Source organism: Pteropus medius, unplaced genomic scaffold, assembly GCF_902729225.1.
Source record: "Pteropus medius unplaced genomic scaffold, Ma_sr-lr_union100, whole genome shotgun sequence".
In the NCBI taxonomy this organism is placed as follows: domain Eukaryota; kingdom Metazoa; phylum Chordata; class Mammalia; order Chiroptera; family Pteropodidae; genus Pteropus; species Pteropus medius.
The window spans coordinates 14,321,651-14,393,739 of NW_024351543.1; the positions used below are offsets into that span (position 1 = coordinate 14,321,651).

The following is a 72,089-nucleotide window of genomic DNA, read 5'->3' on the forward strand; positions in this document are numbered from 1 at the left end:
GTCTGAGTGTCTCCCCTTCACTCCCTCCACCTGCGGTATCTCGGCTGCTCACTCAGATGATAAACCACGTAATGGTTAGTTTGGAGCCCTTGCAAAGTGGCACATCGAACGCAGGGTTCTTGCCACATTAATGTGAAACCTGACATCCAACACCTTGATCTTCCTTGATGGAATAAATTGTTTCACATAAAATAATTGAAAGTGTTAAATAATATCACGAAATTGGAGTAAAAATTCACCTGCCTGGTGTCTCAGGGGAAAGATATTCAGAAAATTTCCGAATAGGCTACCTGTAGCCTCAGTGGGGATTAAAATAAATGATGGCAGAGGACATTTGCAGGCGGTCTTTCCACCAGTCCCAGAAGTCCCCAGTAAAGCTGTGCTGGGGGGAGGGGAGAGATGGGGGTGGGGAAGGGGACAAGGGGCCGCTCACATGCAAATGCAGCTGTGACAATCCGGCTGGGCGCCTCCAAGCCTCAGGGAGGCAGAGGCTGGAACAAAGCATTAGCATTTTCTACATGTGAAAAGCTCGCATTCCTGGGCCTGGAGGCCGCAAGGGCACCGCCCCCCTCTCCCCATTCACACTCCGGACCACACAGAGCGCTTCTAGCACCAAATACTCGAAGGGAAGGTTCATTTCAGCTTTTCTTTTGACCTGGGCGATGCATACGAAATGTAGATATTTCCCTAAACGCTGGCTTTGACATTTAATGCGATCCTAAGTAGTCTGAAATGTGGACCGGATTAGGAGGAGGCTTGGGGCCCACAGGGACACTTGGCCAAATCCTCCTAAATCCTCTAGGACAATTGTTTGTCACCACACGGATCTCCTTTGCCCCAAATGAGGGGGCTAATGAACTTCCCTGCCTCCTCCCGCGGCACCCCCACTCCTACCCCAGCGCCAGGGAGAAAAGGAAGCTAAATGTGTAAATGGCTTGCTTTGTGTACATATGGGTCTGGTTACCAGCTGAGTATCACCAGTAACCCAACCGTGTTGGACCACTATTTAACTCTTACTTGATAAGGCTCCAGGGTCAAGGATGCTGAGTCCTTGAGAATCTTGGGATTATGTTAATAGGCCATCCCCACCTTGAAAGAAGTAGTTCCTGTGGTATTGTCAGGCCTAGAAAGAACATCATCAAAAATTCTGTTTAGAAGATTTTATTGTTCACATAGAACAATCCACACTGTATAATACACTGCTTGTCTTCAAAATGCAATCCAAGGAGGGGAAGAAAAATAGTCGACAAAGAACAGAACATAGACTTTGCCGGCAAATTGGCCAAGTTATCATAGGGCTCAACAAAAAAGCTCACCAGCCCAGAACTGCCTTCTGTAAGCATGCATGGAATGAAGGAAGACTTAAGGCATAAGAGGAATCTCCTTGCAGATTAGGGGCACAGAGTAGTGTGAGATGGCCGAGATGTGGACACACTGAAACTGGAAAGTTCTAGGGAGTGGAAGAGACAAGCAAAGCCCTGGGGGTGGGAAATGGTGACTCTTTTTGGGAGATGGCTGAGAATCCAGTGTGGGCAACACATGGGGTGTAAGCGGGGGAGCAATAGAAGCCGAGTAGGGGGAGTGAAGCAGTTACCATGAAGAAACCTCGATGTTCCTGAGGATCCCCTGGGCAGGAGTCAGCTGCGCTGCAGGCTGTCACAGGCATGGGGAGGATAAAGGGGTGGGAGAAGGGACCTGAGCCAGAGAGACGCGGGACCTCTTGTCATCATGGGATAACGGCCTACTGTGCAAGGTAGGTAATAATGAGACAAGAACCTAAGATGCCAGTATTTATTGAACAACTACTATGCACCAGATACTGGACATACTTACCTCGAGGAGTCCCCTGCTCCCTGCTACCCACCCGCAGTGCTACCTCCACAATGTCAGTGGTTTGCGAAACAGTCTCTGATACACTTTATATTACACAGTGAACTTTATGGCGCTCCCCTTCGAACATGTGGAGCTCAAGGCACATCCAGCAATAGTAACAATGACCAGGCCCTTATTCCAACCCTGTTTGTATCATTTTACAGATGGAGAAGCTGAGGCACAAAGAAGCAAAACAATCTCTTTCACATCAAACAACTTGTCCCAGTGTGAGAACGGAGTTTTGAAGCCAGTCAGTCTGGCTCCAGGGTCCACGATGCCATCACTTTTTTCCAGGTGGCTTCCAAGAAGGGAAATGGGAGACACTGAGAGAGGGAATGCAGTGTCGAGGGTGACTGGGCCAAGCAGGTCCTTTAGGCAACAGGAAAGCAAGTGGGTTCACCTCTATTAAAGTAAATGTCTACCAGGTACACTTTGCACCTAACATCTCATTTTAATCCTCGTACTGGGCCCTGAGGAAAGGTACCCTCATTTTGCAAACTGGTCAAAAAAACCTCGAGTGGTCAGGGCATTTGCTCAATCACTTGGGTTAAGTAAGGGGCAGCGCTCCCAGCTAACTAGTCGGGTAAGGGTCTGGGGGTGGAAATGTCAGTCAGTGCATGCTGTTATGACAGAGGTAGCAGAGGGTGAGCAATGCCCATGTGTAGGCAGGTGGAAGGAGACCAAGAGAGGTCACTGAAGGCTGCTGGGCCTAGATGCCAGTCAAGGATGTGGCTAGAGCAGAGCTCTGTGGGGGCCCTGCTATAGGGTGAGCCAGGGGGCAAAATGGAAGGTTACCCCAGCTCTTCATGCCTTTCAATTTTGGAGACCGCAATCACAGTCTCACTGGGGCTGTGAAGGGATCCCCGAGATGAAGTTTGTGCCATTTTGCAGATGCTGCAGCTGAATGGGTGGTGGAGCTTTAACAGAAGCTAATGGGGCTCTTCTGAGAATTCACACTGCCATCAAAGAAGCAGCCATCCTTTGAGGTTGACACCTACAGTACCCACACCTATTGAACTACAGAAAACAACCACAGAAGAAAAGATATGTATCGGAGGAGATACAAAGGGGGAAAAATTGGGGACAGTGAGGTCAAAGTTCAGGGAAGTGGCATCTGAAACCTTTTAGCATAGTCAGCAGGTGGCGTTAACAAATGGGGGCAGAGAAAATGGGTGAGAAGAAGCCTTCCTGGCTGATGCAACCAGTATAGTCACAGAGGGGAAAAGCTTACACTTAATGTGCTGGGATATGCAGAGGGTGGGCTGTAGAAAGCAAATCGGGGCTGCTGGAATGCTAATTTGACAACAGAATCATATATAGTCCTCAGGCTGAAAGCATTTAATGGACTATCCCAGCAACTGCACTTCTTTCCCAGCCTCCCCTGCAGTTAAGGACCACTATGTGACTAAATGTGACACAGGAGATGTAAGCTGAGGTCTGCTGGGGTTTTCTGGGAAAGCTTTGTCCCTGATAGTCTCCTATTAAGATAGGATGCTTTTGCCTTCACTATAGATGTAATGCTGGAACATCCTGTGACCATGGGGACGAACGCCCGAATGCTAAGGAGAGTGTTATGGTAAAACAGACTCAAATCCCTGATGGCATCACTGAGAACTAGAACCAAGGCCAGCAGGTAGCTGCCTACGAATCCTCTTCTCAAGTGAGAAAAACATTCTTCCTTTAAACCATGGATCCATTTTTTGCTACTTGCAGCCAAATGTATTCTTATTTAGCAACATAGGGCCTCACTTGCTTCATAGCAATTCCTGCTTTCCCATAAACCAACGATCAAGTGGGGAAAGTTCTAATCTGAGATTTCTCCAAAGGTGTTTTGTCCTTGAGTATACTTCCTCTTTCACATACCAAGGCCCTATGGGATACTAGCAGTTGGGACTCACTTTTCAGAAAGTACCCAGGCTGAGCAACTCTGCTTCCATCCCGCAGCAGGTGGGTGGGTCCCACAGAGCTGCGGCTTGTCTGGGGCTTGGGAATGCAGAGGATGCCGTCTTGGACCATCGCCAGAGCAACTTAAGGGTCCTCTTCTCATCTCATCTGGAAAAGGTTTCAAGGAGCCCGAGGAAGCTAGGCCACCTCTGTTTTCTGTTTCAACCTGGAATAAATCTGCCATGTGACAATAGACTAACACAGCCCCTATGCACATCCAGCCCATGTTTAAGTGGAGGAAAAAACTCCCTCTGAGTCACTGTCGGCAACGTCCAGTACATCACAAATACTCAGTTCTATATATATCCCTACAAACTCTGTTTTATTTTAGCCAGAACAATTCAGATAAGGTTTTGGATAAATCATGTGCTTACCCAAACACTCCCTCCTTAATTGTGACACTGAGGAACTGCACAGATTTAGCTAGTGTGTTACACTTCCCTACCTGAACTTGGTGGCTCTATTAGGGAACTAAAAAGATGTAGACAGCAAGATACTCTCCTACCTGACAAGCTGTGACGAATCTACCAAGCATGACCTTACCTCGGAGGATCACCCAACTCTTATAAAGCAAGTCTGTAGGACCCTTTTTTCCCCTACTTAACGTTAGCATAGTGACCCTATGGACAAATTTGGCCATGCCAATACTGCAACACCTACCTGTCTCTTGGAAAGAGTTAGTAATAAGCCTTGAACTCCCTGCTAACAGACTCCAGAATCAGTGCTTTTCCCTAAGGGCATGCAGGGTGACACAAGACCAGTGCCCTGAACCCTGCTTGCCTCCATGTGTAATTTTTAAGCAAACTGATTCCTATTAGATCAGTCATCTCTTCTTTTGGTCAGTCATCTCTTCATACCCCAATCTTACTAGCCCTTTGGGTTTTAGTACACATTTCCTGGCCCTGTTAGTCATAACTAGGCATAAAACATATCTGCTTCCAGGTCAGCTTCTGGATGGCCTTCACATCTACTGCTCATGTTCTCTCAATTTTAAAAACTTTAACACTAAATCTCCAATGCCAAAATACTCTAACAGTTGCAAGAAAGACAAAATATATTATACAAGACTGTTCTGATAAGATCGTGTTTTAATTGCCTATGACATAGATATATTACATAATGGCTCAAAATTAATAGTCTAGCAAAGATTAAAGAAAATCAGATGAAAGTGAGTTTGTGAATCCTTAATCTTGAGTAAGCTTCCAGCAAAAAAAAAAAAAATCAAGGGTTAGAATCATTTTAAATTGTATCTTCAAAACTAGCACCCTTCGCCATCTGTCTTTTATTCATTTTGCTGTGTTACAACTAAAAAGGCCCATAAATACTCCCCTGGGTCTCAGATAACAGTTTTCCAAGAGCAAATATCACTTCCTCTGTACAGTGAAAGCTGGCATTTGGATGGGCTGGATCGGGTGGACAGGCTGAAACACTGGCTTCTTTCTCATTTCAGAGAGTGTTTTCACTGTAGGGAGCAGCTGATTCCTTTTGATGATCTGTAAGGCCAGCTGGGTATTACCTACAAAAACACTTCTCGTTAAAAAAAAAAGCATACAACAATACCACTACATACAAAGCAAGCCATCAAAATCCTGCAAGGAAGGTAAAAGATGATCTAGAAAAGCAGTGGTCAGCAACCTTTGCTACACGATGGAATCACATAATGCCTCCATCCTATCCCTGGAAACTCTGATTTAAGAGATATAGGGTGTGACGCGGGCAACGGGATTGTTCAAAGCTCCCTAATGATTCTAAGGTATAGCTCAGGTTAAGAACTTGTCTACAGGCAGACTACACGAAAGGGATCTAGAACTATGTACTAATCCCAATACGACTTTCAAGAAGCCAAGGCCTGCTGGGTGCCAGGCACTTAACGTCACTTCTTCAGCTATAAAAAGAGAGCCTTGTAAGGATTCCCGTGATCCACAACAAGGTATAACTTTCAATTCTTAATATTTCTGTCTCTTCTAATTTCTCACAACAAGGTATAACTTTCAATTCTTAATATTTCTGTCTCTTCTAATTTCTCCCATTCACATCTCTTTCTACGTCATGCTATCTTTTACATAGGGCCCATGGGCTTTCTTCTAGTAAGCCACATCCTGGAGGCTGTATATGCCCCAGAGGTATAACCTGGATTTAGGGTAGGATAAAATAATTTTCAGCAAGTACTGGCTTACTCTGTAAAACTCATTAATGATAACTGTGTTCAAAACACTCTAGTGTTCAACTCAGAGCAACTGGCATTCTGAGTCATGTTCTCAATTAGAGTCTTTTGGCTGCCTAAGAGAAAGGTTAATTAGTAGGTATTAATTATAATTAAGTGTCAGAAGTTATGCTATTCTGCATTTTCACAGATAAAAGGAAATATGCTTAACTTGCAAGAAGTAGAAATTTGTAAGATACCAACAAGTTCCCAGCTACACTTTTGTTTAGAAGAATTTGATGGGTAATGTCTTCAAGGAAGGCAAAGGCTCCAATCTGAAGAGAAAAGGGAGATGCCAAAAATCTCGGGCTCTTTGAAGAGGGGAGAATCACTTACCATTCTGCAGTTCGAGGTAGACCGCCAGTAAGATGGCTTCCGGAGGTACCTCTTTAGGATGGATCATTGAAGCCGCCTTTGCTCAAAACAAAAGACAAGACATCCATGAAACCAACAGCTTAAGATACAAACTCCAAGTAATGCCCCCCGCCCCCCAAAAAAGAGTATGTCAGCCTACCAATGAAAGTTAGCAAACTTACTCAGGCTCATTCCCACATGACCCCCTAGGGACGACTACAGTTCTGCTCTGGTGGCCCTTGGGTGTCTTTGTCGTGATCCCTACCGATGAAACTCGACATGCAATTTTTAGTCAAGTATTTATTTCGCTTGCCTAATCCATAATGAGTTCTTCATGGAGGAAAGCTTTCCTCCCTCTTGGTTTTTCCATCTGCCTGGCATAGTTCTTTTCTCTCCTGGCTAGTTCGGTTTTGAGATGGGCGATCAGACACTGCTGATTCTTCGCTCCAGTCAACGTCCAAGTCTGCTGGTGGCCTGCCACCACAGATACAGTCGCACTTGTATTAAAATCTGCAGCCCGTTCCTTTTCCTAAGTAACAACTCAGTACTGTAACCTGCACGTTCCCAACGTCAGCAATAAGAATTCAAACTTAAAAGGATGGTGATACGGGAAAAAAAGTACAACTAAACATATTAGATGTCTCTATTCTTAAGGCCTAAAACAGTACAATTTAGTCAAATAAAATAATTTGTTTAGGCAACATGCTGTCCTTTCCTAGATCTGAGAGGCATGTCACCGGCCACCAGTTTCTCTCTGATTTAGTCCCGAGAAAGGTAAGCCTGGACCGCCTCTGGTCAGAGGTGCTGAGGTGACAGGTTCACTTCCTCAGTCCGGGCCTCTCCTGGCTGCAGCCTTTCCTCACCTTACTTTCCAATCGGATTTCCCCACCCGGTTCCAGGCGCTCACGCTTCCAGACCACTTTGCTCCTTCCCGTTATCTAAGCAAAGATTGTACTTCTACCAGGGGTGGGTGTGAGGGCAAGATAGGGACCTACCCTGATAACAAACAGGCATGCAAGTAACTAATAATCCAAATGTACTTAAATGTTAGGGAGACAGGAAAGAGCATGTATTGTGAATGTGGAGAGAAAGAAACAAGAGTTTCTTTCAACGGGGAGTTTTGCAGCAAGGGGAGCCCACCGTAGTCCTTTCGGGGTCGGTATCTGATAGGCAGAGTGGGAGCGAGGGCATTGCGGGCTGAGGTGGGAATACGGAGGATGTCTGAGGGCCGGACACTTGCCCAAGGTCAGTTCCTGGCAGCACTAGAAGAAATCACGGACTCATGGGGATTCCGTCCAGAGCACACGCCCCTAAGTTCCCCACAAGGGAAGAAGGGAGTCTTTCATTCCTCTTACCACATCACTAAGGTGTAATAACACAGTTCAGAAAACGAGATTTTATACCTTTGGCCTAGCTTTCTACAGGCAAGATCACCGTTACAGCATTTTGTGAACATTAAAATCTCCATTTTCCCTCCAAGTGGCAAGTTAACACAGGTCATTTGTCGTTCTTTGCACTGACCACCGTCTGGAGCTTTTTCTATTCTGAGACTTAATGGTCTTTTGCTTACGAGCCGTTCAGAATGGTCAGCGGTGGGCAGGCAACCTCCGAAACATCTACGTGGGAGCCCTTTCCAACTCTTCACATCATTGTTCTGCCCTCCCAGGCGCGGTAGGCCTCCCAATTAACAAAGGTCCAGCCATTGGATTAACCTAAAAACCAAGGGACCAAAACAAAACCCCCTTCAGACCCTGAGCCAGGCCTGACCCCATCTGTCTCTCCCAGCATGGCAGCTGCCACGGCCACCTGCTGTATGAGAACCTGAGCTAGACCGTACATGCTGTAACTGTGGACCAAAAGCCCTGTTCGCTACAGTCACTGAGGTCCATGGCACTTTCAGAAGAGCTGTTAAATGCCCTCATCTTTCCACTGAGAACAGTGAAATGTCCGAACTCTCACCCAATTAATTCCTGTACTCAACTCCTAGATAATACCAAACGTGTCTCCCTGGACAGTCCAGCACTTAACTTTTCTGATTTTGGATCAGGAATGCTGACCGGATGTCACTAAGTTCACTAAACATCACTCGCGGTTATTTTCCACATGGTAAGTAAGCTTCATCATTGCTAGATACAAGGTGGCTTTCACAGGAAGCAAATTTCTAGAAGCTACCATATCTCCTGAGAATAGGTTTAATTTCAATTTCAGTTACTCAAACATACGAGGATGTGGGCTCTCTCATGTGCTGCTGGTAAATATGCCATGTGACAGACACTTTCTATATCACAGAAATCTTAACATTCTGCATACCCTCTGACCTTGTGATTTCCTTTTCAGGAAGGTGTTTCCTCACTGTGAGCTCCATGGGGGCAGGGTTGGATCATGCCCACTTATTTACTTATTCTCACAGCTGAGCACAGAAGTAAGTACTCTATTGATACCTGCCGATTTTAATGTCCTTTGGAGGAATTATCCCTTTCAGATTCTGTGAAATCCCTCTGGGACTACCAACAGTGGGACTTGTTGCCTCACTACAGGTAAGGGCTCATGCCCACGACTGGTCCAGGGAAGAGGAGGTGACCTAAGAAACCCGATCAGATGCTTCCTTGAGACCAGCTGATGAGGCACCATTTCAGTGGTAGAATTCCAAGGTCTATTTTAGTTATACATTGCTAGTATGTGGAGTTTACTTGGTACTGGCTTCCTGAACCCTGTCTTTCTGAAAAGTCTACCTGTAATTTAACTTTTTGAATAGATACAGATCCACACAACTCAAAATTAAAATGTATACGAGTATCTAGTGAAAAGTTCCCCATTTTAGTGCTCTAGCCACAAGGTACTTATCCTGCCGCCCCTGAAACCAATGTTAGCAGTTTCTGGTGTGTCCTTTCAGAGATCTTTATGCATCTACAGGATTACAGAGAAACCGTTTTACAGTTGTCTCATTTCACTTAATAATATGCTGTGGATGTCTTCTCATTTTAGTACACAGTTTATAGCTGCATTGTTTTTAAGTATATGGATGTACCATTATTTAAGTGGTCCCTTATTTAGATGGTTTCCAATCTTCAGAAATTTTTATTAAAATCATCAGAAGAAATTTCTCCACTAGGTTCATTAGTAATACTGATCAGCTGTTTACCTTGCAAGAATACTTTTAAGTTTGGAAAAGTAATATTCCAATGTTTAATAAACTGACCAAAAGCCTCAAACAAAATAACGAAACCCATACTCCACATCCTTTGCTGGCTGCTTTATAAGAGGACTTGACTCTAGCCTCACCTGGTGCAGACACTTTCGGGCTTTGTCATATTCGCTCCTCAGGCAGTAGGCACTGCCCAGGTTGAACAGCATCACGGTCCTGGCGGAGTTGACGGAACTGGGGTAGCACTGAGGGGCTCGCTTCCCAGCTGGGGAAGAAGAGCACAGACACTGGTGAAGAGGCTTGGCCAAGGGCAAGGGAGCAACCCAATCCACCGCCTCCAGGAGCTACTCAGAATGAAGCACAGCACTGCTCCTCAGGCTGACAAATGAAGGACACAGAAGGCTTGAGTCTAAATCTTTGAGACGCTGGCCAAGCTAAAGTATTTGCAAAAGTTCTCACTTACAGGATTCCATTGCTTCATTTTCTCCTTTGTCTGATCCTACAAAGACATGAAAATAGATCTGAGGCAGGAAAATAGAGTATATATTCTAAAAACCTAATTTTCTTTATGAAATGGAAATCTAATATCAAGGCAATTGTCACGGTATTTACTTTTCTTGTAGTAAAGGTTCTGTTGGAAGACATCAGAATGCTATCACCACCTACCACTCAATGCCTGAGAAATAACCTTGAATAAAGTGAATGTCAGTCTCACTCCCTTAAAAAAACTTAGCCACAATTTAAAACTGACTTTTGTATACAGTATTTCACTTTCCTCTGGATTGTGGAATCTCCCTAAAAAGAAAAATACAGTAGGAGAATCAAAATGAATTGTTCTAACACTATCAGCCTTTCAAAATGGAGAATTTAGAGCATGTGATAACCAACTTCTAGATCTACTCAGCAATTACTGCTCAACAATATTACAAAGTAAGTACAGCCAAAAATGGAGACAGCCGATCTAAAACTTCCTTCCCTCCACAACTGTGCCCTTAAATTTCCACACATCCTGAGTGACGACAGGAAGGCAGTGGAAATGGTGACCAGTTCTGATCAAATGTGTCCTCATTAACCTTGGTCCTGCTCATTTGAAGAGATCCCTAAGGAGACATCAGTGACATTCTCCGGGTTCAAGTGAGTAATGGCATCGGATATTCTGTCCAGAGAGATGAGGGCTTCTGCAGCATATAAGTGGCCCAAAAACCTAAAATGAAACAAAGATTTCAAATTGAAAAGTAGGTTAACAAAAATACAGGATGTCTATAGCCATGCCATCCTGAACAAGCCTGATCCCGTCTGATCTTGGAAGCTAAGCAGGGTCGGGCCTGGTTAGTACTTGGATGGGAGACCACCTAGGAAGACCAGGTGCTGTAGGTGCAAAAAAAAATAAAAAATAAAAATAAAAAATAAGAGATTGTAAGCTGACAAAGTCCTTGTAATCTGTGAGGTCAACCAAAGGTTGCCTCACCTAAAAAAAAAACATTTAAAATAAATAAATAAATAAAATGACCACTTAAAAAAAATACATGGCGTATAATAAGAATTGGTGTGTGTTTCACATATTTCAAGTCCTTTATAAACTTGGGTTTCTAAGTTTATAAACTTATATCAATTAAGAGTCACTTAAATTTTATCTCTTTAAAACTATCTTAAAATATACGATAATCATTTTTATATTAGTTAAGTCAGAACAAACTACACCTATCATTTAAGAAAGCAGTTCAAAATGGCAAATTTATGTTGTTCTATTTACATGGAAAATAATAATAGGAGAAGGTAATGACACTCTAAAATAAGAGGCCGGTTCTGGGCTGGACGCCTATCGAGTGGAGCCTCAGTGGCAGAGTACTTTAGTTTCTGCTGCTGGGACAGTCAGAAGGCATCAGAGCGCCAGGCCACACTGAGACCAGATTTGGGCTGGATCAACTTAACTTCCATTCTAAAGGTTTCCTGCTTTTCAAATCATCTATTTTATGCCTACTACCACGAGGGCAGATGCGCATCCTTCTAGCTTATGATAACCTGCTTCTTACTTTGAGCCATTTTCCCCATGATCATCTGATTGAGTTTTCAAAATTAAAACAGCTTAGACATATTATGCCCTTGCTCAAAATCTTAATAACTTTCTACATGAGAACAAAACAAAACTTTTACAGATTTAAAGCTCTCCACTATTTGGTCCCACTTTCCTAAATCCAGTCAATATTCACACTTCCCCAAAGATGATTCTTCTTACCAGACAATGTCCTGGGCAGAGCATACCCACTGCTCCCTTGCGGCCTTTCTTCTTGGGCTCAAAGGGAGGCCTCATCTGCATAAGCCAATATCTAACTCCTCCTTTTAAAGGACAAGCTCAGGTCTCACCTACTCTAGCTAGCCTGACTCAACTGAGTGACCACATGGATCTTGGGTTCTCAACGCTTAGGCTCTTTGCAGTTTGACCATTTTCTGGGATTTATGTACATTAATCATTTCAGACCTCTTTATTTCTTTATTAAGCAATTTCTTTCTTCTAACTAGCAGAGGCTGCTATGACCTTTCATTTTGTTTCTCTACCAAACACCCTAACAGAAATGACATTAAAAGAAAAAATAAACAGTAACTTAAAGTATAAGTTACTGTTGAAATAAGATATTTTAAAGATTCTGTTAAAGTAGTATTTACAAGCCAACAATCATCACAAACACAAACACATAAATTCAATGAACTACTTCAAATTGTTTTCTGTGAATTTACTTAAAACAATAAAATTTTTTAACCAAATGAAATGCCTTCATGACACCCAAAGCCCAGAAGTCCTTGGCTAGGTATATAAAGCAACAAGCAGTGGGGGTAAAGCTGCTACGACATTTAGGCTGCCAAAAGCCAAAAGACCTGCTTATCCTCATTAGAAGATAAAGAAACCAATGCTTAGTATAGAATGGTTAAAAGAATTAAAAGAGAAATTACCAGACATGGCTTGGCCAATCCCTCAGAAGTTAGCTAAGAAATCATATAACCTAAGAATTTTGTCTCTTTGACATTCAGAGGGAAGAAGCTGATAAATGAAGTTCAAAACCATCAAACAAATGCCAGGTGAAGAATCTACTTAGGATTATTTAAGAATAGTAATCACAATGTCGACCAAAGGATTTAAAAAGGCAGCAAAAATCTGTTTCATTTTCGCTAAAAAGAAAAAACGTTGCTCTAATAGTGGCCATGCACACTGCAATCTGAACACTGCAGTTCTAATGGTGAAGGCACCTGTAGTTCGTGACTGGTATCTCACAGAGCTACAGGTGAGGATGGAAGGCATCTTGGGGGCAACCCAACTGCCCTAACTAGAACTCAGGATCCCCCTAGGCTTGAAAATTAGAAAAGTTTTTCTCAAAGAAGAGCAAGAGTTCCCTTATATTTGAACTGTGACAGTGTCTAATACTAATGTTACTGGACGAACAAGGTATGTTTGGGAAACACTAGCCTGAAACAACCATAATCAGTGTTAATTTTAGATGCTTGTATATAAAGTAACACTTTTTTTTTAAAGACAAAAATAATTAAACATTTACCAAATCATTCCTCACAGTATAAAATCACAATTCCAAGCATTGTATGTTATACATAAAGACCACTAAAAGGAAAAAAAAGTAGTTATATTTTGGAGATTATAAGGATATACCCACAGGCTGAATGAAAAAAAAAACAACTGCATAATATTACGCAGAGTATGTGGCTTTGGATAAAATTTCCAGCATGAGCATCATATGAAGATTTAAAGCATGCTGCTACTTACTCAATTCCATAAAAGAAAAGATGATGTGCTTTTGAAAATTTTAGCATTTAAAGAGGCATTTGAAGAGTTTAAATAAAACTCATGTACTCAGGTACAGTAGTTTTGGAAAAATAATCTTATCTGTCTATTTAAATCGCATTCCTCAAAGTAGATTCATCATGATGACCGAACTCCTTTTTTTGTGAGTCTTCTGAAGACTCATCTTATTTGGAGGCTAGTATGTGATCCTATGCTCCAGTGATGTGTTCTAGTCAAACCTAGGAGCAGACACCAGAGTCCAAAGTTTCTGCCTCCTAATGTTTACTGTGGCAAATGCCCTTTCCATTAATCCTTGAAGTAAAGTGAAAAAATTTCACTATCAAATGAAATTACCAAATCAAAAATTTTCTTAATCAGTTGCTTTCCCTAGACAATATCTATTCCACAGGGGGAGTAAAAAGAAGCAACATGAACCACAAACTAACTGAAAACCTCTAAACAAAACAAACCAGGGACACACAGGGCAAGTCACACTTACTTAAGAGATCCTGACAGCTTGGGCTGCTGAAGAAGTTTATCTGCGTGATTCAAAGCCATAAGGTTATCACCCAAAGCCAGAGCCACGTAAGCACTACAGGCCAGTATGGAGCATCTGGAACACAAAAGGGAAGGGCCGAAAACCTGAGTAACAATATTGACAATGGTTATATTTGTTAAATAGGAAAGAATGCCCTAATTATAATTGTGACAATTTGGACACCAGGAAAGAAAGGAAGCGACAATACTAATGGTAAGAATTAGAATGATGTACAAAACTACCATCTGAAGCACAGTATAGCTATTTACCTAAAGCATCTTTAGCTTCCATCCAACTGACCCTCATCTCCAACAAATTAACCAAATGGAGTTACAATATATATTTAGCCTGTAAAAAAATAATGTAGTTAATGGCCTAGTGAGAACTTACTTCCATAGAACATGTCTTTCAATATCCTAGAACTAAAGCTATATAAGCAGATGTGATTCCTACACACATTTGTGATTTTGCTATGAAACACAACTTACTAAAAATCCATTTAACTTCGCTACTGTAAAGGGATCTTCTCTGAGCCTATTAAGAAGTCTATAGTTCCTGCTCAGTGACATTATCGAGAGTAACTAAAAGAATTTCAGTCACATAGCTACTATTATCCTAAAGGAATATTCAAGAGAAAAACCAGGCTAAATAAATACATGTGAAGACAAAAAATTTAAGTTACACTAATTTTGCTAAGTTGGGTTGGAAACCTAAATTTCTGTTTGGTTTTCTACTTAACAGGCAGCTCATTTAAAACAGGTCTAGCTAAAGACTTGACACTAATAGATCACTTGAATGTTAAACAACCGCTCCACAAAGCAATCTTAAAATAAACCCTTGTCAAATAGAAATGCGGTCTGAATGGCCGGCTACAAACGACCTGACTTAGATACAGGATTTTGAGATATGTTTACAAATTACGATACATATGTATATCATTAAGTGCATTTGGGTTGTAATTTCAGTCTAAGGAAGAATGTACTCATCAAATCACCACAGAGTTTTCTAACACTCTGAAATCCTCTGACTAGAAATGGCTCTTCCAGTCAAAGCACAGCTGGGCCAGCTTCAGGGGTACTCTGCTGTCTCCTCTTCACTGGCTCACCCCTGGTTGCTAGAACCTTAAACATTATTCACTAAAGGAAAAGTAGCCCCTCAATGTCTAGCAACACAGAAGAGTAGACAGGTCCTAGAAAAGGCAAAAGGAAATTGAGATTTATGGCCTTAGGCTACAATGGTAGGGCTGAAAGGCTGCCTAATGTGGTTTCTTGTTTTATTAATGTAGAAACTGAGATTCAAAGTAATTAAATATACTATTCTCCAGGTTAGAGTGTATGATTAGAGTCAGGCTAACACTCGACACTGTGGACTCCCAACTCACTGCTCTTCCCATCCTATTCCACTGCTTCTCTATCAAGTCAGAAGATTGCCCTAAAAATAACGGAGAAAGATTACATTATGATTTTTCTAATGTATACGTAAGTGTGCATACACATGTAATCTAACCTGTCTTTTTAAAAAGGAAGAAAACAGAGTTTAATCCAAACATTAGAAGTTTAAATCTTGTTTCTGAGCACCCTGTTCATAGGAGTGTAATTGAAGAGCAGGCAGGTAGTGAGCGTCATTTCCAAAGAGATTTTTCCTGACAAGCCTACAGTCAAGCGCTGGTCACCAGCAAGACCATCCTGTGGCCGCAGCCATGGGGCGAGTCCTCTCTCTGACAGAAGGCTCGGAGGCCCAAAGGAGGGAGGCACTGGCTGGTTACCTCCCATTTTCAGAAGCACTTCAGTGGTTAGCTCCTGTAGTGAGATTAGGGTAATTTAATTTCCTGTTTGGGCTTATTTGTAGTTCTTATTTTTAAACGGCACTGAACATTTACTTATCAGCCAAGTATCTATTGCTCATGAAGAATAAGAAAGGCTTTTAAAGCCCTGGGGCCGGTTTCCAGGGGCCCAAGAAGACCATCCAGTCCGGGCCTGTATGAATGACAATCACAAAGTTTAATATCCATTTTCATTTGTGATGTTGTCAAAGATGGGGGGCAAAATTATAAGCTCATTAAAAGCAGAAGCCCACATCTTTTGTTTCCAGCACCAAGACAACATACAGCAATCTCTCGCCACCTGCTGTAGGTGTTTATCAGGTATTCGTTGAGGATCACAGTTTCAATGTTTTAAATTTACTTCTCCAGCACTCAGACCTCCAACCTGTCCTTCTGGTAGGCCACCTAGCTGACCAAGTGGACTCCCTCTCGGCTCCCACAGACAGGGGCATCTCCCTGAGTACGCGAGGTCCTAGATCCAGGACGAGTCTCACCTCAGGCAGGCTTGCTGGGAAAAGCCTGCCCTGGCCTCTCCCGACAGTAGGGGGGCTATTACTGCTCCAGCCCACTGTCAAACCCACTTTGGGTCCAGAAATCAGTCATGTAAGATTGGCAGCAGGATTCTGTTTCCCAGGAAGTCCAAACTATAATTATGTACAAGGTAAAAATCTGTTTTCCTCAACTCTAGCCTCTTTTCCCATAAGATATTGTATCAAATCACAGCAATAGATTTGAATGATAAAACAACCTTTCTATCAAAAATACTTAAATATGTGAATGCAAGACTTTAAGGTTGGCATTCTGATCGAGACACATCAGGATTAAGCAAGTCTCATTGCATGAAACTCAAACTAACCTTTATGCTCCTCTTCGTACAATTTACCCCAACTTACCTCTCATCACCTTCTCACTCATGCTCCTTTTCCTCTTAGAAAATAATACTGCACTCTGCATAATTCGCACAGACTGGTGACACTAGAAACATGCATTATCTACTAAACCCCTGGAGAAATCACTTTACTTTTGATAGCTGCTACTTAAAATAGTGACCTCCCCCCACTACTTCCTCGAGTCACTGTCCAATCTGCTTTGCCAAGCGCTCAGTGGATCTGACAGTTCAGCAGACTGGAAGGAGTATACCTCAAGGGAAGAGACACACTAGCCTCTCCCCCCTGTGGAGGATCTGACACAAGTCCACACTCTCTCCCTCACATGTGGGAGGAGCTGGCTCTAGGTCCACAGAATGCCAACCCTTGGAAATGAAAAGAATGAAAAAGACGAAGAAGGAAGGAAAGCTAAAAAAATGAAAAACAGAAAAAAGAAAAACTTTTCTTAAAGCACCAAATTACAGCAACAAGCTATACGAGATTGGGCATTAAAATGTGTCATGCCATCTACTCTGAATTACATGACTCTAAATCAAGTATCTGAAATAGTTTAACCTTTATTAAAAGAGGTTAAAACGGGTAAATCTAGTAAGTTACCATTTGTCAAAGAAAAATAAATTTATAGAGCAACTTCTTAGCAAACATTACTTGAAAAACTGGAGGCAAAAATCCAATAAGGGAATTTTTTCCAACAAACTGAATATGGTATTGGGTTTTAAAATTCCAAAAGAAAGTATTTCGGTCTTTGTCCATTTATTTAAAACCATCTAGAAAATGTTAAACTTGTTAACTTTCAACTCTTAAGAAAATGTAAAAGCTATATTAGATAAGTTTTTCACTTTGTGTCTTCTGTAAACATTTTGCTTTCTAACAACAGTTCTATGCAAAAAGAATCTTACTGACAAACACACCCAGAACCAACACAAAGAGAAGCCCAGCACAAAGAAGATGAAAAGTTTTCTCTTTAACAAAATCTAGTATCTCAGCGAACCCAGCCCTAGCCTAGGCAGCAAATAAAATGCAGAAAGTCACAGATGTGGCATTTTATACACGGCCTTAGGATCATCCAATCCAATTTACTTATTTGACAGAGAAGTAAGGTCCAGAGGGCTTACATGATTTGTCTAACGTCAGCAGTGGCCCCGTGGGGTTTCCACAGTGGCAGACCACTGAAGAATTATTCTAACCCTAGCCTATGATCAATCTGATCTCCAGTTCATCTAAATGAATCATGAGATGCAGATGTGAATCATGCCAATGTGAAAACAAACTGCTGATACCATAAAGGAAATGTCATACAGGCAGGTTCCTTGTTTGGTAAAGTTTATTAGGTAGACAAGTTTTAGGATGACCACACTCAGTTATAAGACTGAAATAGGGCTGGGTCTCTAACAAGAGCAATGGGAGATTCAAAAGATTATTAGCCATAGTCCTGTTTTAGGTATGTCTCACAAGCTACAATAAACCATTTGGCTGATACCAAAAGAAATATGATTCCTTAAGTACACTAAAACTGTCTATATTTATGTTATCAACCATTTCTTTGATTCATCATCTTTTATAAACATTGGGGCATGGGAGGTCCCTTTTAACTGAATGGGAAAATAATTCACAGAGTGTCACATCAGGGTCTAAATGAACTAATTTATAACTGTGAAATTACTTAACTGGAATTAATTGAATTTGGTCTGAATATTTCTTTTTATCTGTTCTGAGCCTCTTACTAGAAAAATGAAATTTCATTTTTATTTTGTATGCTTTTTCTTATTAGAAAAATGAAATTTCATTTTTATTGTGTATGCTTTCATTTTAATTTCTCATACAGACACTTCTCATGTTGGCCTCAATATTATTTTCTACCCTTTCCCAGTTCCGTTATACTCTTTTCCAGGTTCTACAGCAGCCTCCACTTCAGTTTTAGAAATTAAAATTTCAGCTAATAATACAATCTCAGAATAAATAACAAAGATTTCTATAACACGAAACATGGAAGACTTAGTACATACCCATGACAGTTATTTTAACTATGATACAACCATGAAAAGTTAGTATGTGACTAATTCTATGAACTCATTATTAATATAATACCAATCTGCAGAAGAATTAAGTTGAGCTCTTACCTCATACCATATCTAAAATTTAACTCAAAATGGATCAGGTCAAAGACATAAATGTAAGCCTTAAAACTATAAAACTCTTAGAAGAAAACTTAGGGAGTAAATTCTCATAACCTTGGATTTGGTAAAAGAGTCTTAGATATGACATGAAAGGTACAATCAAATAAAGAAAAAACAGATAAACTGAATTTCATCAAAATGAAAAACTTCTAAGATTCAAAGGACACCCTCAAAAAAATTCTAAAGACCCAGAGAATGAGAAAAAACACTTGCAAATCATATATCTGATTAAGAGTCTTGAATCTAGAACATATAAAGAACTCTTATAACTCAAAAACAAAAATAACCCAATTAAAAAGTAGGCAAAGATCTGAATAAACATTTCTCCAGGGAAGATATATGAATGCCCAATACACACAGAATAACAATGCTTTACATCATTATTCTTAAAGAAAATGCAAATCAAAGCCACAAGGGGTTTTAAAATTTCAAGAGAAATTTTGATATTTCACATCCACTACAAAGTATAATAAAAAAGATGGCTAATAACAAGTGTTGGTGAGGATGTGAAAATACAGGAACCCTCATACGCTGCTGGTAGAATTATAAAATGGTACAGTCACTTTTAAAAAGTCTGACAATTCCTCAAATGATTAAGCAGAATTACTATACGACCCAGCAATTCTACTTCTAGGTATACATCCAAGAAAAATAAAAACTTGCCTACACAAAAACCTTGTATATGAATGTTTACAGCATTGTTCTAACAGCCTGAAGATGGAAACAATCCAAATGTTCACCAATGAATGAAATAATTAACAATATATGGCATATCCATACAATGAAATATTTGGCAATAAAAAGGAATAAAATATGATACATGCTACAACTTGGATGAATCTTGAAAACATTATCTTAAGTGAAAAAATCCACATAGTATATGATTCCACTCATACAAAAGTCTAAAATAGGAAAATCTATAAAGTAGATAAATTAGGACTGAGGACTGAGGGCAAAGGGGTGACAGCTAAAAGGTACAGAGTTTCTTTTTGAAGTGATGAAAATGTTCAAAAATCGACCGTGGTGATGGTTGCACATATCTGTGAAGACACTAAAAACCACTGATTGTACACTTTAAATGGGTGAATTATATGGTGTGAATTATACATCAATAAAACTGTTTTAAAAATATAAGATATCAGGAGACGGTCAATAAAAGTTTAATTCTTTTTTTAAAAAAGAAAATCTTAAAAGTACACCCTTATAATATAATCACTGTATAAGAAAATCATTATCTCCAAATGCATGCAGCAACATTAATAATTAAATCAAAACATATGGCCAAATTATCAATCCTGCACAAGCTTCTATACTCTAAGATTCATTTGGACATTAGGCCTTTTAAAGATGAAAATTTTTAGGAGGAGCTATTCAGCGAAAATTTGTGGCATGTGAGAAAACTGGTGTAGTAACAATATTACACATTTGTAGAAATCATGTACTAACAAATCAAACACTTCAAACACAGCTCTAAAACCTTAGAACAGCACTCTCCAATAGCAATATAATCGAAAAAAAAAGAGAAAGAAATATAACTGGAGTCATATGTGCCATTTTAAATTTTCTAGTAGGCACATTAAAAACGGGCAAAACTAATTATATATATTTAAATTAATCCAAAATATCTAAAATATTTTAACATAAAATCAATATAAAAATTACTGAGATAGTTTACATTTTTGGGGTAGTAAGGTTTGCAATCCGGGTATTGTACACCTTTTACCAGGCACGTTTCATGTGCTCAGCAGCCACATGGGATGGGTGGATCTGGCAGTGGATACTGCAGCCTTAGAATCTAAGAAATACATGTTACAGGTAGAGGAGGTTTTTTTCAAATTTTCAATGTCATGCCACCTAATAAGTAATATGAAGGGAAACTGACCATTTATCAATCATTACTAGTAAAATTATATTTCCCAAAAGAATATATTTAGAATTATAGTAATTTTATAAAACTTTAAAATACCTTAAAAATTTTAAGTGAGGCATAATTTATATACATTAAAATAAATCATTTTAAGTGTTGCGGTTTGATGAGTTTGAATATGTATTTGCAACCACCAACCTAATTAAGATACAGAACATTTCTGTCATCCCAGAATGATTTCTTCCAGTTAATTCCCCCAACCCCTGTTCTGAATTCTATCAATATAAATTATTTTTGTATAGTTTTTACCTGCCATATAAATGGTATAAATAGAATTGTACAGTATGTACCTTATATTAAGTAAAAGAAGAAACACAAAATGTTTTGAGATTCAAATCACATTGACTTGGGGATCAGTAATTTGTTCCTTTTTATGGCTGTGTAGTACTCCAATAAAGAGAACAGACTACAATTTGGTTATCCATTCTCCTATTGATGGATACCCAGGTTGTATCTTGCTTTTGTCTACCATGAGTAAAGCTGCCATGAAATTCTTGTGTGGACAAGTTTTCAGTCCTCTTGTGTAAATGCCTAGAAACAGAATCCACCTATTATTTTATAAACTTAAAATCAGAGCACTGATTTAATTCAAAGCTGCAGAACACGTGTATGTGCTTTCCTAACTGAATGAAACCGATGGCTTTGCAGAGGTCTGAGTGGTTCAGAACTGAAGCAACATTCTAACAGTGTCATTATACATATACCTTTCCTGATCCACTGTATAGTACCTCTACATTCATCTGAGCCTCAGAATTAAAGAGCACACTCTAACTATTTAGTTAATTTCTGAGACATTTTCCTGATCTGGGGACAAATTTCTGTTTTAATTATGAAAATATTTTTCTGAAACCTACCTTGATTTTAATGGAGACTCTCACAACTGCTTCAGGTGTCATATGCCTTCTGAAAACATACTTGTCACCTGGTCAGGATGAATATTTTTTGGAGCCATCTTCATTTATGTATAAATGAGAAAAAACTGAAAACACTCAAGAGGCGGTGAACCCATACCATAAGAAGTGGCCATCAGAACAATCGTGATAATTTACTGCATATTAGTTATGCTGGAAATAGGAAATGAGGTTTTGCATTGGTGTCTTGGGTATCATAGAGCACAAGAGGTCAAATATTACAGTCCATAAAAACCAAACTACACACCAGTCACTCACATTTCCAGTCACATTAAATAATTCAGGTCAGAAATCGAGGCAATCTCTACAAATTCCGCAGTCTTAACACAACCAACGTGCTCGGGCCCCTTCCCTCCAGAGAAGACAGCTGGCTCCCGCCACAAAACTGCCCTTTAACACACGCGACTGCACCGTGAGCTTTTATGGCTTTAAAAATTACGACACGAATCTTTTACGACTCCTTCCCCTGCACCATTTGTCTCCGCGTTACCATTACTACTGTCGTGCACAGCAGTTCTTTTTATAAATCTACCCTGAGGCTCCTTCCATCTTGTTCCATTTCCTTTCTCCCATCTGCTCCATAAGAAAAAAAGGTTAATATGTACCAGGAACCCATCTTCGCCCCACTTTATGATGCTGGAACTCCCTATGGAGATCCTTCGCTCCTTCCCACAAACACAGGGAAGTAATTTTCTTTTCTCTGAAAATCACCAATCCTCCTACTAGGACATGTGAAAAGCAAAGAGTTATGCCATGAAAAATACAAAACTCTTAGAGAAGTATGCCACTCTGTGCATACTCTTCCCTCTAATGTCATTTTGAGAATATAAAGTTAATTTGCACAACTCTGCAGCTGTTCAACCATTATGGGACAATATACTTCTTAAATTGCATGCATAAATTCAGCAATCCTAAGATCAGTACTCATTCAAATAAATCTAAAAATTAAATCAATGTTTATAAATTAAAAAAATTTTTTTTATTAATTTAATTTTAATTATTTTAAAAATTTATTTATTTTTATGGTGACATTGGTTAACGAAATCTAGTAAATTTCAGCTGTACATTTTAACAATAAGGCATATATATATATATATATATATATATATATATATATCTATCTATTTACATTGTGAGTTCACCTCCCATAGTTAGATTCCTTTCTGTCACCACATATTTGACCCCTTATACCCTATTTACCTCCCCTCTCCCTAAATCAAGTTTTAAAATGGTTTCAAATACCTTCTTAAGGAGCCCCTTTAAAAATTATGTAAAATGATATTCACTGCAGCATGATTTGTAATAGCAAAGACTGAAACATTATAAACAACTATATATAAAAGAATGTTAAATAAGTTATGTGCTATCCACATAACACAATTTTATGCTATTAGGAAAACAGAGATCTGCACCAATATCGAATAATCTCTAAAGATACACAATATTGTGAAATGGGAAAAATGAGGAATAGAGCAATGTGAACACTATGCAACTGGTAGCGCAAAAAACTCCCCACCCTATATACATATGCAGGCACAAGAAGTGTCACTGGAAGGACATATCAGATACTGGTCAGTGGCTGCCCCTCAGGGGAGAGGAAAACAATAGGAATAGGACAAGATTTACTTTATACTACATAATCATTTGTACTATAACCATGCACAGCTTAACACGGGACACGTTCTGAGAAATGCATTATTAGGTGATTTCATCATTTGCGAACACCACAGAGTGCACTTACACAAACCTGGATGGTCTAGCCTACTACACACCTAGGCTAATTGGTACAGCCTCATGCTGTACCTAGGCTACAGGCGTGTTACTGCACAGCATGTTACTATATAAAACATGAGAATAAATCAAGCATAAGAGAAAATGATGCAATCAAAAGACATGGAAAACACAAGATGTGAGAGGCTGCTGCTGGCATAACATGGCATACTGTCTACAGCAAATTTTTTTTTTAGTAAGTCGAAAGACTACACTCTAATGATAAAAGAGTATAGTATAGTAAATACATAAACCAGTAACATAGTTGTTTATTATCAAGTATTATGTATTGTACATAACTTATGTGCTACATTTTTATATGGCTGGCAGTGCAGATTTGTTTATACCAGCATCACCACAAACACATGAAGAATGTGTTGTGCTATGAGTATCTTGTTTTGCCATTGTTTCGCTGGTAATTTGTCATAGTACTTTTATTTTCTTGCTACCTTATGATGCATACAAGAAATAAGAATTCAAGAAATTTGATTATAACTGAAGATAACCGAAAAAAAATTAATTACCTTTGTTAAATTTGAAAAACCAAAACACTACTTTCAAAACCTTAAACAACTAACTCCTCATTTCTAACTGCATTTGAGGTTTAAGATTTTCCTCCATATAATCAGAGGATTAATTCTTTCTTCCTGACAATAGGATACTGTGGGAAAGTGTGTGTGTGTGTGTGTGTCCATCCCAGTATAGAGATGGTATTACTGACAATAGGAATTTATCGTATACTTTCACAGAATTAAATGAAGAGATAAAAAGTTGCTGTTTTGCTGAGCAGGGTGCTTAGAGTGCTTAGAGTGCTGAGCAGGGTGCTTAGAGTGCTGAGCCCACAGACTGGCACATCTGCTGGCCAGTCTTTCTTCCAAAGACACTAGATATGTAAGGTGTGGTGTCACTGACATTAATGAAATATGTTCATTTAAAAAAAAACAACTAGAAAAAACAGATATCCAATAAAAAAATAAATATCAGTTACCACCATTTAAGGATAAGCACTATAAACGTTTTGATATAGAGCCCTCCAGATTTTTTTATACAAACAGAAATACATATTCCATTTTATAAAAATGTTTAGACATAAACATTTAAAACTGTTCAGACATAACATCTTAGCATTTTACAGTTGTTCCATGCTTTACTTTGGAATTTAAATAAAGTTAATCAAATGAACTATACTATGAAAAATTATACAAAACAAGGCTAGATCCCTAACATATGTTTATATCAAATAAATTCAAGATGAAACAAACATTTAGATTGGTGATTGTGACAGTGTGACAGTGAAAATGCTGAAACACTGATAAGTTATTTTAAAAATATTAGAGGCAAGGACTTTCTTCTAAACATTGCATGAAATGAAAAAAAGTTAAAAAAATTGATAAATAAGATTATAAAACACGAACTGCAACTTTAAAACTAAATATCATAAACAATGTTACAAGACAAATGGTAAAAAACAATTTCCTTAATATGTAAGAACTCCTATAAAAATGAAAAGGATGAAAAACCCAATATGAAAATAGTAATTTCTACAAATAGAGGTTCATAGAAAAAGAATTATAGGTGATCAATATACCCTGGCATCAGAGTGCACCTTGAGCAGACTGAAAGAAATGCAAAATTTTAAAGTGAGGCCATTTTGCACTTACAAGAGTGATAAATTATCACAAGAAGAAACACCCCAAATCTCACCATCTAATAACTAACCTATTAATATAATTTTCTCTTAAGTGTTTGCCATCTGCTTTTTTGAGGGCAGTGCTTTTTTTTTTTACCTGATTCCCCTGTACCTTACATAAGACTAGCACTAATGTTTGTGAATAAATGAAATACTTTCCAAAAGTAATGCATCGATATACAATGCTATCAGCAATACATAAACATTTTAACTGTACTCTCATCACTCTTTTGAACTTAATAGAGAAAAACATAAGAAAGAATGGCTCATACTTTCCATGTTAACTTGCACTCCTATTATTGAAATAATTCTTAAAAGTAATGCTGTATTATTAAGCCAAGTTCCAAAAATCATACAAAGAAGTAATGGTAAAAAATATCCCAAATTTGTTGAAAGATAATTTTACAAACTTAAAAAGTCAGCTAATCCAAGCAAGTAAAAACAAAGACTCATCATACTCTAACTGCTGAAGAACAACCTATTTTGACAGAGGGAAAAATGTCACCTACATACAATGACTGTGAATTTCTAATCAGAAACAATAGAGGCCAGAAGATAATGCAGTGACAACTTGAAAGAGCAGACTGAAAGGGATGGGGACCCCACTACCAACCTAGAATTCTGTATTCAGTGAAAATATCCTCCAAGAATAAAGCTGAAACAGAAGCAATTCTAGATTAAAAAAGAAGAAAACCTAGCAAAACAAGTCCTGTACCATATGAAATGTTGAGGGGAGCTCTTCACAGAAGGGAAATGATACCTTAAGAAAACTAAAGTCATCAGGAAATGGTAATTATGTAGCTAAACATAAGACTACTGTGTTCCTTTTAATTTTTTTTAACATAAACATGACTGTTCAAAGCAAAAATAATGGGGCTTATAATGTACATAGACAAAAATATAACTTACCCAAACTAACAAAGATGAAATAGAAAATCTGAATAGCACTCATCTATTGAAGAATTTGAATTTATTATCAAAAATTTCCTACAAACAAAACCCTCGGTCAGATGGTTTCACTGGTGAATTCTATCAAACGTTGGAGGAAGAAATAATATTTATCTTATATAAACTCTTTCAGAAAATAGAGGAGGAAGTACTTCTCAACACATTTATATGTTCAGCATAACCCTGAAGCCAAAATCTGACCAAAGACATCACAAGGAAAAAAAAGTATGGACCAACCTTTCTCATGACCACAGAAGCAAATATTCCTAACAAATATTAACTAACTGAATCCAACAATTTATTAAAAAGATAATACATTCTGACTAGTAGTTTTTGTCACAAGATTTAAAGGTTAGCTTAACATCTGACATTTAATCAATATAATTCATAATTTAACAGAATATGGGAGATTAAAAACAATGTGCTCGTTTCAATAGATGCAATGCTAATTTTGTTTAGATACTCACTTTAAGTTTTCTAATTCCTGTTTTCTTAATGGAGAAGAAGGTGGAGCTGGAATGAATTTATCTCCATCATGGCTTTTACTGCTAAATAAAGAAAGACTCTTAATTATGAAGAGCAACAAATAAACAATTAAATGTAAAATTTTGTTTTCCTATCTCTGCTCCCATGCAATTTTTATGACAAAAGTGTAGAAGAGCCAAAACAATTAAATACGCTTAACTTGGTATCACTAACATGTTAAGCTATACTGAATATGAGTTTATTTTCCTCAGTACACAATACTGCATTTAAAAACCTAAATGAAAACAATATCTCTACTACACAAAGAAAACCACTCCGAGATTTTCACACATTTCTCATTCTTCTGATTGCCTTTTACCAACTACAGTAAAACATAACCCCTTGATGGAGGAAAAAAAAAATCCCACCATTTTGTTTCAAATTTTCTACATTAAACATATATTTCTATTATAATCAAGAAAAAATGCTGGGATGGGAGACTTGAGTTTAAAGGTGCCATGTATAAAAAGAACTTTTTATACATAAAATGGTGTTAGTTTTATTTATTACTAGATAGGCTTTCCCAATCTCTACAGATTAGTATAATATTTAATTTATACTAGAAAACTAGAAATATATAGAAATATTCTGGAGATTAGTGGTGAGCAGTTATTATCCAAATGTTATTATTCAAAATAGAGGATTTTGGACATTCAGCTTGAAGATTTTAGGAATTCACGGAAAGGACAGAGGTTTACAAATAAAGTCCTGAAGGGATTTTGCCAGGAGGTTCTGAGAGGTCAAAATACCTGCAAGTTTCACTGCTTTCATTGCTCTCAGTGTTTCCACCTAGTTGATTACTGTTTTTAGACCCATTTTCCTGCTTTGGATCTTGCTGTTCTTCAGGTAAAAGCAACAAGGCATTTCTGAGACAAATGGCTGCAAACTCCATACTGGCTACAGGAATGGCTGAAGACTGTCCATCACTTAAAAGAACAAAACCAAGTTAGCTAAGTAAATAACATAATTATAAATAATACTTTTCTATCATGAAGAATAAAATCTATATAATACTTAATGAAAACTCTGCCCTGTGATAGGTAGAAATTTTAATATAAGCAGTTACAAGAGAATGCTAAAAACCCAAATCCTAAATATTATATATAACGTATAAAAAGTATAGATCGCAAGTATATACATTGTACATATACATTGAGGGCCAGGACAGGTATAATAACTAGAAACAAGGGAAGAAAGTGAATTGTCATATTGGAGCCTTGTTTTGGTTGATTTTTACTTTTGAGAATGCCTTTTTTTAAAAGTTTTCAAAATGTAGCATTATCTCTTATAATTTCATTGAGGTTTCATATAACTTTCTATTGGTTTGCTATATCAGACTGAGTCAGCTTTATTAGAAAAAAATAAAAATGTGAAAATTAGTAACAATTTTGAAATTGTAGAAAAGTGATGCTTTATCTTATTAAGCCTTTTTAAAAAATCTGTATTATAGTTGAAAAAATTAAGACTAAAAAATATTATGTGCTAGATACTATTTAAAACCTTTTGAAAAACTATAAACTGCAGTGAACAATTTTATTTTTTGGAAAAGGAAAAAAGCAGCAAATTTTTCACAAAGCCTACTACTTTAGAAATAACAACTCCAAATTGGAATCTTTATACAAGATAAAAATGTTCGTATTTAAAAGTTGTTCAACAGAAGGTTCTTACATGTGACAACTTTATGTTGCTTTGGATGCTTTATGTATTCATACTTTTTTCTCTTAATACTAAGAATTAGCTTTAGGGACTACGAGAAAATACCTAAATGAAAAGTAACAATGATAAACTATAACGAGGAAACATCAAGATGCCCTCTTCTGGACATTCTGAATAATGGCACTGACCAGACCAGAGTTTAGGCCATCAACAATTTCCACACCCGTGGATGTAATAAACCAAAATCACTGTCAGATAACATTCACTACGGACCTATGCTGAAACAGCAATAAAACCTAGTTATAAAGTAGTTCCTCCTATGAAATAAATCTTAGCATATTTTTATATGTAAGTAACATTATGTGTAATAGTATTAAGTATATACACTTTCTCTTTGCAAAATACTTACTTATATACAGTGTTCTGTATGGACTGTGATGCCAGAACTATTTTACGATGATAGCCTTGACCAACAATAGACTGTACAATTCCTTTTTTACTTGGAAGACCTTTAGTTTCTTGTTCAGAAGTCTACAAAATACAAATAATCTCCAATGAATGAAATTGTAAAAAGGGGTATGAAAAATGATTTAATGCCTTTCCAGTTGCTTTAAGAGAGTTCTTAAGGTCCATCAATGTGGAGTTTTTGGTGATACAGGTAATATATTCAGTATTGAAAAAGAGTACATGGGGTTCAAAGACATATGCTATATTTTATTAATGAGGTAATTCTAATTAAAAAAAAAAACAATTTAAGAATGACTCAAGCATTTAGTTAGAACAACTTTTTAGAACAGTCTAAACCCCAGGCACCATGCTGCGTATTATGGGTACTTTGACATCAGAGTGAAGAAGGGAGCCACAAACACAGTGAAAAAGAAGAGAAGCAGCTCCACTTCCTAAAACAGATCTTTTTCTTAATTGAAAGTATTTATTAAATTGCCAACAACATATAAACTCTAACAAGTTACATACATTAAGATCCAAATGGGCACAATTCTTGCCTTCTAGGAAATGAAAATCTCCAAACTCTATAATCATTAAAATGAAAAATAAAAGCTACTTATATAGGGAGGGAAGAGGGAGAGTAAGGAAGGGAGAGGGAATTTTAGGATATTTTACTAAGATACATTATCTCACTATAGGAGCTTAATGCGGCCAATTTCATATATCTTCACCTTTCACTCTGCCTCTGATTTACCTGCATGTGGAATCTCAACTAATCATTTTACAACGTCATCCAGATTCTCATAAACAGCAACAAGCTGGAGCCAACCCATATAAACTTGCAGAGCTGCAAAAGTCTTTCTTTAAACACAGTGTTGCTGCAATGTTACTTAGTGCTCATTAATGTAACATTACAGCTGTGCTTCTACATATGACTTTTAATAAAACAAGGATTCACTGTATATTCATTTTAAAAAGAAAATATTACTTAATGCTTAAAAATACAGTAAAACTGCTCTGCTTGGAACTAATTTTGTGTCAAGGAGGAAGCCATACAATATTAACGAAAAATAAGAAAAAGTTGATATTCTGAACCATAATTGGAGAGACTTCCATTCTAATTTCTCTTCCCAGTGGTGGTGATAAATTTATAATGATTCATCCAGATCAGGGATCTCTTCCCTGATCCCCAAGGCCATGCAAGCTGATCAGATGGCTGGCTCTGGTGACCCAACAGACAAAAACAATGATGAAATGGAACTATGAATCCACAATAATTAACCATAATACACCAACAGTCAGAAAGTACCAGATCAGCAGTCTTAATGTAAAAGAATCATACGTATTATTACTTTATAGTGCCTTGGCAGTAATAGCACTAACGAATCTGAGTTTCAGAACTAAGAAAAATAAATGGTGTGTATGTGTATGTGTATACACATACACACCATAAAAAATAGTCTTCTATTTTAAATAGTCTTCTCTTAACTTGGTCAAATATTCTCCCTACAATTGAGTCTATGTTTTATATTTGGCAGATCTTTTCTCATATACTACACAGTACTCAGAAAAACATAAGCCCCACTTCAGCCAAGAGGTCTGAAGCAACACGCATCAGGTACACAGGACAAAGTGATCTCCTGAGCATTACCAACTTAACAATTAAGTTGCTTCATTTAATTCAAAAATGGATTTATTTCTGAGGGTATAAACCGCTTTGTTCTGTCTTGACTAAATAAAATTAATTGTATAGAATCTTATTTGGTTTTATAGACTCTTATTGGGATTTTGCTCTGATTTTATTCAAGAGTGTTTTGGGGTTGTTTTTACTGTCTTTTAGGTCACCCCCGATCGTTTTTAGAAGGATAAACATGATTATTATTTATGGAATCATAAATCATTATTATAGCACAGATTGTGAGTGTTCTAGTTATCTACCGCTTTACGGCAACCAAGTCATCTTTACCATTTTTTAAAAATTGCAAATTTAGAACTTTCTAGAAGAAAATGGGGAGACCTTATAACAAAATCCATAGAAGACAATCCTAAAAGTACTATTTCTAAAAGTAAGTAATTTGAAAAGAAAATATTAAACCTTACTATATGTCTCTACTCCCAGGAAGACATAATGCCCTGTACGAAATAAAGGCCTCTGACACTTACTTATATCCATGAACGGATTAAAGAGAATAGTCCTTTCTAGAAATCCTTTTATTTTTAAAAAGTATAAATTCTGTCTAGAACTGCTTGTTGGTTAATTTAACAATTATCAAATATGAAAATTGTCCTGTCAAAGGAAAAGCACAATGAAATAAATCATTATAGCCTTTCAAAGACAACACTCATCTCTTCCAGTAGGGTGTACTCTACCTACCAGGCAAACGTACTTCTTTAAACTCATTAGTTTCTGCAGTTGTTTCTCAGGAAGTGCTGTTTAGCAACAAGAGAAGGCGTAAACATCTTATATCACCTACTGCAGTCAGGCCAGGCAAAACTTCATGCCATACCTCCACAATCTCCACGTACACACAGAGCACAGCAAGGGTAGGGGGTGGGTAGGAAATGGGAGTGATACAGACATCTGGTAATTCTGATACAACTTGTCTTCCCCGCCTCCCACTGACTACTCTTCACTTGAGATACAAAGGCTTCCACTGGCCATTTGGAGATAATCTAGGAATGGACACTGATGTAAACTGCCCTATTTCTCAGTCACTGTGGATAAGCATGTGTCAGAGGAAAACAGCCTGGTAATCCGTGAACTCTAAACCAGGGAACCCCAACCCCCGGGGCAGCGGACCAGTATCATGGCCTGTTAGGAACCGGGCCGCACAACAGGAGGTGAGCGGCAAGGGAGCGAGCGATGCTTCATCTGTATCTGCAGCGTCTCCTCAGCGCTAGCATCACCACCTCAGCTCCACCTCAGATCATCAGGCATTAGATTCTCATAGGAGCACGGGTCCCTGGTGCCAAAAAGGTTGGGGACCACCACTCTTAACAATTTACTGAATCGAAAGTAAAGCTCCCAGGCACTGAAGGAGACGCAGTCTAACTCAGTTGTTTCCACATTCACTAGGTTATCATTAGTCCTTCTCCAATCACCTGGTGCACACACCCATCCCACTGGCAGATGGCATGGCTCCTGCCCCAGTGGCTAGCAGATCACTGTTCCAGCAGACAGGACCTTATTGGCTTCAGATCTTTAATGTGTCTGCTGATACATGTTGCCATACTTACCAAGAACCAGAATGCTAATAAATGACTTGATAAACTTAAATTTTTTTATCCAAACTGTTAAAGAACAGAAGACTATTTTTATAAATTCCTTGAGTTAGAAAGGGGATGACATCTTGGATGTTTCCAAGTATTTTTTGCTTTCCATATAACAGTGGGTGGTGGGGGAAGGTGTGGGTTCAAAAAGATACCCAAGCAGCGCTCACCCCCTTATTGGCAGCAATGCAGCATTCAGCCAGCCGTAGCCAGAGGCGGGGGTTTGCGTGATAAACCTGAACAGCTTCAATCAGGCACTCAAAAGCGGCGAGGGGCCTTCCGATGTGAAGAAGCTGAATTCCACAGTTATACAGCAACTCATACCTCTTGTTGGTCAGCAATGTACACATGGGTCTTCCTGAAAATTTTTTGCCTAATGATAAAAATTAGATGAGAATAAATCATTACACTTAAAATCACAGTTACACTGAAAGCATTTATTCCACTAAGAACTTAAACACTACCTTGTTTAATACTAATGACTCCAATTTGAAGTTTAATAGCTCTCACCATTGATCTCCAGCCCTAACCCCACAAATATTCTCCAGTCACTGCAGCTGTCCGTGCTGGTGGGGGATGAGATGTCTCTTCTCATTTGCCAACAAATGAGAAGCTCCTCAGGCAACAATGTTCCAGGAAGGCAAAGCGAAGAGATAGGATCCACAATCCTTGAACCTTCCCACATATTTAGATCCTGTAAGATTCTACTCTTTTTACTTTCAGTTTGGTGAATCAATTTATCAATCATTGTGTGCTTTTTCTTAACCAGAAATATTCAGTTAATGTTAAGGTGTTGGGGAACTTTATTATGGAAATAAAAATTAACGTACTATATCTACAATGACTATTTACCCACTTATTCAAAGTTTCACAGTCCATAATAAAACAAGACTATCTGTGATTCTGGATACATTTTTTCATCAGTTTTTTAATAATATATTTTGAAAAGCTAAACGACTGCTTGATTTCAAGCATTTCAGATCAAGGATCTATAGAATATGAATATTAAAGGAATAAATTTCAGGAATTTGCTTAAAGATTGTCGGGTGCTGCCAATAGTACCACATGTGAAACCCTGAAAAGAAGCTATAGTAAAACTAGTTTGGCACAATTAAGAAATCTTAACAAAATATTTTGTTTTTTAACATTACCACATAGGATTACTGATTTTCAAATGCATGAAAAAGTGAATTAAGTTTGATAATTACTCAACTCCTTCCTATTAAAAGTAGCTATAGCTACTAAAAACATCAAACGTTTGGGCAGGATCAGTGTAACCTGTACGTAGATACACATAGCATACATTTTGATCAGATGCTTGCTCTTTAAAATCTTACTTTCCTCAAGTAGTAAAATATAAACTGTCCCCCAGCAAAGGACATACCTGGATCAGTGCTGCCTGCACTGAGCTGTGCACAGACATTGTCATTTTCCTGTAGAGCCTTTTTAAAATAAAAAATCCCCAAATTGTGCTTGCTCATGGCAAAATGGATACAACCAAGATTATTCCAGAACATGCATCGCAAGCATTCACCTGAGAAAAGCACAAATAAATCTGTCCACAATTTTTACTGTTGATGTACAGCATATAAGAATTCGGCTTACCCAACAATAGTTAATTCTATATACAATTTCGCTTAGTCTCTACAGAACAGTTTACAAAGCATTTGAAATTTAGAAAACCTGAAAATTTTGTAAACTCCCTTTTCTTAAAAAACAATCATTTATTAAAGGTGATAAACCAACCCTGCAAGATGATTTAATTAGCTGGGCTATTTTGTTTTCTGATTTAATCCAGAATTAAATTTTTACATTTTTGTATTATTTGCCTGTACCTGTAGGCAAATAATACAAAAATGTAAAAATAAAAATATTTGAGTAAATTAATGTATATGTATTGCATCCACATAACGAAATACAACATAGAAAATGGAAAAAATGAAGCATATATAGAAATACTCAAACTATATTAAATGAAGAACAGTAAGAATATATAAAGCAAGATATATAAAATCCTGTTTTTCTTGTTAAACTGTAAGTCTCCATTGTTCTTTTAGTTCACACTTTAAGCATCTATTGTCTCATGTCTGTTGGGCATTTGTATTTCTTATCCTGAACACTGCCTTCTATTTTATACCCATTTTTTAATTTGGTTACAGATGTTTTTCCACTGGTTACCTGTTATAGAAAACTTCTGTCACATCTGCTTCAAGTATTTCCCCACTGCCAGTTTGTCATCTGTCTTGTGACTTGGTCCAATGTGTGTATGTTTATGTTTTTAATCATAAAAAGTTTTATATTTTTATGTGGTCAAATTTAGTAATCTTTTCTAAGTGCTATAGTTCTTGGATTTTGGGTAATGTTTAATCAAGGCCTCCCCACCACAAAATAAAATATTCATCTAAGTTTTCTTTTGTTGCTTTTATGATTTTTTTTTTTTACATTTTAATCCTTCATCTCTCATGATTTTATTTTGGTATAATGAAAGCAATGCAAGCTTTAGTTTCCTTTTTCTAAACAGTTTCCCAAACATTCTAAAACAATTTACTGATAGTCCATCTTTTCCTCAATGATATAAAATGTTTGACTAGATTGATAAAAATTAATAATTAGGGCATTCAATGCTTAATCCTAAAAACTAACGGTTGACTTTTGAAATTTTTAAAATTGAGCAGTAATATTTAAATAAGAGAAAAACTATGTTTAGAAGAAAGATAGCAGAACATACACTAAAATGTTTTAAAAAGGTTGCTGCTGGGTAGTGGTATTGTGAATGATTAAAAAATGATTTTATTCTTAAATCTTCTCTAATATGCAAATATCAGCAACAAAAAACTAAATTTTATATATGGGAAAAAATTAAATATTTAAAAATTATGAAAAAATCAATATATAAAATACACAACTATTATGTAAAAATCTTCCTATTATCATAACTGTTGACTAATCAACTACATGCACTGCTCCTGACTTCACTTTAGAAATTGCCAATATCAATTCTCAAATCTGTGTTAAGACAATCCTAACATTTTCTCAAAGCATATTATCTGTTTAGTCTGAGAGATCGGTTCAGTGTTTGGATATTAGTGGTCCTCTGAGGAGAAACCATGACAATAACAAAATTAAAAAATTTAAATTTAGAATTAAAAATGGGTACTCAGAACAAAGGAATAGCCAAGATAATTATAATAGGACAAACTGCCTTTCTCTATGCTTTATGACTCCACTGAACTAAAGGAGGAAATGGGGGAAGGTTTGAGTATGTTTCCATTTGTGTTCTGTGCTTGTATATGGAAAAGAATTAAAACAAATCAAAAAACATATTCAGCTTTTGCATTTTAAACTTGGTACAAATCATTTTTAATAGTTTAACCTCATTTCTTGAATAAATTGATTTTCCTCCTTCCTCCTCATAAAACAGCAATAATATGAACTTAACTGACAGCTACAAATTTTACCTTTTATTTTACCAATAATATCAAATGATTCATTAAAACTTTCTAGAGATAAGAAGAGATGACAGTGATTGCCTTTCTAACTTCATAAGAAATATTTTTGTTATAGTTAATGGTCTAAAGAAATCATATTTTTCATTGCTTTTATAGGAGAAAAGGGAAAAGTAAAAAGATTATAATCTCATTTCCTTAAAAGGGCTTACTTTACAAAGCAAAAGTCCAAAGACCTTATGCTCTGGATATAATTTCTAAAATTATTAAATAACAAAATGAGAGAAAGAGCAAGTGAGAGCAAAGAAAAATAAAAGAAAAAGTGAGACATTTTCTAAAATTGAAACAAGTAGTAAAATTCCAGAAATCTGCAGCAGAAATAATAAAACATTTTCATTTAAAAAATAAGCAAAGAAACATTCTGAAGAGCTGTCTAGGGGAAAAAAAAACAAGCAACAAAGGGTAGAAGAGCCAGGAAGAATACTAAAATTTCAATTTTCTTTTACCTGTTTTCATGAATCCTGGATGCTCAGCAATGTTTGAACTGTTTAACAGCTTCACAGCTTTTCGATAATTGCCCCTTAAATATTCAAAATTGCTTTTAAGAAACAGAGAGGGTGCAGACTGTAAAGAAAATATAAGTTACTTATGATTTGTTTTTAGGTGCCTAATACAAGATCATAACTGCTGTGCTGACATGTTCGAGAATATAAATGAATCAGTTAAATCACGGTTACAAAAACTACAGTCTTTAAGTTTTCCATTACTCTCACAATCTAAAAAAAGTGAAACCTGGCAGAGGACCTTATAAATTGACTTAGTGAGGGTCTACCTAAAAAATACATACAACGTATATGTAGAGGAATACAGTCTGCAAAGTATCAACTGTCTTTATCTATTACACTAACTGGAAGCCATATTAACACCTCAAACTAGGGGCTTCGTTTTAATGGTTTTTAGACAGACTGGTGATCTTCTTTATTTTTTAGGATACAAATGCGCCTTCAGAATACAAAGAAGTACAATTCATCAAATACTTTTCTGAGTAGCAAAAAAATGTATCATTCTACGAACGGAGAAATTTCCTAACAGTATGCCTTATTTTGAGAGCTAATATTACTGTTTCAAAGATCACCTTTGGGGACTGCAGATCACCTTTCGCTTCTCCTAAGAATCCTCATGGTGGAGGGTCATCTAAATAGTACCTATTTAGAATGCAAACGCATGCAGAGATCCGGGGACTAAACATCACCCAGGAGAACATCTGGAATCCTGGTCTCATTATTATTCTTAGCTTAGTTACAGGCTTTCCTTCTAAATCCTCCCTCATGCTTTGCTCTGCTTTCTGGTCACTGAGGAAATAAGGGCTTTCCAGACTTTTTCCAGGTGGCAGTATTTCCTCCTGAAGTGTTCTCTGATTTAGGTATGTCTGTTACTTTGCATTGCAATGATTTATTTTCCTATTTGTCTCTCCACTATGACTATGGCACCCTAAGGCAGGGGTCATGTCTCTTATCTCAAAAAAAGTTTGATAATGGCCGGCTGGCTACTTATGCCTTTCTCTCTTCTCCTCAAAGTCTTCTTCCTCAGGTCTAGGCTGCAACTGTTCTCCTCAAAAATCACTTGAACACTGACCCAGTGGCGAATCCGGATCCTGCCTGAGATTTCTAGGGTCGATTTTCTTAAACTACTCCTACTACCAACCATAGCTCCTTCTGATTTCAAACGTTTAATTAACAGTTTTCCAAAAGGCATCAAGACTGTTCACAATTCTGTCTCTTCCCACTACCACCTTAAAAGTTATTTCTCAGTGGGGTGGAGAGAGTGGAAGGAAGGAAGGAGTAATTATGTCTCAAATACTCTAGCACTAGTCAAACTGAAGGTACTTACTGTAAAGCCAAAGATCATTTGGAAGGGGGAGGTTTGGGCTACAACTTGACTGTTAATCTTTAATAAATGTTTTGAGTATCATCTAAAAAAAAGAAATCATGAAGTGTCTAATAATAGTAAATGTTTTAAGTGAATTGTGATAAACCACTTACAGAAGACTATGTAGCTATTTAAAATGATGGTTTTGAAGGCTACATGCCAAGGGGAAATGCTTGTTATAATTTCAAATAAGAAACACTATATTATGTTTTAGACACAGTACGATCATTACTTCACAAGTCACTATCAAGGTTATACCTGACAGTATATACACAGTGTAACAGACTAAGAAATTATTTAAAACTGACAAGTACATACTGTTCAAATAAGAAAGTTTTAGGACAAAAGCCAAAAGTTGAAAAAAAAGTCAAGAAGAAACTTACATTTCCAGCTGTGTTCATGACTGACTTGATCTCCCTTTTGCAGGCCTTCAGAGACTTCATTTGGATGTACGCTCTTACTTTATACTGTCAGAGGAAAAGCGCTGGTATGTGAGAACTATGGTGGACTTCACATACCAAAGCAGTCTTACTTTCTCACTAAGGACTTTAAACCCAATCTGTTCACACCATCATTACACCAGCTACTTACAAAAGCAAGTTTAAAATTATCTTAATCTATTTTTATTGTACTCTTGGAATATACTCTAAAAACTAAAAACGTGGTAGAATAAAATTTATACTTAAGTTCCAAGCAAAAATCCTACCAATTCTTATCTGCACATGGCTAATTAACAATGGATTTTAAAAATTCAACAAACTGATTTCATCTTTCTATATATCCTCAGGCTATTCCTCTCAATCTTCTATACAGTAAATAAAAGAAATGATATATAATGGTTACCAGAGAGTAGCGGGGAGAGGGGAGGGAGAAGGTAGATAGGGTAAAGGAGATCAAATATGTGGTGACAGAAAGAAATCTAACTTCTAACTATGGGAGGTGAACACACAATGTAAATATATATATGCCTTATTGTTAAAATGTACAGTTGAAACATCGGATTTCGTTAACTAATGTCACCATAAAAAATAAATAAATAAGAAATGATATGGCACTATCACCTTAAGCAAAATATATTCTAAAATACAATATTTCAAAGCCAAATAAATACATACGCCTTAAATGATTTACTGCTTTCAATGATCTATCACACTCCTCATCATTCATAACACAAGTAAATACATGTGATGTATAACCTCTCTTAAAGTTTACGCTACCTGGTGTATCTTTGATTTTGCAGCTTCTATTAGAGTTCCACTTTCAGCTTTGTGATTGGATCCATCTTTGTTGGTGTTATTACCAGCCTGTAGGGTAGTGAAACAAAGTTAACCAAAATGATATCACTGACTTCCAAGTGAGCTACTCTGAATCTCCTAGAAAGCGTTTCTAAAATTCAGAATCTCAGGTCCCATTCTCAGAAATTCAGGTGGAATACTGCAGAGTGGGTGACAAGCAACTCTACTTATAAGAAGCTCACTGTTGAACATAATGATAGATTAGGTTTAAAAAACAGGAGTATTACTCAGGCAAAACCCAGGAGAGATCATGTCATTCCCTTCCTAAAAACCTTCTCTGGTATAAACACTGCCAATGTCATACTTTTAAATTCTTAGTAAAGTATTCACAGTCCTTCACAACATGACCCATATTTGAGTTGCTCATCTCATCTGCTGATCTCCATTATATTTCTCAGGCACCACCACCCATTTCGGATTACCAGAATTCCTCCAACACACCACTCTCACATCTTTTGTGCTGTCTCCTCTGCTAGGATGGTTATCCTGCTCTAGCCTTCCTTTTCTGATTCGTCAAACTATTACATCTTTGAAGGCCAAATCAAACATCTGAGCTTCTCTGAAACATTCTCGATCCCCCTTCCTCCCAGTCCCTGAATATATTTGCTCAGTCTTTCTCCTTCCATTGACCTGAGTTCCTTGAAAAGCAAGAATTGCAGTGTTTTCATTTTTGTCACCTTAGCACCTAGCAGAGCACACAAACATCTGCTGAACTGAATTATATTTCACTATCGCAAGTACTAAATATAAAAATGAAATATTTTACTACAGTGTTTATGAATAATATTAAGATTATTTAACTGAACTCTTACATATACACACTTGTTAAAATGAAAAAAAGCAATGATAGATGTTTGTTTTTAAACCTCAACAAGTTACATAAATAGAAAGGTACTGACAATCTACTTTCTGCAAATAATACTTTTTTTAACAAAAGCATAGGAGCAAGAAGAGAGACCCTCCCTTGAGAACCAGAAGCACAAGCCAAGTGAAAGATGTGAGCACTGAAAAGTGCTCTCAGCATGCACCAGGGTGAGAATCAGTCGTCATAAATGGGCGCTCTTTTTGAAGAACTTTGATGATGAAATTTTCCCTAGTGAAAGCTACCCTGTTTAACCAGATTATGAAATGTTATTGTCTTAATTCTAATCTTTACATTCTGTAAAACTAATATCTCACATATGAAAAGATGCTAACACATATCTTTAGTCATCAGGGAAATCAAAACTATTATGAGATCCCACTTCGCACCCATTAGGATAATTTCAATTTTTAAAAAAGATAAACGAGGGTTAGCAAGAATGTTAAGGGACTGAAACCATCGTTAAGTTGTTGAAAGAAATGTAAAATAACTCAGCTACTTTGGAAAACAGTCATAGTCCCTCCTAAGGTTAAACCAAGAGTCGTCATATGATCCAGCAATTCTACTCTTATATATATACTAAGGCGAACTGAAAACTCTAGCCCCCACAAAAATCTGTACATAAATATCCACAGCAGCATTATTTATAATAGCCAAAAATGCAAATGCTCATTGACTGATGAATTAAAAAATGTGGCACAGCCATATAATGAAATATTATTCAGCCATAAAAAGGAATGAAATACATAAAAAAGGAATGAAGTATATGCTACGACATGGTAAACTTTGAAAATATTACGCTAAGTGAAAGAGGCTAATCACTAAAGGCCACATATCATATGATTCCATTTATATGAAATATCCCCAAGAGGCAAATTCACAGAGATAAAAAGTAAATTAGTGGATGCCAGGGGCTGAAGAAAGAGATAAAAGGAAATGACTATAAACGAATACAGGGTTTTGCGGGGTGATGAAAATGTTCTGGAATAAAGTAGTGATGGTTGTATAATTCAGTGAGTATACTAGAAACCAGTGAATTGTACACTAGTAAATGGTACGATGGTAAATTTTGTGTATGTGAATTACACCTCCCTCCCTCCTTCCCTTCCTTTCTTCCTTCTATCTTGTCATTAATCAAAAATTTAATCTATCTGTCACTCTCTACCTAGCTTGTGGAGGCATCTGAGTGTAGGCATAATTTTTTGATTTGTATTTTAAAAAATTTTTGAGATGTAATTGACATACAATAGTATATTAGTTTCAGGTGTCCAATATGATTCAGTAATTGTATATATTGCAAAATCTGGTTAACATCCATACACAGTTACAAAATTTCTTTGTGATAAGGACTTTGAAGATCCACTCCCTAAGCAACTTTCAAATATGCAATACAGTATTATTAACTACAGTCCATACTATATGGAATTATATTTCAAGAAAGCTGTTAATATTTAATAACTACAAATATTAACCATTATTTAAATTTTAGTCTGATCATGTCAGAACACTCACCTCATTCTTTCCATTTTTGTTATTGTTACCCTGGGAAATCATTTTTTCTAGGACTGCAAGAAGATGCAAAGCTTTCTCAGCTTGGTAGGTTAATATATACAGGTCTACAAGCAAAAAACACACTGCTTGGGCAAATTTTTCTTCTGGAAAGGGAAAAAAGAAAACAGGAAAAGAAAAGTCACAATCCAAAGTGAAGCAAACATCTCAAACGACTATTCTCCAAAGCTTTAAAGAACAAAGCCTAAGTCTTTATTTACTTAAAAGAATGTTTATCACCTAGAGCCATGAATGAAAGCAACTTGCAATGTCAACAAATGCCATTCCATGAGACTTCTCAGAGTGTCTCATTTCGGGGATTCTAGCAAGTGAATTTCCTCAGGCAAAATATCTACCAAACATCAGTGCACATACTTGTTTGGAAGGAAACCTCAATTCCAGTACCTGCTCAGCTACTTACTAGATGTGTGGCCTCTGCACATCGCTGAACTAATTTTTAGACTTTAGCTGGCTGACCTGTAAAATGGGGAGAATACTTTACCTGCCTGAAGGTGGGGGGAGGGGAGACAAGGTGATCACCTGAGGTTCCTTTTAACTCTAAAAAGGTTTGACTCTAGAAAATAGATTTCCTTTCTAGATACAGAAACGGAAAAAAGAAACAATTTGATTACAGGGACAAAAGCAAGGTATGGATCGGAGTATATCAGAAAATTGCAATAGCCAACAGGAAAATATAAAGACAAGGACTTCAGAAGAAGACGAGCCCAACCAAGAGAGGAAGAGTATACCTGATATGACATAACACTACTTCTTTTCCTTGCAGAAGAGAAGGTAAAAGGAAAAATTAAGTCTAAAAGAAGGCTGCTACAATCAAGAACAGAAAATTTCAAAAGCCCTTAAGAGCTTCCTAACAATTCCTCCAAATTCCATTCTTACTCCTACCAGTAGCCAGAGTGGAATTCATTTGAAACTGAAATCAATGCAGTTAATGTGCAGAGGACATATCTCTGAGGGCTTTTCACCCCCTTAAAACAATAAGTCCTTACCTAGGTTACAATGCATTACCTGTTCTGCTCTTGGCTAATTCTGAGTTCATTTCCTACCAGTCTCCCCACCTACCTCCAGTCACAACTGCCTGTTCCTCTTACTCACCAAACTCAAGCTCACCTCAGGTTCTCTGCATATACTATTACTTCTGGCTGGAATGTTCTTCCTCTAAAGAGTGGCATGGCTCACCTAATCTCTTCATCCAGGTCTCTTTTCAAATACTGTCATATTTCAGGCCTTCCTTGACTACCTTATCTAAAAAGAACATCCCAGTCGATCTCTATCTTCTTACCCAATTTTAGCTTTTCTTCACAGAATTGAATTACCTCACACTATATTTATTGTGTTGCTTACTCTCCCATTAGAACGTAAGCTTAACGTTCTAAGTTAAGCTTACGTTCTAATGGGAGAGTAAGCAACACAATAAAGGCTTATTCTGTTTTATTCATTGCATTATCTTCAGATTCCGGAACAGTGTTTGGCCCGTACTATATGCTCAATAAATATATATTAAGAATCCAAGTAGGAAAGTTCAAAAAACAACAATAATAATTTTCAAAGAAGAAAAATGAGTTTGAATATTGGCTGGTTGCTAGATTCCACTCAACCACAGGGAAAGGATTTCATGAACTATTCCGGAAATTCTAAAAAGCAGCTTTATAGAAAAATACATCTGTGTCATCCTGGAAGTATAATTCTGACTCTAGCTTTTCAAAAGACAGAAACTGTCCACTCTTCACACAGTCCTTTACCATTGCGGTCTCTTCAGCCCAGTCTGTCCAGGTACCATGCCTTCACGTTTAGGAGAAAGAAGAGCAACACCTTAAAATGCCACGCTGGAGCCACAGAAAGCACCTGTTCAAGCAGCTGTCAGCAGCAGACAACCCTGTAAGTCTTCCTGAAGCATCACAGAGGAGCCATCACAGTCCACCACCACCTACCTGTCCTGTAGTGACTATATCAGCAATCAGGTGTTTATTAATCAGGAATTTGCATTAGTGTTTTGAATTTAAAAGAAAGTAACCATGGAGAAAAAGACAAGAATGTGACTCACAACTGAAATCTGACTGATTGTGGGTAGAAACCAACAGTGCTCTCTAACAACCATTTCCCGGGTCCACCTTTGCTGCTTTATTTGCTCCCACTTTTTTCCTTTGCCCTTACCTTTCTTCCTGCTCTTGAGGCTGGTACTTGTAAGCTTGTTAAGATAACAGAAAAGCTAACACAGACAGTCCTATACTATCTACTCTATTTCAGTTAGGCAATAGACAAAATAAAATTCTACACTGTCCCCTAACATTTCAAAACACGCCTTCCTTAATACATTAAGAAAGGATCAGGTACACTAAGGTGGTGTTTAAATAGCAACAACAACAAAGTTAGCGAGCCTTTCCAATTAGAAATAGCATTTTTAGCAGTTATCCCTCAAAACTAGGGTGGGTGCATGCTAAAAGAAAACCTGGATTCATCTAAAAGTGGTATCATTTTTATCTTCTCTAACCATTAAGAAAACCTGACACAGCTCTTTTTCTTTCTTATTGACATGTAATTCTCTGATTTAGGTTATCTAGGTAAAAACACCAGAGACCTTTGTAAGTATGAGACAATAGGGACATTTTTGACTTGACAGATAACATACCAAAAGGTTCTATAAACTGATAAAGTTTTTCACCAACTGATATGGCTTCTGTATATTGCCGCAGATGATAAAGAATGACTGCTTGATTGTAATACAACATGCTGTTTTCAACATCATCTAATCCATCCATTTCTTCAACAGCCGAGTGGACCTATAAAACAATCAACAGGGACTATGCTCTAATAACAGAAGGAAAATAAACAGCAAAAGTGAAAGAAACCTATATAAATAAACAGGTATACAGGCCAACATTTCTTACTCAGAATTTTTACACATTTTCAACAGGACCTCTAGATTTTATTTACTCACAGTAAAAATTATCCCATTGATAATAAAATTCTGTTCAGTAAAACAACTTGATGGGACTTTATTAAGTATTTAGCACAAGGCAAGGTGATTCTTCCTTGCCATTGTGAAGATATCTTCAACGTTTAATGGCCAGCATGGTTTCTGAGTTGGATTCCCACTCTGCAGCCTCTTGAGCTGAAAGGGGCTACATGAATGTCCAAAACTCAAAACAACTTTTTCCATAAGAATGTTATTCAGTTATGTACATATACGTTTGATTCCATTTTGTAAAAACCAAAGTAAAATTTAAACATTAACAAACAATAGCTAACTACTTCATAACTATGTACTAGGCCTGCTACAAAAAGTTTTTCTTACAGAGACTACCTCATTTAATCTTCACCATACCTTGAGAACATAGATAACATTATCATTCCTATTTTATAATAAGTAAGGAAACTAGCTCAAAAAGCTTGCCCAAGGCCATATGACTAGAAAGTATATTTTCTGATTTTCCTATAAGGTTCAGGTTTTGTTCCCATAATAAAAAGAATAGATTTTTGAAGTAATGAACAACAAAAATACACTTTGTCACAATGGGGCTTTATTAGAACCCTAACGTCTACATCTGATACCAAAAGGAAAAAAAATCACACCACTTTGCATTTTAAAGCTAATGACTATCTATGGGCTTTTAAATTTTAAACAAATTTTGCAACCATTATGTAATTCCATGCAACACATGAAACTGGAATTCTACCTACATTAAAACTAATCTTTCTTGTCATACGAAGATTGAAATATATTATTGAGCAATGTTAATTAATTCAAAGACTAACATTTCCCTAAATTAAGCAGAACTTTGATATACATGGACTAAACAACCTGGGTTTGGTGCATGGCAAGGAACTGGAAGGTTCCTGACACAAGTGACTTATAATCAAGACTTTTGCAGACTTCAGTCACCCATGTGGAGAGCCTGACCGTGGGGTTCAATATTATCAATTGGTCTTAGCTGACGAACAACACGTGCTTGACGAATCCGGGGGTTCTTTATAATCTTTGCTTATCAAGTCACTATCTTCAAGTGATTAAAAATAATCTCTTTAAATAGAGAAAACTCAATTTCCAAAGAGAGACAACATTTCTTAATAAATGGGGAGAAAGTGAGCTAAAGAAGGGTTAATTCTTAGCCAGAAAGAAGAGTTTTGGATAAATTAAGGAGTTTTTGGATTCAGCAATGGTTGAGCTTATGACATAAATAACTTTGCCACATTTTCTATGAGTCACCAAAAATAATCTAGTCATTACCCTAGCCAGGACAAAAACTACTCATTAAATGATAAAATGTTAATGGAAGTGGAATAGGTTGACAGGTGTGTTACTATGCCCAGAACAAGTGGCTCTGAATAGAAGTATGATTTAGAGAAAGCGAGGAGACACGAGTACAAACACTTATAGGAAACTCAAGAGTTGGAAGGCACTAGGGGGGTTATTAAACCAACCTTTCTAAGAATAAAGGCTGGTGAAAGGATTTCTTGACTTAAGTTTGCAGGAGCCCTCCATTATTTAAAAAAAAAGTTTTAAGGACGAATTTATGCTCCAAGATCCAATAAATGTTCCTTGGAAGAAACTGTCCATGAGGTCATAGCGCTCATATACTAGATATCAACAAACCTCATCTTTGATTCTGGAGCTCTAGAGAAAGTTATGGGTAATAAATACTAGTGTAATGAGGAAATGTGATGACATCTAAATTTATGAAGACTGAGGTAGTTATAAGAACAGGCTCAAGAGTCAGATGGTCTAGTTCAAATACTGCTCCTTTCCTTCTTAGTTGTATAAATTAAAAATTTTAGGCTCCCTAAACCCCTGCTAGAAAATTAGATAACAAGTATCTACCTCAATGGTTGAATGTGAGGATTTCATGAGTTGAGGCATAAGGGCACTTAATATGGAATTTGGAACCAAGTAAGCATCTGATAAATGTGGGCCCTTAGTCTCATTTTCATTGAAGAATTTTAATAGGGTTGAAAATGACTTTATTCCTATTAAAAATTATGAAGAACCTGAAGGAGTCACTTATTTCCAACTACATCATATTTTAAGGTGATAATCTACGGTACAGTGGTACTCATGAACACAGGAAAGAGACTCAAAAAGGTCTTGAGACCTTCTACAGCATGAAGCAGTAATTAAAAGCGCAGGTCCTAGAGTCAAACAGAATGGGTTCGTGTAGCTCTTATGACCTAAAAGCCTTGTGTTTGGGACAGTTTACATAAGCTATCTGTACCTCAGTTTTCCTATCTGTAAAATGAGAAAAATTATAGTTATTACTTCATAGGGCTACTGGGAAGAATAAGTGAGATGCTATATATAAGGTTCTTAGCAGGGCCTTGTTACATAGTAAGCTCTAAATGTCTGCTAGCTGATCCCATCGTCATTGTAGCCTTCCTGAATATCAATGGTCTAATCTTATAATTTGAAAAATGTTGTTATGACTAGACTAATGAAAAAGGCAAGCCCTAAGCCATATATAAATCAAAATATATTCTACTTAATCAATTAATCATCTCTTGATCCAAAATGCTAAAACAATTTGACATTATTAACAATCAGATCTTTGCGGTAATAAATAAGAAATATCTCAGTGGCTAAGCTTCTTCATGTATTTGTACTTTAATTCTTTCTCAAAACTCCAAAGCTCACTCAAATTTGGTATATTACTCTATTCTGTTCGAGTTAAAAACCCAATAGAAAATAAAATCATGTAATATACTTTTCATTTCCTGGAATTATTTTATACACATAAAATTAATACCAATAAATGTTTCAGATATATTAGAAATTGTGCTATCAATATCAGACAAGAAATCACATTAATTTTCCTTAACTATTTTCCTCACAATTTAGAGAGCATCACAACATTTTTATAGCTAAATTCACTTGTGTATTACCTGATTCTTCAGCTGGTTAAGTGTCTGTCTCAAACTATCTGTTGTTGTTTGGTTACTTTTAAAAAACTCAGCTACTGCTGTATTCAAAATTATTTTATAATCATCTTTGTTTACATCTTGTAGGCAGGCAAGGTGTTGCAGACAGGCATCATAATTCCCAGTCTAAAACAAAAATAAAAACACATACAAAATTACATACCAGTTTTAAGAACTACACAATCATTTCCAAATATACTTCACTCATCTTTATTTAAAAATTCTTTAAAAAGACAGATATAATTTCCCCAAATATACCAGTTAAAGTCACTAGACGCAGCAATATTGATATCAATTAAGAAATTGTGATATGTCGATCATCTCAATAAAACTGGAGAAAAAAAGAAATTGCAGGAAATATTTATTTCCTAAGAATCTAACATTGATACATGTACATCATATCTATAACATTTACATAAATATATATAAAGGATACCTATGTATGTTATAATCACATAATATATATATTAGTAAATTGACACATATTGCTAGCAGGGACAAGGCTAGCCAAGAAAAGTAATATGATTAATTACTCTACATTTTAATTTCAGGTAAATATGCTTTGAACACCCAAGCATCAAGTTCTTTTGCTTACATGTATATAACCTGACAATCGAATAAGGTTTTTATTTCCATATCTTTTAATGTCAGAAAAGTTAAAGTTTTGACAAACTTTTGGGGTTCCATTTTAAGGCACATTCAAGAAAAAGAATTGAAAAGAGTAGTTAAATAAAAAGACTGACCCACAAACTTACAAATTTAAAGACAAAAACAACACTGTGAGAGTTAAAACATATTTATGAAAACACAGAAACTTGGGAATGGGTCAAATTAGTCCCTTTCTTTTCACCATATTTAAACTCTAAAATGTTTTGTTTTATTACTAAACCTACTCTCTGAACTTAACTCTTGAGTTAGGACAGAACAAAAATTATAAATTTAAAAATTCACTGTGAAATGATTCAAACTTGACAGATCCTAAAAATGGAGCAGATTAGGAGAAACCATTTCTTACCATGAAAGCCTGGAAGGCGTTAGTGGACAACTCCTTCTCTTGATCAGTGATCCCAGAGGACTGACCGGTCCCTTCATGTTTCTCTGTTCCCTGATCTGTAAATATACAAGTTTTACAGTTCTTTAGAAATAACAGTTTTGCAGTGCATGTGTCCCTAGTTTTCCTAACTGTCTTCGTCCTAATGAAGTTACCAAAGTTAGAGCTCTCTCAATTACAACGGCTAATCAGTGTTCTAAATAAGAAGCCACTCCTCAAAAAATTTAAATGTTTCCCTTAGTCCTGGCTAAGTTCGATGAAGACACACCTTTACTTATGTCAGAATTATAGTTCTGTCCATTGGGACATTTGGGCTGAGAATGTGCCCCTTTAAAAATATTAATCTGAGTCTACGGCTATGCCACCCTGAACAAGCCTGATCCCATCTGATCTCAGAAACTAAGCAGGGTCGGGCCTGGTTAGTACTTGGATGAGAGACCACCTAGAAAGATCAAGTGCAGAAGGCGTTAAAAAAAAAAAAAAAAAATCAGTCTGTCCCCACAGCAATACACCAAAGGCAGGCCCTGGAGACACAAGGACATTATGTGTATATACATGTACAATGCCTTCAAGAAGTTTATAATCCAGTTGGAACGCAGTAACATTTAGCAATGAGAAAACGACACTGATAAGAACTCGGGAGGTAATTTTCAGGCAAAGAATGCGTTCATAAACTTAGAAATCCAAAAGCCAAGATGAACACAACTAAAAAGCCTCCTTAACATGAGTTAAGTGTCCATACACATTCTCAGATTAATGATTCCTGCCCCACCATTTACTATTTTTACTATATTTACTATTGTAAAAATTAGATTTTTTGTTTGTTTCTTATTTAAAAATAGAATCCAACAAAAAACATAAAAATCTCTGCTGAACCAAGTCTAAAACTGCTCAAGTATGACACCTGTTGGGTGTGAGTACAAACTGGTATAATCTCTTTGGAGGTAACTGGCAGTACCTAGCTATGCACATAGCCTCTGACCAAACGATCCCACTTGTAGGCATTCACCTTACAAATACACATGCGCAAGTACACAGAGATGCTCACTGCAGTATCGTTTATAATAGTGAATGTCTCAAAATAATTTATCTTTCGGCTAAAAGAACTGTTAACTAAATCATGGTATAGGAATACAATGACACACTGAATGTTAAAAAGAAGCTGAGTCTACATGCTTATACATGAAAAAATATCTACGTCATCTTGTTATATAAAACAGACCACAGTTTTATACAACTGAACCTGTTTTATAAAAATATATATATATATGTATTTCTGAATATGTACAGAATAAAGTTTGGAAGGACAGGCATCAAACTCAATGCTCACCTCTAGAGAGTGGGATGAAGGAGGGATCGATTTCACTTTCCTTCATATTCCTCTTTACTTTTAAATTTTTATAATGAGCATAATTACTTTTTACAAATTTTATTTTTAAATGCCTACTTAACACTAATATAAGGTTTTAGAAGTCAGGTAAGTGGTTACCTTCAGGAGTCTAGTGACTGCAAGATGCATAAAGGGCACTTCTGGGTGTGTGAGAATTCATTTAATTGCATGTGCACTTAGGATGTGGGCATGTTGATAACCACCTAGAAACCTAGACTCGAGGAGCATTTCAAAGAACCAGTCCTCAGCAGAACTGACTCTGGGAAACCCTGGTTTGGCACATGTCGGCAGTCAGTAAAGACTCCCAATTTCCTCTTTCTGAAGAAGGCAACATGGCATAATGAAACCAGCACGCATCTTAGAATCAGTCACATCTTCAGTGACTCCCTTTTAGGCTCCCCTTGGCCACCTAAACTCTTTGCTTGGAGATATTAAATAAATATTAGCTCCCTCCCCCTTTCCTTTCACCAAAATAACTGAGGATTCTCGAAGTTATGCTTTTAAAAAATATATTTATTTCTGCACTTTACACGTACAAATTAACAATGAAATTTAGTGTGATGAATTATGGAACAGCTCTTTAGATGGCTGTGAAACCCTTAGATCATATACTGTTTTGGGAATCGCCACTTATACCAAGAGCATAACATAACTTATGCTTGAGTGAACTTATCTAAGACTTAGATCTGCCCAACAAAAAAGGTATTCTGGTATTTGAATTTATTAGAAGTGCTACTTCTGATACATAAAGTGAGATGATACTTAAATTAGTATTTCATCTCCACATTAGCATACAGACAAATGAGAACTGAATCCTGATAGGGAGGAGGAAGAACTAATAGTTTAATGGAGAAAGTTCACCAGTTTAAGAGGACAGTGTTAAGATAGCCTTTACTTTAGAAAGCCAGTAACAATGAGTTTGACTGCAAGACTACTATATATACATAGTCCATCTGTTTACACAGTCCATTTGTTTTGCAAGGCTTTCAGGTGTACAATAACAGTAACCACTAATTACTTTAAAATATGTAAAAATGGGACAGGATATTTTAGGACCCCGGAAAGCAAAGTATGAGTTTAGAGTGACACAGAACCTCAACTCCATGTATGTTTAACATAAATTTTTTAACAATAAACATAAACACTTTAAATTTTTAAAGGAAATCCGAACTACTTTAAAAGTCTATCTTCCCTCATAAGAAAGTACACTAAAACAAATGACAAAAATTCTTAAGTTTGCCATCAAGTCATTTCTGTAGGTTCTTCTAAAATATTCCCTCTCTTGATTAGATGACATTCTTCAAAGGAACTTTTAGGTCCAACTCTCAAAGAGTGATGTACATAGGGCAGAGAGAAACATAAATTATAGGGCAGAGGGAAACATGAACAATTCACCAAGATGCTGAAGAGTTTAAACTTCTATCAACTTTCTACCAAAAGCAGATTGGCTCCTGTAGCCACTGCTATCATGATTCCTTTGGGCCTTTCAAAGTCTCCTAAAATCTTCCAAGAAAGGAGAGAAGCCAACTTTAAGATGAAGAAATAAATAAGGTAGACTCTAAGGCTGACAAGAGACTCTGAAATTCTCATTTCTACAGACATTTCAGAGAACTAAGCTCCACAACAGCCTTTTACATGTTAACCATTATTTTACCCACATTCTTTTATGTCAAGATAAAACCTAAAGAAAAAAACAAAAAACCCAAAACAAAAAACCCAAAACTTCAGTGGAATTACTATTTTAATTTTCCTTACTATCTCTTTCCACTTTCCAAGTTTTCTGCAAGAAATAGGTATTATTTCTATAATGTTTTTTAAATGTAATTGCTGACTTCTTACCAGAAAGAGTCTGCACATAATTCCACAATGTGTCCTTATTTGTCCAAAAGTAGTCTCCATTGCCAATTGAAAGAGTGTATGACCGTTCATCCATAAGTTTCACTTTCCTTCTACTCTGGCCTAATGAACATGGCTGACTTTCTAGGCGTACAGAGCTCTTTGGCGCACAAACCTTGACACTCTTTAAGCCAACAGGCTTCATTTCTAACCAAACAATTGCCTTCAGATTTGAACTAAGTAGAAAAGAAACACACTGCTTTTCCAAAACTGAAAAAAGTCAGTTAACTGAAGGCACAGACACATTCCATTACAGAATATTAACAATTCGAATCTGATTGGAGGAGGATCTTCCATACAAACTACACTTTTCAAAATATAGCTCCAATGATGTTGAAGAAAAGAAATATTTTTTTTCCAAAGGAAAAGAAAAGAATTGCTAAGGCCTAAGGAAATCTGCTACACTCACAAAATAGTGTTGATATCTTTGTAAATAGAAAATTTTAAATAAGGATGCCATTTCCAAGAAAAATAATTCAGGTTCAACAAAGTCACCATGTAGCTAAGGCTCACGCACCTCACATGTGGTTTTCTATCACTTAACCAAGTACATCTGACTTATCAAAATCCTATTTATAATGGCTGATTTTTACACAACCCAGAGAAACAACATGAGACCAGAAATGCTATAGACTTGAGCACCTTGTCCAGCACTGCACAAATAAAGGAACATAGTATCAAGAATCAAGAATATCAGCATGCTTTGGGGAAGACAGGCAAAAGAGAACATTACTACTGCCAATGAGTATTTTTATTTTCATATCTGGGAGTAGTTTTTATGCACAGAAAAAAAGATTTACTCTAGTTTTCAAATGTTAATACTTGATTTATTAATGTTACAAATTCAAAAAGCCTAGATTTTCCTCAAACTTTTACATTTGTCTTATTCTATTTGGAGTTTTAACTTTAAAGGGTTGTGATGTTTGATTTCATTTACAAAGTTAAACGCCTTCGAACGTAAATTTTAACTACTTTAAATAATTTAATACATTCAATTTTATACACAATTGCTTGACTTAAGGCAAAATTTTCTGAAAACTTAACTTATAAATCTAAAAAATTAAACTTATGCAAACAGTGACTCAGGTATTCCTTAATGCCAGTGAAATAATACAAATATAGTTAAGGTTTCAACTTATATCCATAAGTATAAATCAATTACTCACTCAGTTATAGATTTTAAATTTGAATCATAAGACCAAAATACTCCTCTAAATTCTCCCTGCCCAAATCAATATACAACTTTTATTGCAACTTTAAAATAGCACAAATAAGTCTGAAGAATCATCCGACATCCTGGCATTTCTGTAGCTGGACAACTTAGATCTTATTCATCAGCCTGCTGAACTGTTCCTTTTTTTCAGAAACATAGATAGCATCCAAAAATGTTCTGATATCCATGTTTTTAACAGTTGTGGCTTGTTGAATCAAAGCAGCTGAATCTGATACAACTTCAAGGTCTTTTCCTTTAAGACAGCAGTTCTCAATCTTTTTGGCACCAGGGACCCATGCTCCTATGAGAATCTAATTAATGACTGATGATCTGAGGTGGAGCTGAGGCGGTGGTGCTAGTGCTGGGGAGCGGCTGCAAATACAGATGAAGCTTTGCTTTTTCGCTCACCGCTCACCTGCTCCGTGTCCCAGTTCTTAACAGGCCACAGACTGGTACCCGTTCACGGCCCAGGGAATTGAGGAGAACTGCTTTAAGAATTAACTCATCTTTCTGGGCTTGAGATACTAAACAAGGAATACCTGACTTCATCTTAACCCTGTGGATGTATTTTTCACCCCTAAAATTTCGGATTTCAGCAAGACCCATTTTCTTGAATAATGACACTGATGGGGAAGTGAGCGTACACAGACCTCATCTTGTAATGGAAGCCAGTGATCATGTTCTGTACACAACTACAGATAGTGTGAACAGTAGCCAGTTCTTTCCTATTGCCCCACCATTTGTCAGCCCTAGAGTTGCCTCTTTTTCTTTCCAGGGAGACTGAGTTCTACATTGATGTGACTGAAGTCCCTCTGCAGGGTGCCTCTGGGGCCCTTCACAAAAACTGTGCTTCTCTTCAGAGTGATGTCCACATTTTCTGGAACGCTGGCAGTCTGACTGCTGAGAATGGTCTTCATCCTCGCAGTAGATGCAGCAAAAAGATTACTCTAAATTCTTAAACGTTAAACACACTTAAAATAGCAAATGTAGGTCACTACATTAATTCCCTAATCTGAAAACTGGCAAAATGAAAAGAATTAATCAAATTTTCAGCATTTAACAAATTAGTACACCATGGATTACTTCTTTTTAAAAAAAAAATGAGATATAATTGACCTTAGTTTCAGGTGTATAACAACGATTTGGTATTTGTATATATCCCATAGATTACTTCTAATTGTGAATGGAAAAAGAAGTTCCTGTTACCATCTTAACTGATCAAATTTTAGAATCACTAATAGTGAACAAATCGATAACGTGTACTTTATAAAAAGTAAACAGCATTACCTACAAAGTATCTTGCAAATATGTTAAACCTAAATCTAATGAAGCCTGTAAAAATAACTCTCAGTTTATAAAAAATACAGGAGATAAGGAATTAATTAAAGGATACCAGAAGGACAAATCCAAAATGTGGGATGTTCTACAAGGCAAATGAAATTAATTTCTTAAAAAAAAATCAAAGTCACGAAAGAAAAAAGAAAAAGAAAATACGTACTAAAATACAATATTTCAGGAATCCAGTTAAGGATTTTAATTTGAAAGGCACAAATTCTTTAAGGCACAGATTCTTTAAAGCTTTAAAAACATTTTTGGTTCAACTGTGAAAATTTGATATATTCAAATACTAATTTTCTGAAGTAGGATAATGAAGTAGGACAAGCAAATGGTAGGACATTGTTGCACAGTTTATTTCCTTATCTGCATATATTTATTTTTAAAGTCAATATGAGCTTGGGTAGGCATAGAAAAAATCTGGAAGAACACACGAACTCAGTATAGGTTATCTGGAAAGAGGGGAGATAGAGGACTTCAAACTTTTTACCATATACACTTAATAACAAAAGGTTTTGGGTGTTTTAAATACGATAAAAATAGCAGTGGCTTAGTTTTTCTGTTTGTTCTTCCTACCATTTTTATAGTCGGTCTTGCTCAAAATTTCAAAGCCCTCTTTAAGTACTCTTTTTCTGACTTTATATTATTCACCGTGTCCTGCCTTTCTTTTATCCATGTCAATCTTTATCTATTAAGCCTATTCCTGCCATTCTCATAGTCCAAATTCTCAGATAAATTCAAATCTAGGATTTTGTTTTCTAACTCCAGCCGCTTTTTCCTTTCAGCTTTCAAAAGTAAAGTCATATAAATCATTCTAAAACATTGCTGGCATTACCTTAGTCAAAAGTGATACCGGTTTCACGCCACTTTTATATGTTACATAGGGACACAAAGCTTGTGAACCTTCCACTGTCCCTTCAATCTTTGTCTCTGGTTGGCACCCCATCTACCTTGGGACACCCCCCTTTACAATTTAGTTGAAATACAACTCAGAGTGTGAGAACTGTTGACTGATCAGTCACTGAGAAGCCACGCAACCTAGAAGCTCAGGTACATTAGTTCCCAGCAGGTGAGTCTTGACCTATTGGAAACAAAAAATGGGAGGAAGCTGGACAGATAAAACATTCCTTCTTTCTCTCTCATATGGACTATTCTGAAGTGTAGTTTTTCTTTGAAAACCTTCCAGAAAAATCCCATATGCAAGTGACCTGCTATGTCTCTTCCCAGCTCAAGGTGAAGCAGTAGCTGAGGATGGAATGTACTGCATCTCCCCCTGGCTTACTTCCTTCTCTCCCTCACTTTCACGAACTACCCTGGACTTGCACTTTCCAAATAAAAAGTCAGCACTTTAATTGGATTCTGCTTCCCAAGGATGTGGGCGAAAGTGCACATCTTACCTCAGTTGATCCTCACAAGCTACGACCCTGTGTGGTAAATAAATTAGAAAGCTATTAGGAATAAATTAGGACCCCTATTACAAATGAAAACTGAGGCTCAACTAAGAACCTTTCCCAAGATGTAAGGTTTTCTGTTCACTTACTATACCCAGTCAATCACAAATTCTGCGTTTTACTCCCTAAACATTTCTCACTTCTCCTCTCCATCCTACAACTACCCTAAAGTAATATTAGTCAGCATTTTTAAAAACCAGGGCCTAAGATGATTTCATTTAACCCTTTACTAGTCCTGTGAGGTAGATATCATCATTCTCATTATAACTGGAAAGCTGAGACTTAAAAAAGGTTTCTTAAAATGGACCCATGGTCTCACAAATAGCAAGTAGTACAGCTAGTATGAACCTGGCTAGCATGAACCTAGACTGCCTGATTTCAAACCCCATGCTCCTAACTCCTCATCAATTATCATCACGTGGCTCAGTTAAAACATATATCAGATCACATCATGCCCTTGCTGAAATCTCCCAGGGGCTTCTCATTAGTTAGAATGAATTGAAACTTCTTCCATGGCCTACAAGCTGTCTCCTGCCACATCTGACTTTATCGCTTGCCATGCTTATTTGCTCACTATGCTATAAATATGTATTGAGTGTCTCCTACATGCCAGCCATTGTTCTAGGTGCTGAGGAGAGAGCATAACTAACAGACAAAAGTCTCTTTCCTCAAGAGGTTCTCTTGCTGTTCTTTAAACATTCCCCATTTGTTGCTCCTCCTACCTGGAGCATTCTTCCCCCATATGGCTGGCTCTTTATCTTTAGCATCTGTTTAAATGCCACCTCTAAGAAAGCTCTTCCTTTTCTAACCAAATCTATTCAAAACAGAATCCTTGCTCTCAGTTATCCTCCATCCTCTTATTCATTTTTCTTTTCTTTACAATATTTACTACAACATGAAATCATAATTATTTCTTATTTTGTAGTCTTTCAAACTACATTATAAGCTCTATGAGGACAGACTTTGTAGTGCCTGGTAGAGCAAGCCTTTGGTGACTATTGAATAAATTAATATCACAACGTTAGCTAGTATTAGCTAGTCTCTTGGTTTCCAGTTTTGTTTCACTTAAATCCACCCTCAACCATAGCCCATGTGATCAGGTCACTCACCTCCTTAAATCCTTTCATGGGCCTCTTTTCTTACCTAATGAAGAACAAGCACACAAGACCCCTCCATGAAAAGGGCCCTGGGCGCAGGAGCTCAGAGATGAAGCAGCATATAAACTAGATTTTGAATGAGAGTGTTCTCCAGCTAGAGAAAGAAGGGCATTACCACTGAGAAGCTCAAAAGAACACGTTTTCCAAGAGAATCATTTCTGGTGTGAAGAGCTAGATGTGTTGACAGAAAATCATCAGCTGTAAATAGATTGAGAAGACCCTCACAAATGACATTAAGGAGTGAGGTTTTGATGCACAAAAGATGGTACGGTCTTAGAAAGTTTACAGGCGGGGGAATGGTGTGATCCAATTAGTGTTTTAGAAAATAAATAAAAAGGCAGCAGTGAGAAAAATAGATTGGATAGGAAGAGACAAACATCAGTCAGGAGGCTGCTTAATGTGAAATATATCTCATTAAGAGATAAAAGGCCAGAACTAAAGCAGTTGAAATAGGGATGGAGAGGAGGAACAGAGGGATTCAAGGGAGCCATACTAAATACCTACTTAATACAAATTCAATTTTATTATCAAAGTAGAAAATTTCCTACAACATGGCCTATAAATTTAAACCAAAGAAATACCCCCCAAATCACAGTGGACTTTATTCTTCTATATGTATTATATAGCTCTTACCAAATGGGAGTGCCACTATAATAAGTCTATCTCTAGTAGGTTGCATAGTAGGTACTCAAAGTATGTCATATCCATTTCTACAAGATGGAAGATAGCACCTGGCACTCAATCTTTGTGAATGATCGAACAAGTAGAAGAATGCTTTATGAATGAGGTAGGACTTGAAAATTAGATGGGCTTAGGCCTAAAATGGTCATTCTAGGCCCAGTGCAATGGGTATGGGCAAGCAGGTATGGTAAACCTGGGGAACAGACACTGTCCTAAATTAGGAAGGAAGATGTCAGTCCTCTTGGTCTAGCCTAGGACAAGTCATGCTTATTCCTTGCCTGAAACATTATCCCCATCCACCCATCCCCATTCCCTATGGCTCACTCCTTCATTTCATTCAGCTGTCTGCTCAAAGATCGCCTCATCAGAGGCTTTCCTCACCAGCCTATCTAAAATTCTATACCACACTCTACATCCTCCCTTTCTAAATCTTTTCTTTGTTATTTTTCTGTTTAGCAGATTACTGAAGAAATTTTCTAACAATTTTATCCAGCTGTACCTGTATTAGGATGGACTTATTTAATTTCAAATCAAGTTTATCTGTCAGTTATTAAGATCAGGGCTTACTAAAGCCCATAGCACATTAAGAACTTTTGTAAATTTCACTGTAAAGTTTAAGTGTTGATCACTTTTAACTACAGATGTCAAAGAGAACATTACTTTCTTTTTGTGTGTGTGTGGAAACATATCGAATGAGAACATTAATTTTTTTAAAGGAAACATACACAACTCTGTCCCAGAGGGTAGGCAGGAAAGAATTTTATATTCCTTAATGATGATTCTAGGAATGGGGCAGTAATCCGCAAACAAAATCATCTAGATTCAATTAATCATGAGGGACTAGGAAAAAATAGGTTCTAAACACAGGGCAATCAGTGACACAATGATTTCACGTCTATTTAAATAAGTGGTTTACAACAAAGCTAATTACATAGGACGTAGCTGACCAGAGGCAGGGTGCATATGGCCAAAACAGCCCTGGTGAGACCTAGCCTGCGCCAGGGGACACTGAGGCAGCTGTGTGCTCCCGGTGAACTTTTCCTGCTCTGCCCTCCCCACTGGGAAGTCGAAAAGTCTGTGCAGAGGCTAAATAAATTTAAGTTTTATCCAAACATATTCTGGAAAGCAGGGAAAGACGATCAGTAGCGGCTTCCAGCTGCACTTGAGTAAAAATCTATCGGACCTGGGGCCCAAAGACTCATGTTAGCGACGGTCGGGGAATGGGATAGGAGAGAGACATGCACGCCCAAATTAAAGTCGCTCTTGAGTTCCCAACCACTAGCCTCACTCCCGGCCCCCACAACTCAGCGCCCAGGGTCTCCCACCCCCGCGTGTCCCGCTGTCTCAGCGCGCGGGGCGCTGGCACTTCACCTGCAGGCTTGTCTGCAGCCATCTTCCCGCCTCGACTCGGGTTCTTCCCCGCAGGTGGCGTGGCCTCGACTCCAGCTGCCGGGCTGGCGGCTGTCCTAGACCTCTCAGGACGACTCTGTGCCCACCTTGGCTCCGGGTTCCTAGGTTCCGGCCTGGGGAGTGGGCAGGCGGCGGGCTGAGGAAGTGACGAAGGCTAGTTCGCGTCGTCTAGCAACAGCAGCGGCGTCTCTGACTAGGCGGCGCCACTGCATCCCGCCATCTACCGCCTTCGCCCTGCAGAGTCCTGGCACACACTACTTCCGGGGGCCCGCGGCCGCCGTGGGAACTGCGGCTGGCCCCGCCCACGCTGGCGTCCTCCGCGCCCCACCCCTTGCGGCGCGCGCGCGCGCGCGCACCCGTCCTGACGTCCGCTCGCTCGCGCCTCTGGGAGTGTGCTGGGTGGGTTGGGAGGGTTTGCTTGCGACCGCTTTTTGTTTACCCTGATTAAAATACTTTACCGTCAGAGCTCGTGTCCCTCATTTTACATAAAATCACAATAACCGCACCTGACATATATATGTTAAGCATTGAGCCTTGCACTTGGCCTTACTTTCCCGTTGATTTCTTAAAATCTGTGAGAAAGCACTGTTGTGGTTCCCGTTGAAAAACAACATTTTATTTTAGAATACTTTTAGATGTACAGAAAAGTTGCAAAGATGATACATAGGCTCTGTCCTATTGTAAAAAAACAATAAATTTCTATGGTACATCCGTCACATCCAAGAAACCACCTTGATTGGTGCATTACTCTTAACTAAACACACTTTTTTTTGGATTTTTGCCATTTTTCCACCAATGTTCCTTTTTCTGTTCCAGGAATGGGATACCACATTACATTTAATTCATCGTGTCTTCCTAGGCTGTTCTTTTTTTCTTTTAATTTCTCTCAATTTTTTTAATCGAGGCATAATTGACATACATTAGTTTCGGTTATACAACATAATGATCGATATTTGTATTTATTCCTAAATGATCACCATAATAAGGCCCCATAATAATCCGTCCCCATACATAGTTAAAATTAATTTCTTTCTTGTGATGAGAAAAATTTTTTTCTTGTAATGAGAACTTTTAAGATTTACTCAGCAACTTTCAAATATGCAATAGAGTGTTATTAGTCACCATGCTGTACATTACATCCCCATGACTTATTTATTTTATAAGTGGAATTTTGTACCTTTTGTCCCACTTCATCTATTTTGCTCCCCACCTCCATCTCCACTTCTGGCAATCACCAATCTGTATCTATGAGTTCTCTTTCTTTTTTTTAAGATTCCACATACAGTATTTGTCTTCCTCTGACATATTTCACTTAGCATCATAAAGTCTGTCCACATTGTCCTCTTCCTCTTCTTGCTTTGGATACGGTCAGGCAAAGGCGTGATGCTCAGACCTGTGGCAGTTACCTATGGCCCGTGAGAAGACGACAAAAAGAATCTCAGGGATGTCAAACTGCATCCTGACATTGTGAGTCACTGATCCAGCAATGAAACAGTCTACCTGCAGATTTCTCAACAGTGAGATAATTAATGCCTACATTATTTGAGACTTCAGGTCCATTAGTATAGCATCTCCTCACATAGTATGCCACTGTTGTCTCAAGAAGACTTGTTCTGCAGTTTTTAATTTTGGCACTTTCTGGATTGTACCACAAGATGCCACAAATGGTAGGTTTTCAGATCAAGTCTGCACACACAGAGGGAATGACAAACATACTAAACAGCCATCTGACAGACTGCTTGTGAGATGCTATCACTTGTGAGAAGTCTGCCATTTTTAAAGATGAAAAAAGACCACATCTTAGAATCAATGTAGTATGATGAAGCCTCTCACCCAAATTTCCCCTTTGTTCTCATTGGTGAAATTGGTTGCCTGCCCACCGCTGGGCAATTACTGGCAAAAAAGAAAGGAGAGTCCAACCCATGCCTTGGCTCCATAATGATGCATCTGCAAAACATTTCTGTGAGGGATAAATAAAATCAGGATTTTATTAAACATGAATGGGGAATGGCTGCTGACAGGACAACTTCTTATCACTTTACCTCTACTTATCTCTTTTTTTATTGACAAACATTTAAGTCATTTCCAATTTTCATTTCACAAACATGGCTGCAGAACATGTGAACAGTTAAAAGAGTTTCTCTTGGATAACAGTGTACCCATATTTGGCAGGGTCCAGGAACCTTATTGTGAAACTTTTCAAACATACTCAAAAGTAGAAAGTATATCAAACCCCATGTGTCTATTCCCCAGATTCATTTTACCATATACTCGTTTCGTCTACCCCTTCCTCCTTGTTATGTTTTGTTGCTGGAATGTTTCAAAGCAAATTCCAGACATCATATCATCCAGCTCTAAATGTTTCAATATGCAATTCAAAAAGAAATATTCAAATATTTTCTTGCATAATCACAATACTATTATCATGCCTTACAAAATTCAAAATTTCTTTAATATCATTCAATTACCAAGCCATATTCAAATTTCCTCTATTGCATAAAAAATTATTTTGTAATTTATGTTTAGAATTAGGATCAAATAAGATCATTTTATTTGACAGTTATGTCTCTTGTGTTTTTTATGTCTTTTAAGCCTTATGTTTTTCTTAATCTAGTATAGTCTCATCTCCTTTTATTATTCCTTACACTGACTTATTGATGAAATTAAAATCCAGTATAAGATCTCTCCTTTGGCATACGGTATATCACTTCCTCGTGGACTGCATTCTTTATGCTCAATATTTCCTATGGACTACAGGTTAGTTCTAAAGGCTCGATCATGTTATGATTCAAAATTTTCTCCCTGAGAATCCTTCTTAAGCAGTGCTTTCTTCCTAGGTATACTTTCTGCAACCTCATCAGAAGGCATACAATGTTGGTTGTCTTGCTTTTTGTGACATTAAAATTGACCCTTGGGTTAAGAGTGACAGCCTGGTTTTTATACATTTCCTATCAGTTTTTCTCCTAGTGGTTTTAGAAGCATTAATGACCGCGGCCTGAATCAGTTTTTTCACAAAAGGTTGAAATAATTTTCTAATTTGGACATTCACGCATTTGTTAATTAGTATCAGGGCTAAGTGAGTATCTTCTTAAATTTTATACACTAGGCACCCACTCAACTTACCCCACTCCCAGGCCTAGCTAGAATTCTTCTGTACCGAAAATCTTTCCCTTATCCATAGGGATATTTGGTTACATTGAAATTCAGTTTATATCAGAAAGGCAGGATGAATGTTTATTTCTTTCCCTATAATTATCAATTTTCAGAGGAATAAGTTTGATGTTCTGGCAATCCCCAGGGCTTTTTCTTTTTGAAAAAATTATTCCAAACTCATGGCTTTTTATGTTTTCAATATGTTTTAATCAACTGTAGTTCTTTGGCTTTTTGAAATTAAAATTATTTCATGTGTGTCTGTGAGAGAACACAACCCCAATGATTGTCCATTATTAAAATTCTACCATGCTTTTAATCCCCTAATTTAGCTGTTATTGTTGTATATGTGTTTTGGATATATTCTCATGTTCATCAGCTTCTTTGCCCATCCTTGCCTCTTTAAAAAAAATGGCTATATTGAGATATAATTCATATGTCATATAATCTACCTATTTAAAGTGTATAGTTTGGTGGGGTTTAGTATGTCACAAAGTTGTGCAGCCATCACCACTAGTTCCAAAACATTTTCATTGCATTCAAAGGGAATGCTGTACCCATTTCCAGTCATTTCCCATTCTTCCTAACTCTCAGCCCCTGGCAATCACTAATCTGCTTTCTGTCTCAAATTGACCATTTGAGGATTTGTTCATTCTGGTCCTTTTGTATAAAGAGAAGCACCATACAATGTGTGCCTTTTGTGATTGGCTTTTTCACTTATCGTAATATTTTCAAGGTTCATCCATGTGATAGCATGTATCACTAGGTGCTATTTAGACTGTTCATCGTAAGTACATAGTAATACAATTGATTTTTGTATAATAATCTTGTGTCCTGCAACCTCAATCAAACTATTTATTAGTTCTAACAGTTTTTCAGTTAATTCCTTAGCTTTTTGTATGTACAAGATCATATCACCTGTGAATGTAGTTTTACTTTTCCTTTCCAATTTGGATACCTTTTCTTTTCTTGCTTAATTTCCCTCACTAGAACTTCCAGTACAGTTTCGAATAGAAATAGCAAAGGTGGATTTCCTTATCTTATTTCTGATCTTAGGGGGAAAACATCCAGTCTTCCACCTTTAAATATTACGTTAGTTGTGAGTTTTTGTAAATGCTCTTTATTAGGTTAAAGAATTTCTTCTATTCCTAGTTTGTTGGGTTTATTTTTTCATGACAAGGTGTTGGATTTTGTCAAATGCTTTTCTGTGTCTATTGAGAGGACCATGTGGTTCTTGTTTTTTCGTTTTATTGATATGATGTATCACAATAACCACTTTTCAGATATTAAATGAAACTTGCATTCCTGAAATAAATCTCACTTGTTCATGGTACATAATTTTTATATGTTGCTAAATTCAGTTTGCTAGTATTTGAGTGACTGTTTTTTCTCTTTACATGCTTTAATTACCATTCTTACATTTTAAATTCACCAATAAAGAATGAATCTGTAAAACTCTAGGCTCCCCAACCTCGACTCTAATAAAGGCAGAACCACAAATCCATTCTCTTGTTCTCTCTCTCTACTGTGACCTCACTGTGTAGCCCCAGAGATGCTGTGTCGCCCCAGGTATGCTGGGTACTCTCCGAGTCCTATGAGTAATAAACCTTGTTTCTTTCAAAGTTCCTGATGGTTGTTGCTGAGGTGCCTGTTGCAATCACAACCACAAGGACTGGTCTAGCCTCAAAATTGGGGAAATGGTGAGTGTTCCCAGCCATTTCTAGCCAATAACATCACTGTCTACAGGCTGAGACACAAAATAAATGACTACTTTGAAGGCCTTGTTTGTTAAATCTGACATCTAGCTGCTCACATGCAGTATCTGTTGCTTATTTTTTCCCTCAGTGGATAAATCATACTTTCTTGTCTCTCTCTTCACCTGGTCCTCTATCCTACAGCCTGAAATATGAATGCAATGGTTGGAACTCCAACAGCTATTTAGACCATAAAGAGTCCTAGGAATGGAAGGGTGGAAAGCTTAAAGAGCCTGTGTTCCTGATGATAACTTAGACTCTCCATACCAGCTCCAGACTGCATATGTGTGTATGTGTGACAATAAAACCTTGTCACATGAAAGGCTTATTCATTGTTAATTTGGATTTTCTATCACATGCAGCTGAAATAAATCTTAACTGATCCAGTGTCTGAATCAAACTAAGTACATAGATCTGATTTGATTTTTGCATGTTATTTAAATGTATTATTTCATTATTTACAGCCCCATGTAAATCCTAAAATAGGTCAGATTGTAAGCACTAAGTTCATGTTAGAACCTTTAGTATTCTAATAGTCAGGTCTAATATATAGTTGGCGTTCACACATATGGTCATGCTAGTTGTTTACAACTGACTGCAGTACTGAACAAGAAGTGACCATGCCATATCTGTTGTTAAATATTTTAAAAATCACCCCACATAAGAATTGCATTCACTGATTTACATATTTAAAAAATAGTTATGGAATGTATTGTGCTAGGTGTTGACTCAATAGAGAATGAAAAGGAACACAGACCCTGCCTACTCATAGACCAATGAGGCTATAGGCATTATTAAAAGAGTCGTATGTGTGTGTATACGTTTCTATACATATTATGACACATGAGAGGTAGAAGGACCAGAAAAATGCTGTTCTGAGAGTGCATATTTGGGGAATGTGACCTAGTCAGGAGGTTAGGAAAAGCCTGAGGAAGCTGAGATCTGTCTGAAGGATGGGTAGACGTTAACAACGTAAAGGGAAGAGCAGATGCAAAGGCCCTGTGGAGAGAGGGGTCATGGTGTGAGGCATGAACACACATTTGGTGTGGCTTGAATAGAGAGAACAAGGGACAAGATGAAGTCCATGAGGCAGGGAGAATCCAGACTATGCCTGGCCATATAAGCCATATTAAAGAGTCCCATAAGGATCACTGTCCTTTATCACCTAATGTCCAATATTTTGAAACCCATTATTTGTCATATATTTTTGTCCCTTTGTTGTTGTTTTCTCTACCTTTTCCTTAAGTGCAATAGTACTATGGGGCACCATTCAAGGACCATCAGCATGAATAGTCTTCATTTATCGCCCTCCCCAGACTCAGGTAAATCCAGCCTGGTCCAAATGTTCCTGAACTCAGAGCTGGGGACCTGGAACAAGGCTCAGTGCCCCAGAGTGTCTGGATCATCCAGATGAATGGCCTAGCTGCATGATCAAAGCCTAGAATCATCTTTCATCATCCATATTCCAGAAATGCCTCTTACAACCTTTGCTCATTTCATTGCTATCAGTTATCAGTTACCGCTTGACCCAAGACCTTGTCCTACTACATCTCAGAATTGGCCTTGGAAGTGCCCTTCATGGTCTCTGGTTCTCTACACACTCCTCACATGTGTGGCTCGCATTACAGATGTATTGGACAATGCCAGTTTAGACTTTTATTTCTTCACTTGTATTATAACCTGAACTTGAAAACATAGTTACCATTGACCACTAGGTGGCATCCTATCACTAAGTATATTATATTTCGAGTAAGCACATTAAGACAGATTTCTTTGTTTGAGATCATCTGATCTGACCAGGAAAATGCCAGTCTCATGTGTCCCCTCTTCAGTCTGGCCGGTCTAGTCTCAGTACTTTGCCCACAGGGAATATGCCTTCCACTTTTGCCCTTTCATTTATCAATAAGACAGTGGGAAGAACAATAGGGCCACAAACCCTTTTCATTAGATAGTACAAGGAAGTCAAGGCCACACTATTTACAGCAAATATTGCAAATTAAAATAAATCAAGATATCTTCTCCGGTGGGTACTTTGGCTCTGGTTCCTTGCTACTGTTTAACTTCCCATGATGATGTAGCCCTATTTCATAAACCCTTCATGTAGCTATACCTTGCTCAATTATAGCAAATATTGGGAAACCTGACTCAACTCTCTCTGCATCTTGTCCTAGTGCACTTGTAAATTGACAAGGCTTGCTCTCTGATTTCCTGTCATGGCATTTTGCTTTATTTCATGTCCCTGCCATTCTTATGTCAGTATATGTCAGTGCCTCTGTTTGTCCTGTACATTGGCCACTCTGTGAAGGACTTCACCCCTGGCAGAGTATTATAAGATGCAGAGAATTTTAAAGTAGGGAAAGTGGAGGGGGAGATCGACAGGTTAGTTAGTGAGACATAGCAGTCCTGCTAACTAATGTGGGAATCCCCTGCTAGTTTGCATTCTGTTCAACTCTTTTGAGAAAAAACCAAAAAAACGAAAATGAGAAACCGGCAGGGTGTGAAAAGATACTTAATTAGAAATGTGAAGTCACCAGGCAAACTAGACTGTCACTCGGACCCAGGGTAAGAAGGAGGCTGGCCAAGCGATGATATCAGAAAATGAAAAGCAACAGGTTAGTGGGAAGAGTCAAGATCCATGTGGAAATTAAGGAGCATAGTGATGAAGGGGGGATATGAGAGGACAGTGCTGGACCTGTACTTCAGGCTAAGATCTGAAGTACAGGTCCAGCACTGTCCTGGAGAAGCAAGTGCCCTGAGCTTCACACATGGTTGCCCTTCTTTGTGGCAAATATATTGTAATGCCTGCTATTTTCATCTAGGCCTCCTTTTCTTTATCTGTAAAATAAGGAGGTTCAACTAGACACTGTAGGAAAAAAGATGAAAGATATGGAAATGGAGCAAAAACAATTACTGGGTGTCTTCAATGGAAGAATAGGCAGACATTATCTAAACATTCCTTTCTGGGTTATCTAAGTCTATGGATTATTTGTGTCTTTCATTTTTTAATTTTTGAGCTCTTTTTTAAGTCTATAAATTGTAGATAACTGATAGCAATAAAAATGATTCTTGTCCATACAAATGCAAATACATTTTGATATGTGGAAAGGCAATCGAATTCCCTCTTTCCCTGTGTTCTTCCAATTTTGTCACGTGCCATCTGTGTCCATTTGGTGCTTTCTTTTGACAGAAGTAGCTTTGGCTTACTACCCTGAGGTGATCTCAGCTAAGACCACATTGCAAGAAACGTTGGTGGAGTGAGATTTGGGGTGAGCAGCCTTGAGAGAAAATGTATATATGAGAGAAGGAATTCTGCAAGGGATCTTCACAAATCTGGAATAAATCTCCTTCCTTTTCCTCACTGTGATGACTTTAAAAATTAAAAAGCCAGCTAGTGAGAGGCAACAGGCATTTATTTGAGATCAAAGAATAGCTATTTGGGAAGCACTGATTCAGACAGAAACCCAAATAGTGTTCTGATTATGAGGTGAAGGCAAGGGGTATTTATGAGAAAGAGAACGGAAATAATGACATGAACAGAAGAAAAGAATTTCTACTGGTGCAAATGAGTTAAGATGTTCTTTAGCTATATATGGTGGTGCTAATTCTAAAGAATGTCCTTAATTTCCAGTTCTCATAGCTAGGATGTGTGCTTTCCTGTTAGCTTTGCAAACAGTTGTTTAGACTACAATGTTGGTTTGGCCCAGTCCAAAGGTTATTTGCCCGGTTCAAACATTCCAAAGGTTTGAGGAGTAAGAGGTGCAAGGCAATTCCTCTGGGATGGCAGCTCTGACTCCATTTTGAAATGGGTCTGTTGACATCATTTTTCACAACTGTGTATTTTTGATGAGATAATTATATAACCTGGAGACAAACAATATTTATAAACATTGGCTATCTTAGCCTGATTCTCCTGAAATGAGAGCTTACCTTTCAAGCTTATGTGTAAGTCATTTATTTCAGAACATGATCCCAGGAGACATGAGTGAAAACAGGGATGGAGGAAAAACCATTACAAGGATGCAAGATTAAGTTGACTATCACTAAGGGTGGCTGGTCGGTCAATCCTTTGAGAAGCCATATGAAATTTATATTCAAACTGTCCAATGTGGGGAAGCATTTGAGATCTTGCTCCCTGGCATATATCATCAGTTTGGCTCAAATAAACTCATAAAAATTCTCAAAAACAAACAAACAAATAAAAACTGTGCAACGTGGGGATGAAACAGAAAAACATTTATCCATCAGGTCCTGTTCATCAAAAGCTGCTTATTGGGGCATGAGCTTCCCACACACCTAAGTCCTGAACTGGTTTAGAGAGGCCAGGGTAAGAAATGAAAGGCTTGGTGAGGTACTTGTTGAAACCTAAGTGTAAGTAATCACTACAGCAGAGCCTAAACAAAAGGCGAGTCTAAGACAGCAGTGCGTGCATAAATGCTTAGCAACCAGCTTTCAAAACAGGGAAGAAGCCCTGATTTGTAACATGTGCCAATATCCATGGTATACATACTCCCACCATAGCCAACTTCAAGCTACTACGTGATGTCACTGAAGACACAGTTGAGAATAGATGTACACAACGGGCCCTTATGAGCCAGCAAGAGCCAGCTCCAGAACACCTCTGGGAAAGGATTTGGAGTGGTGCCCAAGATATGCCCGATACCCTATTACTCAGGATTCTTACAGTTACAACTCAAATTATCTTAAGATTTTAAAGCATTTTAGGCAAAGAGGAAATGTATTGGCTCATGTGATTAAAAGATGCAGAAGTGGAGCTGACCAGATTTAGCTGCTCAAAAAGCAAAGGTGAAGATCTCTTTGTTTGCCTCTGTCTTCTTCCTATTGGCTTCATTCCCAGGCAGTCTCTTCCTCCATAGTAGCAAAATGAACACCATTAACTTCAAGTTTTCATACTATCAGCAAGGCATCACCAGCAGAAAGGTGCTCTTTCTCAGTAGTTTCAGGAGTGAGAGAGCAGGGAGCCTAGAGTTTTTCTAGATTTGACTATATAGTGACGACCTATTAAAGGAAAACTGTTTCTCTACTCACAATACTTCTGACACCAAATGTGTGAGTGATTTTTCCCCACATTAACAAATTTTCCAACTTTCCAGACACTAACTGGGTGTCCTCTAATTTAGCTTAGTTCTGACACTACTTGGAGTTGATTAGACACTGCAGACGTCAGTCACAGGTAATGGGTCCCAGGTAATCCATACTCCTGTCTGATTTGGCTACAAAGTCAGGAGTTCCCATAACCTGCCCTTCTGCCTCCAGTTTTGATAATTTGCTAGAATGGTTCACAAAGCTCAAGAAAACATTTACTATGTTTACCAGTTTATTATAAAGAATAGTATAAAAGATACAAATGAAAGGCTAAATGAAGACGTACATCAGGCAAGATCTGGAAGTGTCCTGAGTGCAGGAACTTCTGTCCCAGTGGAATTTGGGATACACCACTCTCTGGCATGTGGATTCATTCACCAACCCAGAAGCTCTCCAAACCTAAATCCAAAGGGATTTTTATGGACGCTTCATCATGAAGGCATGAATGATTAATAGCTCAATCTCCAGCCCCTCTCCCCTCCCTCTAATCAGGGCTTGTTCTTTCTGGTGACCAGCCCCCATTTTGTAGCTATCCAGGAGCCATTAGAACGAAAGACTTTCTTATCACTGGAGAAATTACAAGGTTTTTAGGAGCTCTGTGTCCCGAACTGACAGCAGAGACCAAACATTCATTTTTTAAATATGTCACACATATGTATATTTGTATATGCATATTTGAGGCCCTCCTTCCACATGGATGTAATGTGGCATACTCTACACACTTTTCTCCATCTTTCTTTTTTCATGTAACAATATGTTAGATATCATTTCATAGCCCCTATAGCAATCTTCTTTATTCCTTTTATAGCTGCGTAGTACTCCACTGCATGACTGTATCATGTCTTCTCTTATAGACATTGTGTGGTTTCTAATCCTTTGTGCCACAATGAGTAGTTTTATGCACACATCTTTTCACATTTTTTTTTTTTTGCTAGAGAATTTGTTGATCATCAACAGCTGATCATAAGAGAGACAGTTAGTCATTATGTGCCTCCTAATTGGAGAACACAATATGACCCATGAGGTAGTCTTGCCAAAAGAACAAACCTAAAGCAGATTCCTAAAAGTAGAATTACTGGGTCAAAAGTTAAATGTTCATGTAATTTTTCTGGATATTGACAAACTTCCTTCCATATGGGCTTTACCGGTTGGCATTTCCACCAGCAAGTTTTGAGCACCGGTTTTTGCAAAGCTTTGCCAAGACAGTGGGCTGTCGAACTTTTGGCTTTCATCAGTATGGGAGAGAAGAAATTGTATGTCAAGATCAGTTTAATTTTCTCTTATTACAAATAAGATTGGTCATCTTTTCATATGGCTAAGAGACACTTGCATTTTTTTTCTTGTCAACTATCTTTTCAAATCTCTAGTGCATCTTTTCTATGGGATTGGTTGTTTTCTTCTCTATGTATTTCCTAGAGCTGCCATGGAAAAGGTCTAGAAACAATGATAAACCCTCCAGAAATGAGCATCCTTAGCATCTGAATGTGGTTTCCAAAGACCATGTCTCACTGGAAAAGATAAAGGCTCTTCGGGGACCTATGAGGTAGTCGTGCCAATAGGACAAATCCAGGGCAGATTAAATCTCTAGATCCAACTATAGGAAATACAGAGGGCAGAGGAACATGTTAAATACACCATAAGGAAAGCAATCAGCAAAATCTAGCCAGCACTGTTGATTAGAACTTTCTGTAATGATGAAAATATATTATATTTGCACTGTCCAGCCATTAGTCAACATATTGTGCACATGTATCTCTAAACCAGATATGAACTCTTTCTTCCTCCAAAGCTGGTCATAAGAAAATCTCCACGAGGCCATGGGTGTGAGTTGATGGAGGGACAGCAATGCAGCAAGAGTGGGTGTCAAAGGAGGAGCAGGTGCTGAACAGGTCTCAGCCATCTGCTCAGACACCTTGCTTATGCCTTCTAGATCTGCTCCAATCTGATCTCGTACATACCACTATCATTTGATGATGGATTGCTGTTGCACATGCCTGACCTCATGAGTTGACAGGTCAGAGGGCACGCAGTTCACAGTGTTACCTAATTTTCCATAGTCAAGCATTCTGTCTATATCAGGGCTTAGTAGCAAAACAGAAACTTCCCTGAGAGAGGAATAGTTAATAGCAGAAGAGGGCATGGCTTTGCTCCCAAATCATACCTATTTTTATTTTCCTACTGGGGCTTACCAGAGTCTTTGTCTGGTACTTTTATTTACCAAACAACACTCAAATGCTATGCTGTGTTAAAAGGCCCAAGTGGCAGAGTGTCATGTACCCACAGCCTGGATTTGCTACACAGTGTTTATTTTTTTCTTTTATTAAAATTTTTTTCAACTATTGTTGACATACAATATTATATTAGTTTCAGGTGTACAACATAGTGATTAGACATTTATATAACTTATGAGATGATCACCCTGATAAGTCCATCAACCCCTCTGGCAGAGAGGCAGGGAATAGCTTTGTACGTACTGGGGATTGGGTTTAATTTTAATTGCATTTTAATAATATTTTTCCTGCTCTGAGCAGTGGTGGCAAATGGAGAAATGAGTATTTAATAAAAATTCCAAGCTGCAAACTAATAATAATAAAAAAAAGTCCGGATACTCTGAATATACATTTCTTCCTCATGAGAGGCATTCCGGCTGAGAAAAAGTTTGACATAGAGAATTAAAAAACAGCAGGGTGAATTCTCTTTTCTCTTCTCTTTTGTTTTGAAATGTAAGCGCTGTGTCTAGACATGGAAATAAACACGCAATTGTTCGGCGTAATTATATCTATTGTCTATGGGGCTGAATCAGTCTTGCTGGGAAGGATAGACTAATGAAGAGGTTAACACTATTTCTTCCTTCCCACTCGGGCGCATACTGGAACACGTACAGCTTTGGAAACATAAAGTAGTGTTTTCGATGTCTTTATTAAGCCCATCATTTGATTTCCTTTTATTGCAGTCCCGGTGATGGTGGGTGCAGACTTACAGTGAAGTGAGAGGCTCTGGAGACATTCTGGAAATAAAACACGACAGGAGCAAGTAACTGGGGCTCCATTGACTGGGGCACTCACAGCACTGCTTCCTTCCTGGCTATTTATGACCTTAAGTTCAGCTTTCTAAGCCCATTTTCCCTTCTGAAAAATGGGAAGGAGGGTGACAATAATAATATCCAATTGTTTAGAAGATTAAATGAGATAATACATGTGAAGCACTTGGTTTGGGGTTGGCATCTAGTAAGTACTCTAATAAAGTTTGTTATTATTGCATCATTCTTGAGCAGTCTTAACTGGGCTGGGGTTATTGCAGTGGCAGTGTTTTCAGGAAAGAATATAAGAAATTGCCAATCTGGGTGCTCAAGCCTAAACTCTTAATACTACCGCCTACTAATTTCATCAATACGGCCTCATTCTTCTGAGGCTTAAGGGCCTTTGTAGATCCAGGTGTTGCCAATTAAAACCAAAGGCCTGAGGACAAGGTCTTCTTTCTGCACTGCCTCAGAGGGCAGCGCCCTGGGAGGGACAGGGGCACAGGCGCAGGCGCAGAACGCCGGCTCTAGAAGGATGGTTTGGCTGTAGCACCAAAATGCCTGGGTTTAAATCTTACCTCTCAGAAACCGGCGA

General features: G+C 37.5%; 1 protein-coding gene and 3 pseudogenes across 3 annotated transcripts; 2 read left to right on the forward strand and 2 right to left on the reverse strand.

Moving 5' to 3' along the window:
• Window positions 1-4,884: 4,884 nt before the first annotated feature.
• Window positions 4,885-58,724, reverse strand: CNOT10 (CCR4-NOT transcription complex subunit 10). Of its 3 annotated transcripts, XM_039843453.1 has the most exons (20): window positions 58,430-58,543; window positions 55,167-55,193; window positions 47,900-47,994; window positions 46,849-47,010; window positions 43,604-43,754; window positions 40,921-41,063; window positions 38,469-38,555; window positions 37,635-37,718; window positions 35,829-35,946; window positions 33,261-33,410; window positions 32,047-32,249; window positions 28,569-28,690; window positions 27,253-27,429; window positions 26,446-26,526; window positions 13,808-13,921; window positions 10,592-10,722; window positions 9,982-10,017; window positions 9,656-9,783; window positions 6,356-6,431; window positions 5,054-5,332 (listed from the first exon to the last, which is right to left on the reverse strand). In XM_039843453.1, the coding sequence occupies exons 3-20, from the start codon at window positions 47,900-47,902 to the stop codon at window positions 5,181-5,183; spliced, it is 2,118 nt and encodes a 705-aa protein (XP_039699387.1). In that variant the 5' UTR covers window positions 47,903-47,994; window positions 55,167-55,193; window positions 58,430-58,543; the 3' UTR covers window positions 5,054-5,180. The 3 variants fall into 3 exon arrangements, with proteins under 3 accessions (XP_039699384.1, XP_039699387.1, XP_039699385.1); XM_039843450.1 differs by lacking the exon at window positions 55,167-55,193 and having other exon boundaries at window positions 4,885-5,332; window positions 58,430-58,724; XM_039843451.1 differs by lacking the exon at window positions 55,167-55,193 and having other exon boundaries at window positions 26,446-26,523; window positions 58,430-58,724.
• On the forward strand, window positions 10,777-10,895 carry LOC120586905 (uncharacterized; annotated as a pseudogene).
• On the forward strand, window positions 48,284-48,402 carry LOC120586848 (uncharacterized; annotated as a pseudogene).
• Window positions 48,418-58,465, reverse strand: LOC120586794 (60S ribosomal protein L9-like; annotated as a pseudogene).
• Window positions 58,725-72,089: the final 13,365 nt, after the last annotated feature.

Coding starts and splice junctions, on each gene's coding strand:
- CNOT10 (XM_039843450.1), bottom strand. CDS start 58,451: ATGGCTGCAGACAAGCCTGCAG. Junction 47,011..47,899: donor ACGCCTTCCAGGCTTTCATG/GTAAGAAATGGT, acceptor TTTTTGTTTTAG/ACTGGGAATTATGATGCCTG. Junction 33,411..35,828: donor TCCAGGATTCATGAAAACAG/GTAAAAGAAAAT, acceptor TGCTTTTCTCAG/GTGAATGCTTGCGATGCATG.